We start from the raw sequence: 69981 nt of genomic DNA on the forward strand, positions 1-69981 counted from the left end.
TTTTAAGTTTGGTGTGGTAAAAGCATAAGCTTTTTGTTTTTCCATTACCATTGATGGCACCTAAGGCCGGAGAAACCTTTAGAAAAGGGAAAGGGAAGACAAAAGCTTCCACCTCCGAGTCATGGGAGATGGAAAGATTCATCTCCAAAGCCCATCAAGACCACTTCTATGATGTTGTAGCCAAGAAGAAGGTGATCCCCGAGGTCCCTTTTAAGCTCAAGAAAAATGAGTATCCGGAGATCCGACATGAGATCCAAAGAAGAGGTTGGGAAGTTCTAACCAACCCCATCCAACAAGTCATAATCTCAATGGTTCAAGAGTTCTATGCCAATGCATGGATCACTAGGAACCATGATCAAAGTAAGAACCCGAACCCAAAGAATTATCTTACAATGATTCGGGTAAAATACTTAGATTTTAGTCCGGAAAATGTGAGGTTGGCGTTCAACTTGCTCATGATGCAAGGAGATGCACGCCCCTACACTAGAAGGGTCAACTTTAATCAAAGGTTGGACCAAGTCCTTATGGACATATGTGTGGAAGGAGCTCAATGGAAAAGTGATTCCAAAGGCAAGCCGGTTCAACTAAGAAGACTGGACCTCAAGCCTGTGGCTAGAGGATGGTTGGAGTTCATCCAACGCTCCCTCATCCCCACTAGCAACCGATCTAAAGTTACTGTGGATCGGGCCATCATGATTCATAGTATCATGAATGGAGAGGAAGTAGAAGTTCATGAAGTCATCTCCCATGAATTCTACAAAATAGCCGATAAGCTTTCTACTTTGGCAAGGCTAGCTTTTCCTCATCTTTTTTGCCATCTATATTTCTCAGCTGGAGTTATCATAGAAGGAGACATCCTCATTGAGGAGGACAAGCCCATCACTAAGAAAAGGATGGAGCAAACAAGAGAGCCCACTCATGGAACCCAAGAGACACATGAGGAAGCTCATCACCAAGAAATCCCGGAGATGCCTCAAAGGATGCACTTTTCTCCCAATAACTATTGGGAACAACTCAACACTTCCTTAGAAGATTTGACTTACAATGTGGATCAATTAAGGGTGGAACATCAAAAGCACTCCATCATTCTCCATGAAATTAGAGAAGATCAAAGAACAATGAGGGAAGAGCAACAAAGGCAAGGAAGGGACATAGAAGAGCTTAAGGACATCATTGGTCCTTCAAGAAGAAGACGCCACTAAGGTGGATTCATTCCTTGTTCTTAATTTTTCTGTTTTTCATTTTTATCTATGTTTTGTGTCTCTACTTCATGATCATTAGTATGTAGTACTATGTCTTAAAGCTATGAATAAATTCCATAAATCCTTCACCTCTCTTAAATGAAAAATGTTTTTAATTCAAAAGAACAAGAAGTACATAAATTCCGAAAATTGTCCTTGAATTTAGTTTAATTATATTGATGTAGTGATAATACTTTTTGTTTTCTGAATGAATGATTGAACAGTGCATAATTTTGATCTTGTTGTTTATGAATTTTAAAATTGTTGGCTCTTGAAAGAATGATGAACAAAGAAAAATGTTATTGACAATCTGAAAAATCATGAAAATTGATTTTTGAAGCAAGAAAGAGCAGTGAAAAAGCAAAAGCTTGCGAGAAAAAAAAAAGAAAGAAAAAAAAGGGGCAAAAAAATTTAGAAAGAAAAAGAAAAAGCAAGCAGAAAAAGCCAATATCCCTTAAAACCAAAAGGCAAGGGTAAAAAGGATCCAAGGCTTTGAGCATCAATGGATAGGAGGGCCCAAGGAAATAAAATCCAGGCCTAAGCGGCTAAATCAAGCTGTCCCTAACCATGTGCTTGTGGCATGCAAGTCCAAGTGAAAAGCTTGAGACTGAGTGGTTAAAGTCATGATCCAAAGCAAAAAGAGTGTGCTCAAGAGCTCTGGACACCTCTAACTGGGGACTTTAGCAAAGCTGAGTCACATTCTGAAAAGGTTCACCCAGTTATGTGTCTGTGGCATTTATGTATCCGGTGGTAATACTGGAAAACAAAATGCTTAGGGCCACGGCCAAGACTCATAAAAGTAGCTGTGTTCAAAAATCAACAAACTTAACTAGGAGAATCAATAACACTATCTGAAATTCTAAGTTCCTATAGAATCCAATCATTCTAAACTTCAAAGGAAAAAGTGAGATGTCAAAACTGTTCAGAAGCAAAAAGCTACAAGTCCCGCTTATCTAATTAGAATTAATATTCATTGATATTTTGGGATTTATATTATATTCTCTTCTTTTTATCCTAATTAATCTTTAGTTTGGTGTTGTGATGAGCAGATAATTTATACGCTTTTTGGCATTGTTTTTAGGTAGTTTTTAGTATGATCTAGTTACTTTTAGGGATGTTTTCATTAGTTTTTATGATAAATTCACATTTCTGGACTTTACTATGATTTTGTGTATTTTTCTATGATTTCAAGTATTTTCTGGCTGAAATTGAGGGACATGAGCAAAACTCTGATAGGAGGCTGACAAAGGACTGCTGATGCTGTTGGAATCTGACCTCCCTGCACTCAAAATGAATTTTCTGGAGCTATAGAACTTTAAATGGCGCGGTCTCAACAGCGTTAGAAAGTAGACATTTAGATCTTTCCAACAATATATAATAGTCCATACTTTATTCGTAATTAGATGACGTAAACTGGCGCTCAATGCCAGTTCCATGTTGCATTCTGGAGTCAAACGCCAGAAACACATCACGAACCAGAGTTGAACGCCCAAAATACGTTACAACTTGGCGTTCAACTCCAAGAGAAGCCTCAGCTCGTGGATAGATCAAGCTCAGCCCAAGCACACACCAAGTGAGCCCCGGAAGTGAATTTATGCATCAATTACTTACTTCTGTAAACCCTAGTAGCTAGTTTAGTATAAATATAACTTTTTACTAGTTATTTAGAAGTCTTGGACTATCTAGTTCCTTTGACCATTCGGTCTTTCATGGGGGCTGGCCATTCGGCCATGCCTGGACCTTCATCACTTGTGTATTTTTAACGGTGGAGTTTCTACACACCATAGATTAAGAGTGTGGAGCTCTACTGTACCTCAAGTTTCAATGCAAGTACTACTATTTTCTATTCAATTTGACTTATTCTTATTCTAAGATATTCGTTGCACTTCAACATGATGAATGTGATGATCCGTGACACTCATCATCATTCTCACCTATGAACGCGTGACTGACAACCACTTCCGTTCTACCTTAGACCGGGCGCATATCTCTTGGATTCCTTAATCAGAATCTTCGTGGTATAAGCTAGAATTGATGGCGGCATTCATGAAAATCTGGAAAGTCTAACCTTGTCTGTGGTATTCCGAGTAGGATTCCGGAATTGAATGACTGTGACGAGCTTCAAACTCGCGATTGCTGGGCGTGATGACAAACGCAAAAGAATCAAGGGATTATATTCCAACATGATCGAGAACCGACAGATGATTAGACGTGCTGTGACAGAGCATTTAGACAATTTTCACTGAGAGGATGGGATGTAGCCATTGACAATGGTAATGCCCTACATACAGCTTGCCATATAAAGGAGTGACAAAGATTGGATAAAAGTAGTAGGAAAGCAGAGATTCAGAAGAAACACAACACCTCCATACACTTATCTGAAATTCCCATCATTGAATTACATGAGTAACTCTATCTTTATTTTCTGTTTAAATTTATTATTGTTATTCAAAAATCCAATAATCTCTTAATATAGCTGAATCTGCCTGACTGGGATTTACAAGATGACCATAGCTTGCTTCATACCAACAATCTCTGTGGGATCGACCCTTACTCACGTAAGGTATTACTTGGACGACCCAGTACACTTGCTGGTTAGTTGTGCGGAGTTGTGACAAAGTGTGATTTATGTTTGAGAGCACCAAGTCTTTGGAGCCATTGTTGATGATCACAATTTCGTCCACCAGTACTCCGCTTCCACCTTTAGCAGAGCTCAGTGTCATTGGCCCGTGTTTTTCGTTGCGGGTGTCGTAGCTACGGCCCCCAGATGCCTAACGTTGTCAACAAACAACCAGAGGTTAGTGGGTTGTTTTTTGTTATGCGCTTATAACTGTTCCTGTTGCTAATAGTTTCACATGCAATGAATTTTGTTGAGGTGTTTGATTGTTGATGGTGAAAAAATCAGTGGTTGTAATTTCACTGTACCGGATCGTGTATAAGGAGTTGTTGTTGTAGATGTTTGATGGTTTTAGTTTTAATGTGTAGTTGCATCTAATTAGATGGTTACTTTAGCATGTTTTTGGATTGTTGGTTTTTAATATATGGACTGATTTTCAGTTTTATAAAGGTTATAGCTTGCTTGACTGAGGTGGGATTTGACGTGTCGATTTATGGTTGGTTTCTAGTTAGTCTACTATGCCCGAAATTTGAGTCACATTCATGATTCCGTCAATTACATCAAATGTATATATGCTGATCAAGGTGAACTAGGTATTGCATCAATCAATCAATCAATTATAAGTAAGTTTTCTTTTTTACTTTAAGGGTGATTCGACATATCGTTGTTGCATTGGTATTAGATGTATGTTTTTTGTTTTTGTATTTGCTACTAACTCGATGTACACATGATGAGATCAATTACATGTCGAATGGTTAGTTTTCCAGGCAATTGGATGGCCATTTTTCATAATGGGGATTGCTATTTTAATTTGATTGTAGTGACAGAACCTTTTTAAAAGGTAATGCTAAAAGAGTCTCTGTTTTCTACGTAAACTAGTGTATATATGGTGCTGAAAGCGGGTTCTAGTCTTAGATATTTAGTCCTGACGTTTACTGAAACAGATGGTTACTTTAATTCATTTTGTGGTGGTTATTTTTTGCTGTAGCCATTGTTGTTTGGTGATAACATGTTGTTGTGTTGTGTGATTCTTATTTACCTTGCTGATTGTTGTGTTTATAATTGGTTGATTTGGACTCTAAATCCAGTTAAATTCTTGCTAAAGATTTCCTTTCTCTACATGGGGCTGCTATTTTTTTTATTAGCAGCTGGAATGAATACAATTTTTATATCTCATGTTTTAATTTTTCTTACTTGATTATAAACTGAAAAGAAGATTCACTTGGATTGCAGAGAACTAATTGAGTGAGTATTTATTCATGGCGATCCAATCATACATTCTCCTACAGTCCAAGCTATAAATCAGATGGGTAAAAAGGAAGTTAGATCACCATTTACGGCTCCGAGCACGAGGACGTTGAAATAACGTACAGAAGGATTGCCAACTGGGAGAAAGTTCAAAGGAAGAAAAAATTAGCATACTTAAGATAACGTACTTGATAAGATTTGAATATTTACCTTATTTACTAGTTAGAGTCTTGAAAATTTATTTATGACACATTGGAATGACATTTTTGTAGTAGATCCCTTTTTTTTAGAACTTATGTGAATCTGTTGGTGTAAAGGAATTCAAGCATGACACTGACGAGTGAGTCGAAAATGACCATCTATTTTTCTTATGAAAGTAACCATCTAGATACATGGTGAACCAAACATCCAGTATACTATTTCTTAGTACAGGGATATCTCTTTTGTATTTCGAGCTGACATTACTTGAATCTAATAAGTGTTGACTTCATTATCACTGTTCTTGAACCAATATACTATAATTTGTTTTGAGTACCTGCTACAGTTTACAAGGGTTGAATACCCGAAAACAACCATCCACCTATACAGTTACAGTAAACAACTGATTTCATGGATAAATGAACATCTAACACATCTAAGATAAACATGTAACTACTATCTAAAGCGACTAACTGCACACCGAATGAAATTAATCAAGCTCCTTATACAACAAAGCATCGAAACTTATCTAGATTAAATTGATTCATTGAAGTTAATCAAGTCTAGTTTCTTGCAACAATTACGAACACACCGGATACCTATATCTTTAGAGAATAAAGCCACCCGTTGCTAACAACAAAAGCATCACACTTGGCATTTGCGTCTTTGAAAAATATCATCTTCATCTACAATTGCTGACAAATGAATAACTATTGAAATCCTATATCCATGGAGAAAAATATTAAAGGTACTCAAAACCATTTCCAACAGATTCTAACTGCTGTCTGTAACACCCTAATTAGCCTAAGCCTTACCTCGCGTCGTAAAGTAAAAGTTAATCAAAGATTACGACAGTTCTAAGCTCATACATATCATATATAGAAGGGATTAATAATATCTAGAAGCCTGATGAAAGATATAGCTCAAAATAGGATTTGAAAAGTACAAAACGCACTAACGAAGCTACTAGCTTAAAAGCACAAGATATGGATATGATATAACAAAATAATAGATCATAATATCATAAGAATCTAGCCACGACCCGTGGAGTTTAAGCCGGCAAGCCATATACAGATATACAGAAAATAGACAGTAGAAACAGCTTATACAAGTTTTGTTCTCTCATATACAAGCCCCTAGGCAAGGACAAAATACAAAAGTGAGAGATTTATAAACAAAATAAATAGAGGACTCCAAAATAATCCAAGATTCTCCGCTTCTGTCACCATCCAAAATAACTCACCGAGGTGGGTTGCGACCTGTATCTGAAAAATACAACAGAAATATGGTACGAGAACCGAAGGTTCTCAGTATGGTAATAGAGCCCAGTGATGTAGGATATAAGACCTTGGGACGCCAAAGGCAATCCTAAGCTCCATATCCATCACAAGATTCAAGCTTAAAGCATTCTAAAACAGATAAGCATAATATACCAACATAACTTAAATAAATCAGGTCATCTATCTTAGGGGATTTCTATTCTAACCAAGCAGGTAGAAGATGCATATGATGAATGCCTGTCCTACTGGCTGTGATATCACATTGTCGGTTCAACTGCCAACCCGACACATCTCCATGGAGACGTCGCCCTTCGGATTTCTCATATGGGAACTCCCGAGATATAGTGTCCGGATCACTGTCCAGGTACTAGCGCTTGCACGCTCTATAGATCCGACGAGATGCGAGTGGGATACTCTTGCCTCAGACCTCACATCTCAACGTAAGCGGGATTAACAACCGTCCTTACGCCGCCGCCGCTACCTCGACAGGCGGGATTAACCACCGTCCCTGTCGGGCGCATAGTGTCTCAGTACTTCAATGGTTTTTCAAAAAACAATTTCGGTATACATGGATCCATCATCTCATTCAGAGTTCTCGACTCATCTTAACCAATGTCCATTCTCAATTCAGTTTCCAACATCAACAAATCATGATTTCTCATCTCATATGTCCATCACCATTCATATGACATCAAACCATCCTCAGCCCGCCAGAAACCTAGGCCTCTATTTTCTAAATACTCAAACTAAGCCTAAAAGTTTTAAAATGGTGTTATAGAAGCTTACATCCTTGTTGGAAAGGTAAAATAGTTGAAAAACAAGTAAATTTGAGAAACAGGACGTGTGCGGCCACACAGGGGTCTGTGCATGTGCATGCCCAGGAAATTTCAAATTATGTGCGTACGCAAAGGTGGCAAAACTTACAGAATCTGTTCACTCGCACAACCTGTGCCAGCGTCCCAAACAGAATGGCATTCCCAACGTGTGCATCCGCACAGGCCTGTGCGTCCGCACAGGTTGAAAATTTCCCTTAGATATGTCCGCGCACAAGCTGTGCTAGCACGGCAAACAGAACCCACTTCCCTGCCTGTGCGTGTGCACAGGTCAAAATTTTCGCAGGGTGTGCGCCTGCACAAGAGTGTGCGTTCGCACATATCATAAATCTTGAAATTCTACAACTTTGCATAATTTTAGATTTTTAACACCAATTTTGAATGATCATAACTTCCTCTACAAAATTCTAAATTTCGCAAACTTTATATCAATTTAAAGGGTTTTCAAAGATCTTTATTTCTAAAAAAATTTCAATCAATTTCAAAAACCGAGGCAAAAGTTATGATCAAACAAAATTTACTAAAAACCCAATTTTACCAAACTTCACAATTTCCTCATTTTCTTACCATACACCTTCCAAAACCATACAAAACCATTCAAAACCCCACTTTTCATCAAGATTAACCTTTGTATCATATTACATTCAATCATACCACATTTTCTTTCACATTTCATTATCCAAAATCTCAATTATAACATATACAACATAGCTACCAATCATCATCATATCATCATCAATTCTCATCATCAACCCAACCATGATTTCAATTCAATACTTAACAATACTCATTCATCCACATCCATCATATCTCAACTTCATCATTTAACCACAACAACAACATCAAAATGTTATACCTCATAAACACAAACAATCATCAACAACATAAAATTTCCAAACCTATCCTATGGGTCACTAGCCTAAGTGTCCATGAATATTATATACTACATAGAGAAAACCGAAACCATACCTTGGCCGATTCCCTATATGCACCAAATCTCCAAATTAGTACAAACAAGCTTCTAACCACAATCCAAGCTTTCAATTCCACTCCAATAAGCACAATTAAGTTCCAATAGCTCCTAAAGCCACAATAATCAAACTATATATAAACCATCATAAATCAACCTAGGGTTCATCATAAATCAAAGGTTCACAAGGGTTCAATGTCTCTTACCTTTTCCACCAGATTTGGATGTCAAAACCCAAAGCTAAGCAAGGATTAAAGTAAACCTAAATATCCAAAATCACAAAAACTCATTTAACCCAAAGCCCTAATAGACCCAAAATTTTGAAGAGAGAAACTGAGAGGAATTCGATCTTTTCTTACCAGTTTCTTACATGGGTTTTGTAGAGTTCATCACAAGGAACGCGTAGTCACTGACGGCACACAAATCAGAGCACCGTAGCTCGAAATATTGCCAAAAGAAGAGGTGGTGAATAGTGTTTCTTCTTCCTCTCCTCCCCTTTCTCTTTTCTGCTCTTGGGCCCAACTTGGGTCCGGTCCAATCCGTTAGCATTTTTAGCCCGTTTGGCCCAACTTCGGGCCAAACCTTTAAAATTAACGTCCGGTTTTCAACTTCTAATGTTTTTCTAAGGTTTTTGATGGTTTTTCACTTTTCTCGTGCGGTACCGGGTAGACTTGAACTTGTTCAACTGGTTCAACTGCCGGTTTGCGATTTTTCACGGGTTTTTTTTTGCAAAAAGCATATTTTCTGACTCAAAAAGACCCATTGATTCCAAAAATCACCTTTAAATCCTCAAATTCTCTCTCTAACTTTTCAGAATCTAATTTGGGCAATTAATCACTTAGTTAACTGGTTGGTTAGTAGTGGTTCTTACATTTTCCCCACCAAATAAGAAATTTTGCCCTCAAAATTTGAATTACTTGAGAAAAGCTCGGGATAATCTTTTCGCATCTCAAATTCTAATTCCCAAGTGTGCTCTTCAACTCCTGCTCTCTTCCAAGCAACCTTAACCAATGAAACTTTCTTTCCTCGTAGCTTCTTCACACTAGTATCGTCAATCCTCACCGGTGTCACTTGGAATGTTAAGTTCTCTGTCAACTTGATCGATTTAGGCTCCAACACATGAGCCACATCTGGTGTGTACTTACAGAGTTGTGACACGTGAAAATACATCATGTAGGTTAGATAGATGAGGTGGCAAAGCTACTTGGTACGCCACCGGCCCGAATCTCTTCAAAATCTCAAACGGTCCTATATATCTTGGGTTCAACTTCTTGGTCTTGATTGCTCTTCCAATCCCAGTTGTTGGTGTAACCCTAAGGAATACGTGCTCTTCCACTTCAAACTCTTAACGATTTCCGTCTCTGATTCGCATAACTCTTCTGTCGACTTTGGGCAGTTAGAATCCATGCACGAATCTTCTTAATGCTCTCACTAGTCTCTGCTACTAAATCTGGACCCAAAATGCTTGCTTCACCTGATTCATACCAACAGAGTGGAGACTGGCACCTCCGTCCATACAATGCCTCATACGGAGCCATCCCAATACTCGCATGAAAGCTGTTGTTGTACGCAAACTCCACCAATGGCATGTAGCGATTTCAACTTCCAGGTTGATCCAAAATATAAGCTCTCAGCATATCCTCCAATGTTTGAATAGTTCTCTCCGACTGTCTATCAGTTTGCGGATGATATGCGGTACTAAGACATAGCTTTGTACCGAAAGCCCTTTGGAAAGCTCCCCAAAACCTTGAAGTGAATCGGGGATCACGGTCCGATACTATGCTCGACGGCACACCATGCAACCTTACTATCTCCTTGATGTACACTCTTGCCAACTCCTCCATAGAACAGTTTACTCGGATAGGTAGAAAGTGAACAGATTTGGTTAAGTGATCCACGATCACCCAAATCGCATCAAATCCCGACCTAGTCCTTGGTAAACCGGTCACAAAATCCATTGTGATTCCTTCCCACTTCCACTGAGGAATCTCAAGAGGCTGTAGCATTAGCCTGAAAACACTTAACACACAGATCACGGCATCGAATGGTATAAAGGGGGTTAAAAATACACAATTTAAAGCTTAGGAAGCAAGTTTTTAATCATAAAACAAAATTGGGAAGGAATTGTAAAATCATGCAAATTGTATGAATAAGTGTGAGAATAGTGGATAAAATCCACTCAATTAAGCACATGATGTACCACGAAATAGTGGTGCATCAAATCTCCCCACACTTAAATATCAGCATGTCCTCATGCTAAGCTCAAGAGAACTAAAAGAGTGAAGGCAAAATGGTAGGATGTATGCAATGCAACCTATCTATATGAATGCAACTACATGAAAAAAATGATTCTACCTACTTAGTAAAAAGTAAATAAATCTTTCAAGAACAAATATGAACTGGATTTCACTAAATCAAATCATAAAAATGAAGTACAAATAGACTTGCAGAAGAAAATAGCTCATGAAAGCCGGGAACAAAGAATCGAGCATCGAACCCTCACTGGAAGTGTGTACACTCTAATCGCTCAAGTGTTTAAGGTTCGATTCTTTCAATTCTCTACTAATCTTGGTTTCTAAGGCTTGCTCTTCTTCTACCAATCAACAAAGAATTAATGCACAGATACACATAGCAAGAGGTCTTTTAAGGGTTGTAATGGGGTTAGGGTCAAGGTAAGATTGTATTTGGTCAAGTTGACTAAAATTTGAATCCTTAATTAACCTAAACTTCCCACCTAACTTAAGACAATCCATGTAATTACAATCCAATATCTAACTGCCCATTAACTATGTTTATCACACATTCATGCATCCCAAATTTAAGTATAACTCATATACATTGATATTATTACTTAACTTGGGGCATTTTGTCCCCTTTTTATTATTTAGTTTTTTTCTTTTCTTTTTCTCATATTTTTTTCTATTTCTCTTTTCTTTTCTTTTGTTTTTCTCAATGCATATGATTAAAGTATTGCATGCATAAACATGTGCTTAATATTCTTGTTTATATTCTCTTAAGACTACACAACACCCAATTCTCAAACCAAATTTTTCCAAACCCAACTGTCCCACACTTAATTTATGAACACTCTCACTAGTCTAAGCTAACCAAGGATTCAAATTAAGGACATTATTGTTTTCTGCTTAGAGTTAGTGATGTGCTAAAGTAAAGAACAAAGGGGTAAAATAGGCTCAACTTTGGTTTGCAAAGGATAATGAAAGGGTAAGGCCATATGGGTATGTAAGCTAAGTGAAATAAGGCCTCAATCATATAAGTATATGCATACATTAAACCATGAAAATATAGAATTAAGCAAGATATAGATCACAATTTTAGAGAGAACAACACACACCAAAACAAAATATTGGTTGATAAAATGCAACCAATCAAATAGGCTCAAAATCTCACAAAGTCGTGTGTTCGAGCTCTAAATCATGTTCCAAAATACATTTCTTCAAACAAGTTCAATAAAAAATTTTAAGTTCAATAAAATTTTTTAATTCAAATTAGTGAAATGCTATAAAATAATTTCTTGGAAAAGAGTTCATCACTTCAACTAAGTAGTGGTAAAATATGCACAAAATGTAACAAACATGCAATTAAACATGCAAATGCAACAATGAACTAACAAAGAAAATCCCACATTAGTGTTGAGAAGGAACTAACTAACCCGCGAAAGTCGGTATCGACCTCCCCACACTTAAATATTGCACCGTCCTCGGTGCATGCTGAGATACGCAAGTGGGCGGGTTGCTCCAACTGATGCTCTTTCTTTAATGGATTATGCAGATGGACTTGTTCGCCCCATTTAAAGCTTTTCCTTTTTCTTTCTTGATGGCCATCCTGAAAGAACAGAGAAAGGAAGAAGAGTAACCCACAAACAAAGATAGGAAAACAAATAGAATATGGGTGGGTTGATGCCAAATAATGAGGATCTCAACTACATGGTAGCTACAACATGCAAGTGAGAAAACAATAGAAGCAAATGACATATGAATAGTACAAAAATTGCAACAATGAGGGAGAGAAAGTGGGTTATGAGAGACATTATACGGATATATCAATGCACAAGGAATACAAATATCATAAAAGATTAGCATTGACATTTAAATAATATCACCCAACAGTATAAAACAAGTCACTAAGCACCAAAATAATTCAAGAAAAGATGCAACAGTTGAATAAGAACATTTAACACCAAAGGAAAAATAAGAAACTAAGAAAATAAAATAAAAGTATGCACAAGATTAAATGCAATGAATGCAGGTATATAAATGAGAATAGTAAAAGAAAATGAAAGAGAATAAGGAGGGGAGGTGAAAGGAGAAGGAAGTGAGAAAGGAAGAAGAAAGAAGTAGGAAGTAAGAAGTAAGAAGAGTGGAAGAAGAGGGAAGAAAGAAGGAAGAATGAGGATTGAATGAGAGTTAGGATTTGGGAGGAAGAAATAGTGAGACAGACGGCGCACTGATTAGGTTATGCGGCGCACGTGATGCCCACGCGTACGCATGAGTGTCCATGAAATGAAATCGATGCGAATGCGTCAACGACGCGTACATGTGGATGGTTGTGTGACTCTAGCACAGTTCCAGCGCTAGACCACCATAAATTTTTGTGCAAATACGCATTTACGCCGATTTCCATGGTCACGCGTGCGCGTCCTGGACGCGTACGCGTGGGTAGCCAAAACTGCAAGGGACGCGCATGCGTGACGTACGCGTGCGCGTGAATCTGCTTGTGCTTAAAGCACGGTTCTAGCACCCCTCCGCAGAACTTTCTGTTCAATCCAATATATTGCGCATTCACATATGATGCGTGTGCGTCTAGGACGCTTGCGCGTCGAATGCATTTTTTTTATATGCAAAATGCGGGGGATGATGCAGAATGTATGATTGAACACGGGTAAAAATAAAACTAAGAATGAAAATGAACGATCATACTATGGTGGGTTGTCTCCTACCTAGCACTTTTAGTTATTGTCCTTAAGTTGAACATTTGGTGAGCTCCTTGTCATGGTGGCTTGTGCTTGAACTCATCCAGGAATTTCCACCAATGTTTGTAATTCCAATAGCCTCCAGGATCCCAAACTAGGCACGTCAAGCCTCCAAGCAAATGTGAAAGAGTGACAAGGCTCCAAGATTGATGAAGGTTGAAGTGTATTCTAGGGTCCCAAACCTTATTGGTCATCACTCTTTCTTCTTGATCTTCATGCTTCCATTCGGGTGACAAGCAATCTGAATTCTCACTGAGACATCTAAAGAACTTCCTAGACCCGTTCAATCGAGCTCTACACCAATCCTTGCACTTCAACTTGGAGCATACAACCATATTGAGCCTTGCATGACAACTCCAACTACTAACCATCTTCCTCTTACTCTTAACGCCACAAAGAGATGTAAGTTGACCATCTGTCTCAAGTAAACCATATTCAGGTAGAAGGAGAAAGCTAAGGGATATGAATTTTACCCACTTGAATGTTGTGAAAGATGATGGTGACTTAGGTGGAGAGGTCTCCAATAACTTTGGCAAAGTGATTTCAAGCTCCACTCCCTTGTGTTCTTTCTTGACAACTTCCACCTCTTTGCAAGCTTCTTCAATATTAACCTCTTCCTCTTGGTAGCTTTCTTCCAATTCAATCTCTTCTTCATTGCTCACCAAGGGCATGGGAGGTTGTACACCCTCCTCAACATCAATTTCAAACGTCTTAGAAGGAGGCTCTATGACTTGACTTTCCCATAGAGGTTTCGCATTTCCCAAGTCTTCAACTACTTCCTCTTCTTCTATAGTTTTGGCTTTCTCCACTTGCTCTGATACAAAATCAGACTCCTCCTTGATGTCACTTAGTGTAGAGCTATCTTCAATGATGGAGCTTTCCTCTTGTTCAACCCTCACTAGTTTGTCAACTACTTCATCTTCAAGGGTCTCTCCTACCTCCACCTTTTGGGCCTCCTCTTACTTCATTTGGAGTATGTGTGCGTAAAACTGATCCATTGTTTCCCTAAGATGATCTCTTCACTCTTGTTCTGGGTCAGTAGCGTCATTGGGATCATGTTTCTCTTGGATTGATGGATATGGGTATTCTTGCACGGAGGGTGGTGGTGCACTAAAGCTTGAGGGTTGAATATTAGAGGTAGAGGGTTGGTCCCTGCGGGATATAAGATATTGAAGTTTAGAGGTGAGACCAATGAGAGTAGAGATAAGTGTAGTTTGAAGCTCTCCTTGCCGCTGGTGAATAACACTAAGAGTGTTGTTATCCAATGGAGGTTGGAGTGGATAGGAGGGTTCATGTATTGGGAGAAAGGGCTCATAATACAGAGGTGTTCTTCTTGATAAGGATATGGAGATGGTGTATATTGAAGTGGTGGTTCTAAGTATGGCTCATAAGGCTCTTGGTATAGTGGGTAAGGATTAGAGTCATATGGGGGTGTTTGGTGGTAAGGTGCTTGTGAGTATGGTGGTTCAAAATTATGTTGAGGAGGGGGTTCATAGGCGTATAGTGGTGGTTGTTGATAATTAAAAGAGTGCTCACCATAGCCGTTATCTTGGTATGCTTCTTGGAATGACTCTTGATCATAGTATGTTGGTGGAGGTTGTTGCCAAGAGGGTTGATCAAATCCTTATGGTTCCTCCCATATTTGACTGTTCCAACCTTGATGCATATTCTCATTATAGCCTCCATTCCCTACAACATAATTTGAACTAAATTCATAGCCAAAGGGGTGAGAATTCATAGTAGCTAAAGAAAAGAAAAACAGAAACTAGTAAAAAAATAAGCAACTAAGTCCTAAACTAACAAAAACTAACAAACAAGCAAAAAGCAAATATTTGCAATAACCAATGATAAGGCACACGTTTGCGATTCCCCGGCAACGGCGCTATTTTGATGAACGGATTTTTTGCTGGTAAAGAATTTCACAAATATGTTCTCGTTAAAAGTATAGCTTCTAAACCAACAAAAGAATCCTTTCATGCAAAAGTTTGGTTGTCACAAGTAACAAACCCCTAATAAAATTAATAACCGAAGTATTTAAACCTCGGGACGTCTCTCAAGGAATTGCAAGGAAGTGTGCTTATAATTGGTTATGGAAAAGTGTGTTTTGGGGTTTTGGATAGGAAACAAGAATTGTAAATTGCAAAAGGAATAAACTAATAACTAGAAAAGCTCTTAGCAAGGTATGAGAACTGGAAGTCCTATCCTAGCTATCCTTATCAATTGTGATGAGAATTGTTCATTGCTCCCACTTAGTTAACCCTCTAATTTTGAAGGAAAGTCAAGTGAACGAATCAATTTGCTTCCTCAAGTCCTAGTCAACTTCTAAGGAAAGAATAGCTTTAGTGGAATCCAAATCAATCAGCAACTTTCAATTATCAATCAACAAAGGAGTTTGATAACTCAAGTGTCACCAATTACTCAACCAAGGCCAAAAGGATAAAAATCTACTCTAGAATCCAACCAAGCATTTTATTAAACACTTGGAAGGTACAACACAAAAGCATAGAAAAGCAACAAGAGAGAATAAAATCTAAACAACCAATTGAGAGCATTAATAACATAAATTGAAGAAAGCGATCATAAATATGAAATATCTCAAATTGCATTAAATAGAAAATCAAATCTAACATGGAGTTCATAAACTAAATGAGAAGATAAAATAATCAACAAGGGAAATAAATAAACTAGAATGCTAAGACAAATAAGAGTAGAAGAGAAACTAAATTAAAGGAACATTGAACCTGAATTTGATGAAGAAATAAACCTAAAACTAAGAGAATCCTAAAACCTAGAGATAGGAGCCTCTCTCTCTAGAAAACTACATCTAAAAACCTAAAATTATGTGAATGAGAAGTTCTCCCTCTCCTCATGATTTCCTCACTCTGCAGCTTCTATTCTGTGTTTTCGGGCTTGGAACTGGGCCAAAATAGAGCCTAGAAATCGCCCCCAGCGTTTTCTGCATTTTCTGCATGTGGTGCATGTCACGCGTACGCGCCGATGGTCTTCTTCGTGTGTCACGCGTACGCGTCGCTCCTCGCTGGTTATCTCCTTTAATTCTTGTGCTCCTTCTATTTGTGTAAGCTTCTTCTCCATCCTCTAAGTCATTCCTTCCCTATATAGCCTGAAAACACTTAACGCACGGATCACAGCATCGAATGGTATAAAGGGGGGTTAAAAATACATAATTTAAAGGCTTAAGAAGCAAGTTTTCAATCATAGAACAAAATTGGGAAGTAATTGTAAAATCATGCAAAATTGTATGAATAAGTTTGAGAATAGTGGATAAAATCCACTCAATTAAGCACAAGATGTACCACGAAATAGTGGTGCATCAAGCATTCCCGACGGTTTTTGATGCTCTATCTTCACCTTCTGGCAAGTTAAACACTTGGATACCACTGTAGCTACATCATCCTTCATCCCAGGCCACCAGAACATCTTCTTTAAGTCATAATACATCTTCGTGCTTCTGGGATGAATAGAAAATCCACTTTTGTGAGCTTCCAACAACAAGTCTGGCCTTAAACTCCCTACATCTGGTACGCAAATCCTTCCTTTGTATCTCCATAACCCTTCATCATCCTTAGTGAATTCTTCATGCCTCTTATCACCAACTGGTTGAAACAATTGCGGCAGCTTCTGCTCATCTCGCTGAGCCCTTTGTATTTTTGATTTAAACGTGCTTGACATCTGTAACTGGTTCAAACAATCTCTCCCGGCCACTTCACCAATATCCAACTTAAGCTCCACAAGCTTATCCACTAGCTCTTCTTCCTTGATTCTCATCCAAGCAATTGTTAAAGATTTCCGACTCAAAGCGTCTACTACCACGTTCGCCTTTCCAAGGTGATAACTCAACTTGAAATCATAATCTTTAAGCAACTCCATCTAGCTTCTCTGGCGCATATTTAGCTCTTTATGATCAAAGATGTACTTGAGACTCTAATGATCAGAAAAAACACTAAACTTTACTCCGTACAAGTGGTGTCTCCAAATCTTCAAGGCAAACACAATCGCCGCTAATTCCAAATCATGAGTGGGGTAATTCACCTAATGCGGTCTCAGCTGACGCGATGCGTAAGCCACTACGTTCCGGTGTTGCATCAACATGCAACTCAAACCCTTCAGAGAAGCATCACAATATACTTCAAACGGTTCATGCAGTTCCGGTAAGATTAAAACAGGTGATGAAGTTAACTTCTGCTTTAAGGTCTGAAAGCTCTCTTCGCACTCTGACATCCACATGAATGGCACTTCTTTCCTTGTCAATTTTGTCATCGGTAATGCAATCCGGGAAAATCCTTCAATAAACCTCCTATAATATCCGGCTAAACCCAAGAAGCTTCTCACTTCTGTCACCATCGTTGATCTTTCCCATTCCATCACTGCTTCTACCTTTGAAGGATCTATGGCTATTCCTCCTTTGCTCACCACGTGGCCTAAGAACTTTACTTTCTCCTTCCAGAACTCGCACTTCGACAACTTAGCATACAACTTTCGCTCTTTCAAGATTTGCAACACAATCCTCAAGTGCTCCTCATGTTCCTTTGCCGTCTTGGAGTAAACTAAGATGTCGTCTATGAAAATCACCACGAATTTGTCCAAAAAGGGACGAAAGACTCTATTCATGTAATCCATGAAAACAGCAGGTGCATTCATTAATCCAAAGGACATTACTGCAAATTCGTAGTGTCCATAGCGTGTCCTAACGCAGTCTTAGGGATATCATCCTCCTTCACCCTTATCTGATGGTAATCGGATCTCAAATCAATCTTGAAAAACACTTCAACTCCTTACAATTAATCCATCAAGTCATCTATCCTTGGTAGCGGGTACTTGTTCTTCATTGTCACTTTATTCAACTGTCGGTAATCCACGCACAAGCGCATCCCTCCATCCTTCTTCTTCACCAATAAAACTAGCGCTCCCACAGTGATACACTCGGTCGAATGAACCTCTTATTCAGAAGCTCTTCCAACTGAGTCTTTAATTCTGCCAGCTCTATCGGAGCCATTCTATACGGCGCAATAGATACTGGCCCGGCTCCCGGCACCAATTCAATCATAAATTCAATTTCCCTTTGATGTGGGAACTAAGGGATATCTTCCGGGAATACTTCAGGAAAATCGCTAACCACCGAAATCTTATCTAAGTTCTGGGCATCACCCAACGCATTAGCAGCCAACAGAATATAACCCTGATACTCCTCCCCCACTACAATGCACCATTACAGAGTTCAGGTAATACCCCGTAGCTACCACTGCTCCATTCTCTCCTTCTGGCAGAAACCGAATAGTCTGTTCAAAGCAATCCAACAATACCCGATTCTTCGACAACCAATCAAACCCCAAAATCATCTCTAGCCCCACCATTGGTAAACAGATCAATTCGTGCACAAAGTCTCTACCCTCAAGCTTGAAACCTACTCTTCTACAACCTGACCTAGTCATAACTGTTTGATGGGGAGTATGTATATGCAGATCACAAGGTAACTCTAACACTTTCAAGCTTAATTCCTCAACTTTAGAAAACGAAATAAACGAATTCGAAGCTCCAGTATCATATAATGCAACTAAGGATTTATCACCAATTAAACATATACCTCTCATCAATGGATCTGCCTTGGAAGCATCCTTGGCATTCACAGCAAAGACTCGACCTTGATGCTGACTCTGGCCCACATTTTGATTCCTCTCACGAGTGCAATCCCTCGCAATGTGGCCAGGCAACCCACAATTGAAGCAACCACCTAAACCAATCTTACATGAGTCATAAGGGTGAAAACGTCCACAACGATCACAAACTAAATCCGGAGAACTCTTACTCTGATTTTCTCTTCCCTTAGCATACTGAAATTGATTCTAATTGTTCTTTCTGAAGCCCCCTTGGCCTTGAGGCGCATATCCTCCTCTCTTGAAGCTTTGTCCTTTTGGGTGAAAATACTTGCCACCCCCCGACTAGAGATCCCTCCATGAGTATCCTTGGATGTCGCCATGGTCTTGGCATACTCTTCCACTACTCTAGCCTTGTTCACCAAGTCAGAGAAGACACGGATCTCCAAAGGAGCCACATCAGTCATAATGTTATCCTTTAAACCCTTCTGGTACTTAATACACCTCCAGCTCTCGAAAGTCTCCGGGTCACCCTAACACACCCTAGAAAACCTACAAATCTCTTCAAACTTGTTGGTGTACTCAGCCACAGACATGGAACCCTGCTTCAGCTGCATTAGCTCCATCTCCTTCGCTTCCCTTGCAGACTCAGGAAAGTACTTCTTGTAAAAGGCCGCTCGGAACACCTCCCACGGAATGTCGACGTTCTGCAACTGTAGCAAATAGCACTCAGCTTGCCACCAGGGATGGGCCTCTCCCACTAGCTGATAAGCGACAAACTTGACATATTGATTGAGGGGGACATGTTGCGCCTGTAAAGCACGTTCCATTGCTTGGAACTAGTGGTCCGCTTCATTAGGATTTGTGAATCCGTGAAAAGTTGGCGGATGAACCTTGAGGAACGTCTCCAGGGCCATCGGAACTCCTCTGGCATTATTGCCGTTTCCTTCGGCTTTATCATTAACATTCCCTTCGCCATTTCCATTCCCGGCCGGTTGGCTCAATCTCTGCACAGCTTGCAGAGTCGCTGCAGCATTAGCTTCCATGGTATTAGCGAGATTTGCCATTGCCGCCATGAATTTGGCATGATTGTCAGCTGGTTGCTCATTCCTACTTTCTCGTGTTTGTGTTCGACCTCGTCCGCGAGTGGCCATGAAGGGTTCCTGTCTACACCAAATAATCGATATCAAGGTGATCAGTTTCAATATCAAAAGTCTAGTGCTCCAATTATCCCAAACAGGCACTCACAAACAAGCATGCTATGCATATATCAAACAGATAACCTAATAGCATCAAAGAAAAGACACACAGAGTATGCAATGAAACACAATCGGTCTATCCCTCAGGCTCACGAGGACGAACCGCTCTGATACCACTAAATGTAACACCCTAATTAGCCTAAGCCTTACCTCGCATCGTAAAGTAAAGGTTAATCAGAGATTACGACAGTTCTAAGCTCATACATATCATATATAGAAGGAATTAATATATGTAGAAGCCCGATGAAGGATATAGTTCAAAATAGGATTTGAAAAGTGCAAAACGAACTAACGAAGCTACTAGCTTAAAAGCACAAGATATATATATGATATAACAAAATAATAGAGCATAATATCATAAGAATCTAGCCACGGCCCGCGAAGTTTAAGCCGGCTAGCCATATACAGATATACAGAAAACAGATAGTAGAAATAGCTTATATAAGTTTTGTTCTCTCATATACAAGCCTCTAGGCAAGGACAAAATACAAAAGTGAGAGATGTATAAACAAAATAAACAGAAGACTCCAAAAGAATCCAAGATCCTTCGCTTCTGTCACCATCCAAAATAACTCACCGAGGTAGGTTGCGACCTGTATCTGAAAAACACAACAGAAATATGGAATGAGAACCGAAGATTCTCAGTATGGTAACAGTGCCCAGTGATGTAGGATATAAGACCCCGAGACGTCAAAGGCAATCCTAAGCTCCATATCCATCACAAGATTCAAGCTTAAAGCATTCTAAAACAGATAAGCATAATATACCAACATAACTTAAATAAACCAGGTTATCTATCTTAGGGGATTTCTATTCTAACCAAGCACTGCTATCCCACAGCCTTAACCAACCTATCTTCCATGCGATCCCATCGCCACCGCCTTCCGAACCTTCTCAATCCCAACAGAAAACACAAATAATTTAGAATGCAAGTAAAACACAAGTATTGGCATATAAAGCAATTAATTCAAATAGCAAATAGGCATGTTATACAAATAGGCAAGCCATTTAAAGTAGTCAAAGCATACAAATAGGTAGAAAATGCATATAGTGAATGCCTGCCCTACTGGCTGTGATATCACAGTGTCGGTTCAACTGCCAACCTGACACATCTCCATGGAGACGTTGCCCTTCGAATTTCTCATATGGAACCCCCGAGATATAGTGCCCGGATCACTGTCCAGGTACCGGCGCCTGCACGCTCTATAGATTCGAAGGGATGCGAGCGGGATACTCTTGCCTCAGACCTCACATCTCAACGTAAGCGGGATTAACCACCATCCTTATGCCGCCGCCGCTACCTCGACAGGTGGGATTAACCACCATCCCTGTCAGGCGCATATCGTCTCATAATTTCAGTACAAATCAGTACTTCAGTGGTTTTTCAGAAAACAATTTTGGTATACATGGATCCATCATCTCATTCAAAGTCCTCGACTCATCTTAACCACTGTCCATTCTCAATTCAGTTTCCAACATCAACAAATCATGATTTCTCATCTCATATGTCCATCACCCTTCATATGACATCAAATCATCCTTAGCCCACCAGAAGCCTAGGCCTCCGTTTTCTAAATACTAAAAACCAAGCCCAAAAGTCTTAAAATGGTTTTATAGAAGTTTAGAACCTTGTTGGGAAGGTAAAATAGTTGAAAAACAAGTAAATTTGAGAAACAAGATGTGTGCGGTCGCACAGGGATCTGTGCGTGCGCACGCCCAGGAAATTTCAAAATGTGTGCATACGGATAAAAGTGTGCGTACGCACAGGTGGCAAAATTTACAGAATCTGTTCACTCGCACAATCTGTACTAGCGCCCCTAACAGAATGGTCTTCCCAATGTGTGCATCCTCATAGGCCTGTGCGTCCCCACAAGTTGAAATTTTCCCTTAGATATGTGCACACACAAGCTATGCTAGCGCGGCAAACAGAACGCACTTCCCTGCCTGTGCGTGCGCACAGGTGTATGCATCCGCAAAGGTCAAAATTTTCGTAGGGTGTGTGGCTGCACAAGGGTGTGCATCCGCACATATTAGAAATCATGAAATTCTGCAACTTTGCAGAATTTCAGATTTTTAACACCAACTTTGAATGATCATAACTTCCTCTACAAATTCTAAATTTTGCAAACTTTATATCGATTTAAAGGGTTTTCAAAGATCTTTATTTCTAAACAAATTTCAATCAATTTCAAAAACTGAGACAAAAGTTATGATCAAACAAAGTTCAACCAAAACCCAATTTTACCAAACTTCACAATTTGCTCATTCTCTTACCATACACCTTCCAAAACCATACCAAACCATTCAAAACCCCACTTTTCATCAAGATTAACCTTTGTATCATATTACATTCAATCATACCACATTTTCTTTCACATTTCATTATCCAAAATCTCAATTATAACATATACAACATAGCCACCAATCATCATCATATCATCATCAATTCTCATCATCAACCCAACCATGATTTCAATTCAATACTTAACAATACTCATTCATCCACATCCATCATATCTCAACTTCATCATTTAACCACAACAACATCAAAATGTTATACCTCATAAACACAAACAATCATCAACAACATAAAATTTTCAAACCTATCCTATGGGTCACTAGCCTAAGTGTCCATGAATATTATATACTACATAGAGAAAACCGAAACCATACTTTGGCCGATTTCCTATATGCAACAAATCTCCAAATTAGCACAAAAAAGCTTCCAACCACAATCCAAGCTTTCAATTCCACTCCAATAAGCACAATTAAGTTCTAATTGCTCCTAAAGCCACAATAATCAAACTATATATGCATAAACCATCATAAATCAACCTAGGGTAAATCAAAAATCAAAATTTCATAAGGGTTCAATGTCTCTTACCTTTTCCACCAGATTTGGATGTCAAAACCCAAAGCTAAGCAAGGATTAAAGCAAACCTAAATATCCAAAATCACAAAAACTCATTTAACCCAAAGTCCTAATAAACCCGAAATTTTGAAGAGAGAAACTGAGAGGGATTTGAGCTTTTCTTACCAGTTTTTTACATGAGTTTTGTAGAGCTCGTCACAAGGAACGCGTAGCCGCTGACGGCACGCAAATTGGAGCACCGTAGCTCGAGATATTGCCAAAAGAAGAAGTGGGTGAATAGTGTTTCTTCTTCCTTTCCTCCCCTTTCTCTTTTCTGCTGTGTGTGTGTGTTTAATGGAGTTGTGGCTGGTTTAGTTCACTTAATGAGCCTTTTATATGTTGGGCTTGGGTCCAATTTGGGTCCGATCCAACACATTAGCGTTTTTAGTCCGTTTGGCCCAACTTCGGGTCAAATCTTTAAAATTAACTCCTGGTTTTCAACTTCTAATGTTTTTCTAAGGTTTTTTTTTTTACAGTTTTTCACTTTTCTCGTGCGGTACCGGGCATACTTGAACCGGTTCAACTGCCAGTTCGCAGTTTTTCACAGTTTTTCGCAGAAAGCACATTTTCTGACTCAGAAAGACCCACTGAGTCCAAAAATCACCTTTAAATCCTCAAATTCTCTCTCTAACTTTTCAAAATCTAATTTGGACAATTAATCACTTAGTTAACCGGTTGATTAGTAACGGTTCTTACACTGTCGAATGAGCTTAACAAAGACATGTAGCTACCAGCTTGTTGGCGCTCATGTCGGCAAACCGGAGCACCAAATTCCATATTTTGAGAGGCCTCCAGAGGAACCACCTGCTAAACAACACAAAAAAATGGCAACAATTAACTACTTGCATAGTAATATACTAAATAATCATACAAGGTCGGATTAATTTAATCATGTGCTGGAGCGACATTTAATTTATTCTCTATCTAGTTTATTCATCATATAAATATAGCTAATCTAAATATACAAGATAAATATTTAGTCAACCATGAATTCATATCTCCTGAATATTTAACAATTATTTTTATAAAGAGTCTAAATAACCACATCTCCATTAGCTAGATTTTATATTATATACTTCACTAATACGGTTCCAGTGGAGCTTTGGAATCATTATCATACGCAAATTCTGCACATATCAAATATACTTGACATTGAATTATCACATGCGAATTCTTCGTCCATTAACCATAAAAAGAATTTAATAAAACCATAGAAGTGATTGTATGTGGAGTGCTTCTGTTGCATCTACTGAAGCATTTAACATAAAAAAGAACCCCCTACTTTCACTAAGTGGAATGAATGAAAATCATAAACAAATAACCATCAGCTATGCATGCCTCCACGTAAATTGTTTACCTTGTTGGATTCCTCACCCTCTTCTATGCAATGGTTGGGATCATTGTTATGTGAATTTGATGAATTTTCATTACTGACGGCCAATAGAACACCACATAGCGGTTGAATGAAATTCAACTCCATTTATTCTCTTCCAAGGCGTGATGGACGTCTCAAGCATGACTCCACTTGTAATCCCTCTAACTTGCGAATGCCGACATCGCAAGGAAGACGCAAGCCGGCTACGACGGAATGCCTAAAGATAACAAAATTTAAGACAAATGCTGGCCAAACATAGGAATTAAATAAAAAGTTTCACTCAGGCATTTCATCAAGTATATGGTGTGCACAATATATAAATAGGGATTTTACACTCAATTTAAGCAACAATCAATTCAGAAAAATCAGCCATCAAACTTTTTGGAATCCAAAAAGTATCAATTCATTAATCTAAGCCTAATCTAAACACTAAAAGCAGAATTAAAAATTAGTTAAAATAAATAAACGAAAGAACACGAGAAGGAGGAAGTATGGAACCTGCGCTAGTGAAAGGAGAAGAATGAAAAGAGAGGGATAGCAGAGGCGGTGTTGTAGCGGCAGAAAGCTCAGCCGCTGCTGGGTTGCACTGGGGTTTCTCGCCAGGGTTAGGCTTTGCACAGAGACAGGGGTAGCGTACAGGGGATTGAGAAGAAATGGAGAAAGAGGGAAGAAAAAGAGAAGAGACGGGAGAGAGAGGGGGTAGGCAATGGTGGTCGTCGGTGGTGATGGCGATGGTGTCGGACGGAGGGCTAAAGCAGCGAAATTGTCGGATTAATCGAGAGAATGGAGGTCACGCCGTCTTGAGAGAGAGAGTTCGTTGTTCTGATTCTATAACTGACGGTAACCTAATTTGTTTCAAATTTTAAATTAGAAAGAAATCAAAATTAATTAATTACCCATAATTTAATTTTAATTTCAATTAAATCTCATTGTATGTATTGTATAATAAGGATATTGTCTCCTCATACTTTTCTTTTTTTTTAAATCAATATATATCAAAAAATTTTAAGAATTTAATTGAGATTTTGATTATGTATGAAATATTTGAATTTTATTTTGCATATCAATTATTTGTCTTTAAATGATTAAGGACTAATTATTACCTCTAACAATACATATTTTTAGAAAATTGAAAAATAATTATATTAATGTGTGGAAATAATACATTAAATATTAATGTCTGATCTATCTTAATTATGTTTGTTTTTAGAATGATTTTTGTTGAGATTGTATAATAGAAAATTAAATACTGTTACCGTCTTTTTTATGATATTACGCTCTACAAATGATATTTTTATACAATCACTTAATATATTCACTAACATACATCTTAAATCGTTAAAAAAACCTCTTATAAATTATTACCTGTTCTACCGTTTTTACCCTTTTTTTTTTCAGATAGATTTTATGAATGTCCTTATTGATATACATAATGATATTAAGGAGAAGGAATCAAAGAATGAATTAACGAGAATGAGAATGAAATTAAAAATGAAGAGACCAACTTTTGACAGTAAAAACTAAAAATCAATGAGGAGACGACAGTTACACCAAAATTTTGGCCGTAAAATTATTTCAAAATTTTATTTTATCATGAAAATTCATATGCAATTATTTTCATGTAAAATTTATAATTAAGAATCGTAAATAATAATTTAATTAAACTTATTAAACTATCTAAGAATTCTTAAATATCAACTTTACATAAAAACTAATGCATGTAAATTTTCATCATATTAAAAATAGATAAATAGATATGCTTTTTATTTGCAACCCACATACACCTATAGACGAAGAATATAGATCCTCTCAATTTATTTGCAACCCTTTAATATTTTTTTATATTTTTTCTTAATCTCACTTATAAAATATATACTTATAAAATATATGATAAAAGATTCCACTTTATTACTTCAAATGAAAAAAAAAAATTAAGAGACTAAACCATTCCACGAGTGTGTGAACTAGTTTAGCCGATAGTTTGTATTTAATTTTGGTACACCATTCCACGTCCCAAGAAAACATTTGATATAAATGGCAGTGAAGAAGGAATAATACAACTTTTCATCAGATTTCATCACCTCTGCAATTCTGAAAAATGATTCGGAAATTATTTTTTCATTTATTTACTGTATATTCAACAATATTATGCTATGGTCTTTGATTTGAATAAAATACTTACAAATGATTGGTTGCATACAAAAGATTACTACAATATACATTTCACCCCACACCATTAATACCTGGCTGGTCATGAACACAGTTCATACTTCATAGGTAGCAAAACAACACTAATCATCTGAAATTTTTTACACAAAATTGGCAATGAATTAGCAATCATTTGGGTTTGACCAAGTAAGAAGCCCATATCTCATTGGCTGGAGGAGGAGGCTGAACCCAGTGCCCTGGTATGCGGCTGTTTGAAGTGCGGCACCAAAACAAAAAGGGGTTAAAAACAGATTAGTGAAATACAGAGTTAACATGTTAAACATAAGTGTAAATTCTTTTTTTGGATGAGATTTATGCGTCGAATTAAATTGATATCATCCCTTAATTTTAAGGGTATACCAACCAAATTAACCCAAATAATGAAGAATTAGCAGAAAAGCTTCATTTTTTTTTCTTATTTCTTACCTTCCTCCTGGTCTGATATAGGCATCCCACCCTCTTCTAACCTGCATGAGATCACTCAGAAAAAATTCTTAATAATCAATAAATCAAAATGAATGTATGAATGGGTTAAATTTAAGCAGGTATAAAGGGGGGAAATAGTATTATTAGGCTATTAGTGTATCAATGAAGTAAAAGTAGCAGTCTTCAATACTAAAGAATTCAACTGATAACATACAAATTCTGAAGAGATAAAGGAGAGAAGGTAATATACATTAAGAATTTGATGATAAAGTAGTTGAAAATACCTCAATAAGCGTTCCCATGTCATTGTTGCTGCCATGATAATAATGATAGAACTCAATAGGTAAATTTGCCAAAGGATCATATGTTCCACCACTACTCTGTCCTTCTGAAGCAATTTTACTTGATTTATACTCAACGGCATCAGATCCCTCTTCAGGCACCTTATCAACCGTTTTCTCTTTGTTCTCCTCAATTTTAGTGTCGGTGTTACTTTCTTTTGAGAGCATCCCTTGATTTTTGCTAGCTTTCCTGGATTCTTCAGCAGTTGCTATCGCATCTTTAGCAGCAACTGTTTTCGCTGCAGCCAAAGCTTCACGCTCCTCTTCTTCCACTGCAGCCTGAACTCTCTCAAGAAACTTGTCATCCTCCTCAGGAAGAAAATGGCCTGCATAATTTGTAAAGAACCAAGGTCGCGTCAAGTATGAAAGAAACTGAATGTTACATTATATATATACACACACACATTTATATTACACTTCAGTCACCTTGTTTTTTCAACTTTTGAATCCTTATGGAGCGTAATTCTTGAAGCTTCTCCACAACCAAGAGCATTTCAAGCTGTGATGTGAAATAATGTAATGTAACAAAATCAACCCCCAAAAGTATGGAGTAAGTAGTGTGGGATAAAAAATAAAATGATTCATGTTGATAGAATAAACATACAGCTAGATGGGGAAATTTCTACAAAAGATTCGAAAGTAAAAAAATGGACTTGTAAAGAAAGAGGCAATGGATGCCTTTGACAAAGACAACATGAAAAGGAACTACAGAACAAAAGAACAGAACATGATGGTAAACTGCTAAGAAGCATAGCATGATGGAAAGGTTTCACATAACTTAGGTAGTCAGTAGACACAAGATATAAAAGTCATCACATAACATTGCTAAATTCTATAGAACATTTGACAAGTTATTCAAAGTTAACATAATCCACAATTTAACAATGATTTACCAGTCATTTGTACAAAAAGGAAGTTTACCTCAGCCTCTAATTTCCTCTTCTCTTCTTTGGCTTTAATCTTAGCAATTTCCTTCATCTTTTCCACCTGCAAAAGACATGTTTTAGACATCCCTAAGACATGTATAAATTGCAGTTCAAACTGAAGCAACTGATAATATATCTATACTAATCAAATGTGCAAACAGATTACACAATTACTCAATTTCACCATTTCTCACATCTCACTAAGAAACTAATAAAGAAAAAATAGCAGCAAACGAAGCAATAGCATATAGCATGTAAACAATTTGAAGCAATACACAGAAATATGTTATTGGAAATATTATGAACTGAAAGCTTTACAACTTAGCTGCTCTCTTAATCTAGAAAAATAGCATACAAACAATATTGTAGCAACATGTTGACTATAATTATGTGTAATGAGGATTTGAAAAACATAACAAAAAAATAAAAAAAAGTAAAAAATTGAGAAGTTAAATTTATAGCCATTCATATATAGCCACCAAGCCACCAATTAATCCTTGAATTTTGCCAAATACCGCAATCATATATCTGATTTTGAGAATCATGTGCTTCATATTTTGGACATAAATTAATCCATGCAGACAGCAGATATGCTTTTCCTCTTTAGCCTGGCAACAGCAAAAGCTCACTAGCAAATTCAAAGTAAAAAGTAAGCAGGCAAAAACATCAATACCTTGCAGTTTGCAACATCCTTAGAAATCTCCCTTGCTCTCCATTCATCAGCTTCTCGGTCAATGCAATGAAATTCCTCCTGCTCCTATAATTTTTATTTTTTGATAAAGAAAGGACTAAGGAGCCAAACATAGAAACGGGTTTCAAGAAACGGCTACAATAAAGGGCAATGAAAATATCTCACAAAAACAAAGGGAAAGTAACCTTTGCCAGCATTTCTGCAATACGCTTCCTTTTCTTCTTCCGCCAGCGCTTATTTCTTTTGGACTTGTACACTTTATTTGCAAACCTTGCAGCCGCAGATTTCTCCTCCCATGGACTTGCTTCATCCGCAACATATCTGAATGGCTCCAGCTGAGATCTTAGCTTTGACATCAAATAATTAGCTGCTTCAACTGCCAATGATTCTTGGGATTCTATATTAACCCTTCTGTCTTGCAAACATTCTAGAAAACCAGACAGGTAAGGTTCGTTAGATCCATGTTTCACATCTTCTAAAGACACTTTACCATCTTTGATCATCATCAACATCTCTAGCTCCTTTTGCCTAAGAAAAACAGCAAGTTTATTATTTTGATAAGAATATAATTAACTAGCTTACAGCATAAAAGCTATTAATTTTGGAGAAACATTAAGTTTAAAAAAGTGAAAGTAATATATGAAGCCAAAATAAAAACATACATTGCCTTTGCAAGATTAAGAGTGTCCTGCAATTCTCTGAGGCGTTCACAAACATTTCGGTTTTGCCAAAATGAACTTGAACTTGGTGGATCAGGAGGTAACATTGGAAACTGAGGAGGTCCAAGAGGATGAGGTGGTGGTACAGACTGAAAATGAAATGGATTCATTTCTTTCAAGTATGCACTACTACTTGATTCAGAGACTAACCCTGAATAAATAAATAACCAAAAGAAGAAAAAAATCAACAAATAAAACCAAAACAAACCATGATATTCATAATCAAACTAAGAAATATTGAAATAACTTGTTTCATTCCAAACGGATAGAATCATAAAATTACCAAAAAAACAGATTCATAACACTGTAGATTTTTCGATTGAGCTCCTGCCAAACTGGGATCCCATTATGCATGATTTCTCATAGAAATTTTTTGTTCTTAAATTCTAAATAAATAATTTAATGTTCATAATTTTTTTTCCTAAAGATAGGTTATTTTATTTGATTAGCAATTAAATATAAGCTAAAGAGAACAACAGCAAGGTTAAAAATGGGAATTTTCACGATATTATAGTTTCTAACAATCATAAAACAGATAAGCTTATCCATCATCAAAACACTAGAACTAATCAAGCTTCTTCAGATGCATTCATGGCGAAACGAACTTCTTTGATAGGTGCCAGCAGCTGACTAGCAAGTTTCGAGCTTTCTATAGCTCCAAACCAGGTGTGCGGCCCTATTCCTCTTTTTTGTCTCTGCCTCTTTGAAATTCTTCAAAGAGATTACCAACCATTTCCAAGTTTCCACATCAGAGTCTGGTACTGGAAGTTCAGCTAATCTTCACGCAGCAGTTGATTCAGAGCATGAGCCAAGCATGTGGGTAACTGATTCTAAGGGTGTTCGCGGTGCGGTTTGGTTCAGTTATTTAAGAAAAAGTCATCCGATACAATTTCATATTAATTCTTCAGTTTAGTTTGGTTTAGTTTTTTTACCGAGTTAAACCAAATCAAGCCAAACCAAACCAATTCGGTTTTTTCAGTTTTTCAATTAATTTAAAAAATTATCTTGTTTTAATCATCTAATCGTATCTAAGTGTACTAAAATCCAAGGTTATAAGAACCGAACCGGTCATTGAACCGTCAAGTGACGAGTTCAATGGTTCAATGATCTAACCGGGGTGGAATCATGGTTGATCCGGTTTAATTAAATATACAATAAAATTATTAAAAATTCAATATATAATTTCAGATATTCAAATTCAATCATTTCTAATTTCAAAATTTCATCATGTCCATAATTTATCACTAAAAATTTACAAAATAAAAAAATTTCTATTGATTTCTAAGTTCAAATCAAGCAGTTAGCAATAATACTCACCACATCAGCGACAAAAATTCGGAACAAAAAGTTTAACAATAACTTCTAATAATCAAGTATTCAAAAACTTTTAATAAGAGCATCATTTCTATTTACTGAATAGTAAAAATCCTCAAACCAAACATCATACAATTGTAACACAAAACAAAGTTTAATTCAATTACAAATTTCTAAATCTGCTGAATATAAGAGAGCCAAAGCATATATTCATAGTTAGTTTTGGGGATTCTAATCCATTAATCAGCAACATTTTCTGACTCTTGACTCCAAATTAAACTGAAAACATATCAGCAACAAAAAACTAAATTGAATCCAATTCCAAACTCCGAATTCAAATTAAATTGAATTCAGAATCACACCAGCATTCAACAAATTAAATAAATAATCCAATTCCAAACTCAGAACACAAACTCAGCTCACAATCTTAAAATTAATGGAAAAAAAAAAGATGAACCCAAAATTAATTTAACAGTAACTGAAGAACCCACGGCAATGATATAGGGAGTCAGGGAAGAACGAAAGGTTGGAGGCGAGGAGATTACCGTCGACGACCTCGAAGAAGCAAACGGCAACACATTATCACTCGCGGCGGAGAACTGAGAGGCGAGCAGAGAGGCGATTTGGGCGGCAAACCGGCGACAGAGACAGTAGACGACCCGTGAAGTATAAATCAATAAAATTTTTAAAAATAAAACTGACGAAGCACTGAAGAAAGCAAGCAGCAAGCAGTCACTAGTGAGGGAGGAGCCGAGGAGTGCTTACCGTTGAGGTGAGCAACGGCGAGGTGACCGAAGAGGCGAGCAACGAGATGAGCGACGTGCGACTGTGAGCTGGGCGACTCGAGCGACGTGCGATGTGTCCAAACAGAAATTCCACGGCGAGAAGAGGGCGAGTGGCAGCTGGTGGCGGGGGCTGCTGCCTGCTGCAGCTGGTGGTGGTGGTGGCTGGAGCCGTTGTCTCTGATAGGGTTTAGCAAGGGGTACGGTGCAGTTTGGAAAGTGAGAGAGAGAGGGGGGTCTTTTGTTTTTTTATATATACAATTTTAAAAACCGGAAATCTTTAAAAAAAACCGGACGGTTCAATTGGTTCATTGATTAACCGTCAATTTAACCGATTCTTTCACCGATTTTTTGTCAATAATTTTTTGTTTGAACCGAATCGGTCAAATAACCGATTTCCAATTGAACCGATCAATCCAGTTGAATTTTCAGAATCATGCTAAAATCATAGTTATCAGAACCGAACCGGTAATCAACCCGGTTATACGACCGGGTCACTTGTTCAACCGGTGGGTCACTAATTCACCCAGTCAACCCAGTCATTACTAAAAAAAATTTAAATTATATGAATAAAATTAAAATAATGTCTTAAAAATTAAAATATAAATCTTTGCAAACATTAATAGTTCAATATTAATTTTTAAACATAACTAATTATCTAAAAAAAGATAATATATTAGTCCCTAGTACAAAATACTTTTTTAATTTATATCAACAAAGGTGAGTGAAAGATAACACAATTGGTAAATCCACAATTTGTTTACAATGACCCCAAGCAGGATCAGTCTTTCCTCTATTATTATAAACTCTATGATTGTCACAAATACTAAAAATAAGAAAGGTCTAAGTGTCCATGCCACCAACCAATTCCTGAAAGAAAAAACAAGAGCTTCCCCACAAACCAGTAGAACTTACCCCTGGGAACAAGAACAAGCTCCAAAGAAGAGGAAGGACTTCTCGCAATCTCAGGTACAATGGCTAGTTGGAAAGCCTTTCCATTCAAGCAAAAGAAACACAGCAACAACTAATGATAATCAACAACCACCAAAAGTTCACTAATGATAATCAACAACGAATTTAACTATTCAATCTAAGTTCACTAAAATTTCCTCAGGATCAACAACAACTCTAAAAAATCAAATAAGAGCAGCAACTGCCAGATTCAACAATAATTCTAACTAAAATTTATATCAAACCAGAGAAAGAACAGAAAGAACAGCAACAACAACTCTAAAAAACCAACATTCAACAAATAGAAAGACCAACAACTCTAAAATTTGCTCAGGTTCACCAAAATTAACATTGAATCAGCGAAAGAACAGCAACAACAACTCTAAAAAACCAATATTCAATAAACAGAAAGAACAGCAACAACTCTAAAATTTGCTTAGGTTCACCAAAATTAACATCGAATCAGAGAATGAACAGTAACAACAACTCTAAACGTCAAAAGACCACATTAAACAAATAGAAAGAACAGCAACAACTCAAAATTTGCTCAGGTTCACCAAAATTAGCATCAAACTAGAGAAATAACAGCAACAACAACTCAAAAAACTAAATAAAACAGCAAAAACCATATTCAACAACCACCAGATTCACCGAAATCAACATTGAACTAGAGAAAAAACAAGGTCGAAAACTGGAGCTCGCCTGGTAGAGAAGACGACCACCACCACCACCCGAGGGAGTAGATGTTGCTTCATTGGTTTCGACGACGCGAACACAGGGTCACAGACTCACGGTGAGAAACCGAGAGAGCGACGAGATGAGAGACCCAGAGACTGAGAGTGACGAAATGACGACGCTGAGGGAGTGATGAACTGACGATGAGGGGAGAGACGAGGTGAGGGTGAGGGGATGCCGACGCCGAGCTCGAGAAAGTGATGACGAAGAGAAGAGACAGAGAGACGAGGGTTTGGGAGGGGATGGCTGAGTTCCATTCTGCGACGCCAGGCAGTTAGGGTTCATTCAAAAGAGGTGGGGTGGGGAGGGTCTGAAACGATGCCGTTTCAGGAAAGAAAAAATAAAAAGATTTAATAAACATGACCCGGACCGGGTTGGATTAACCGGCCGGGTCACCGGATTTACATAAAATCCGTCGGATCGAACCGAATTCGACCGAGTCTATTGCATAAACGGTTCAACGAGTGATTTGACTTGGTTAAGTGACCGAATTTTCGGTCAAACCGACCGAATCGAACCGAATTTGATAACTATAGCTAAAATCACATATTAAAACCAAAAAAATAAAAACAAAATAAAAATCCTAAATAAAAAATAAAAACACAAAACAAATAATCATACAAACAATTATAATAAAAAAATCAGAATAGAAGATACAATTAGAATCACGAAGAAATAATCAGATCCAAAATGCTAAACAAAAATCATGACCAAAAACAAATAATCATAACTAAAAATCAAAACAATAAATCATAAACAAATATCAGATCAAAATCAAAAAACAAAACTAACAACAAATAACCAAATCTAAAAAATAATTTAGAACTTCAAATCACAAAAATACAAAAACGAGGCACTGCAAACTATCAAGATAACGACATTGTGAATAGTGACGGACTCAAAAAATTTATATTAAAGGGGCAAAAATAATATACATTACTATCAAAAGATATATTAATTTAAATTTAAAAAAATAAAAGTACACATTAATTATTTGAATAAAAAAAACCAAAAATTATATATAATAAAATAGAATGAAAAATATTTTTTTAATATTTTTTCCTTATTATTTCTATAAATAAAAAATATATATTTTAAATTAGTAAATTGATCAATTAGCTTTAGAAATTTTTATGCAACATAATTACATATAATAAAATAGAATGAAAGATAAATAAATAAATAATAAGAATCACTAAATTGAGAATAAAATAAAATATATAAATTTATGAAGAGAATAAAAAAATTAGATCAATACCTAAATTATAAATGTTTAAATTAAGATTTGTAATTAAAAATATCAAAAAGAGAAACAATGAAATTAAAAAATACATATAGTCTTAGAGAGTTATATAAAAATAAATAGAGAATTTAAAATTTATCTTTTTATGAAGAAGATGGCCACTAGAAAAAGAATAGAAAAAAGAAGGTTGAAACTAATAAGAAGATTTAAGAGATTAAAGGAGTGATGACGACTGAAATTTAAGAATGGAAAAAGACTAAATTTAATTAGACTAATTAATAGTTAAAATGATGGAAAGAAAAAGTGAGTTTGGGACTTTAAATAATTGGACTAAGTTTATTTATAGTGGAATCATTTAAAATTTAAAATAGGGACATATTATATATGTATATCTTTAAAAAAATAAAATAAAATAAGAGTGGGGCAAGTAACCCCTTATCCCCTTATGATACTATATGGGTCTGTCCCTGGTTGTGAACTACAAAGTGAGAAGAGTGAACAAAGAAGTATCAAATTTAGAACTTCAAATCACAGATATGCGAAGATGAGGCACTGCAAACTATGAAGACAACGATCCTGGGAACTGTAAGGGGAGAAGAGTGAACTAAGAAGAAGAAGAAGAAGTAGAAGAATTAAATCCAAAAAATAATTTAGAACTTCAAATCACAAAGATATGAAGACGAGGCACTATGAACTATGAAGACAACAATGTTGTGAACTGCAAAGTGAGAAGAAGAAGGCGTTGCAATTCGAGAAGGCGGCGATGATATGAACTGAGAAGACGACGACAAATCAAACTCGGAAGACAACAGCGCTACGGTAGTGATACAAACTGAGAAAACGATGACAAATCAAACTCGGAAGACAATAACGCTTCGAAAAGTTGCATCGATAGACGTAGAAGAAAACAGGGTTACTGGATGGCTGGACGGCGACGATAGAAAAAACTAGAGGACTACGAGTCTATGACTGAAAGAGGAGGGTGCATTGTGAAACTGTGACTGCGAGTGAGAGAGCACAGAGCAGTTTTTGTCATTTGGGCGTGAGTGAGAAGTGAGAGGTCGTGTGCGCTAGGGGGTGTTTGCAGTGCGGTTTGGTTCATTTTTTAAGAAAAAGTCATATGATCCAATCGTTTAATTAAATTGCGGTTCGATTTGGTTTGATTTTTTATCGAGATCATCCGAAACAAACCAAACCAATTGAAATCGATTTAGTTTGGTTCGGTTTATTCAATTAATTCAATAAAAAATTATCCTACTGTTTTACAATGTCATAAAATTGAAATCATATAACACAAATGCACAATAACTAAAAAAAAGTCTTGATCCAAAAAAAATTCAACGACAAAAGAAATTAAATTACGACAATTAAAGTCATCCAAAGTTCAATAGTCAACACAATAAAAGATAAAAATAAATTTCCAGCAAAAAATAGCTACGTTTTGGTGTCCTCTCTAACAAAATAGTGAAACTTCTTTAAGCAAACCAACCTAAAATCAAAAGGCAGTTATATAATAATAATAATAATAATAATAATAATAATAATAATAATAATAATAATAATAATAATAATAATAATAATAATAATAATAATAATAATAATATAGCACTAGTAGAAAATATTTTAATCTAATTTTACATTCTAATATTAAAGAGAACAATTAATACCATACAAAATATACTCAATCAGACTTAACACTAGAATCTTCTTCGTAAGAAACAATCATAACAAATAATATATATAAATAAAAACTACATTAAAAATTATTCAAAGGTAATAAAGAAAATTTTCGGTCGAAACTTAACCATACCTAATTTCAACTTCTTCAAATCCTCTATGAGCTCCTCAAGAACAAGTTTTGGAGAGTTTTGGAGCCAATTTTGTGTACAAATTAATGCCTCAGCTGTCATCGAAATTAGAGAACTCCTATAATTATTCAACACCCTTCCTCCTGTACTAAGAGTCGATTCTAAAGCTACTGTGGAAACTGGCATCGCTAAGACATCTCTTGCAATCTGCCCAAGAATTGGATATTTATTGGAATTCACTTTTCACCAGTTTAAGATGTCAAATTGAATGCCACTCTTCTCAAAGACCTCCATAAGATATAAATCCACCTCATTCTTGTTAACACTCTCATTGAATTGCATTTCCTTCTCAATTTCAATAGCAAAGGAAGTTTTATTTGTATCAAGCTCTTGTGCGCCAACTTTAAGAGGATCTTGACGAGTAGATCTTTGATAGTTACCAATCTCACCAAACAGCCTATAGCTATCAAACACCTTAAAAAGCGTCCCCTTCACTTTTGAAGTCAAGAAATCCGCATCTTCTTTTTCATACAACTTCTTAAAACACCACTTGATCAATTGAAGCTTATAGCTAGGATCATCAACCACTGCAATAAAAATCATCATATTTTTATTTTTTATGTTGTCTCAATACTTATCATACTTAGACTTTATTTTCTCAACCATGCCTGAAAGCACAAGACCTAAGCTTTCCATTCAATGCTTAATTGTAGACAATATTTTACAAAAGTTATTAAAATATTGAGAAGATATCATAAATGTTGAATTAGAAACTTTGTTGGTTACATCATAAAATATTTTAAAAAACGATGCTGTCAGGTGACGGTGCTATGGAGGACGACAATGTTGTGGAGGAAAACGGTGCTGTAAAGTGTGGAAGGTGGGAGGACGAAAGTGTTCGGTGCTGGGACTTAGGGTTTCCTTCGTTAGAGTGGAGTCAGAGTGAGAGTGGTGCTAGGTTATGTGTTGGGGGTTGGTTTTGTTAGGGTTTTTATGTGAACTAGTTCGGTTCAGTTCAATTAGGATTTTCAGTGTCAGAATCGAAAATCAAACCAAACCATAAAAAACAACAAAATGTGACTTTTTTATTTTTTGGTATGGTTAGTTAGTTTTGTTCGGTTTGGGTCGGTTTTGAACACCCCTAGTGTGCGCTACGACATGAGTAAGAGGGAGGGAGTGAGGGAGTGTATTAGGATTTAGGTTAAATAGGGATATTTTGTAAAGTTATATTATATGCAGTTATATATACTGGTTAGGTTCAGTTTGGTTCAGATTTTTTGTGACAGAACCGAAAATCGAATCGAACCGAATCAAAAACTGCAAAAAAATTTTACAATTTTTTTAATTTTTAATGTGTTCAGATTTTGTATTTTTTTTTTGTTCGATTGATCGGTTTTGTTTGAATTGGATCGGTTTTGAACACTAGTAACTAATTCTTCCAATTGATTATATTTGGATGCACATCAGGTTAACACTATGAATCCTTTGATTGAGCTTCTGTGTAATTGGAATCCTATTGTACATGATTTTCTATAGAAAAATTTTGTTCTTTGGCTAGTATCTCAGTTACCAAATTGAAGACTACCAAGACTTTTGTCTACATTGCTCTAGTAATTGCTCTAATGAGGGATGGAAGAGCTGATAAGCCAATGGATATACCGAAAAGACTAAGTACTACGAATTCTTCTCTCTTGACCAGATAAGTATGTCTTCTTCATCTGAGATAAGAGTCTGAAGAATAGATTGTGTCAAACTGTGACTAAAAACTTATTGAATTATTTGGTGTTTTCACTGTCTGTCTGATATAATTAAGTCTGAAACCTAGATAAGTTGTTGATTTGGACTTGGAAAAAATGATTTTTAACGGGGCTAAATTGTTTGAGCCAAAAGCTTTCATATATTCTAACTTGATTATCTCCCTATTCTGCACAAAACACTTTTGTCAAGTACTTTCTTATCTTCTAGCAAACTCCTCCAATCTTGTGAGAGATTTATTCCAATGTCATCTTTTAAAAAGGTAGAATACCTAAAATACTTACTTTGCCATACTTTAAAAGAGAGTGCTATTTAATTCGCAATCTCCAATCCTATCTTTCTAAAAGTGTTAAATTAAACACTTTTAAATCCTTAAAGTTCAATCCATCTTGCACTTTCGATCTGTTGACTATCTCTCAACTAACCCACTATAAATTCTATTAGAACATCAAACAAGTTTTGATCAGATTTCTAGTAGAGTCGGAAAATATTATAGGTAAATTCTTTTTTCTCTCATTTTTTAATTAAAAGATCAAAATTCAATTCTCTTGTCGATCGGGAGACACCCAAATTTGAATTGGGGAAAAAGCCTTTCCATTCTCCTTTGACCCCACAAAAACTATAGGACAACTTGACGTGAGCAGAAATTGGCAGATTAAGAATTAATTAGAAAAATGGCGTTGCGAGTACAGTTCTTAACCGGCGAAAATCTACTCATCAATTTAGAAAAGGGTTGTCACAAATTTTAGAAATAAAATACTGGGAGTATGAGTCACAGGTCATCTCCCAACGAGTTGCAGGAAGATGTGCTATTTTATCAATCAGAGGTTTTCTAAATGGGTTTTGAGTTTGATGAACAAAAAAATTAAATTAGAGAATTTATATGATTTAAATAAAATCTTGATCGGGAGAAGATTAATTGGAAGTTCTATCCTTGTTAAAATTTTGTCAAGATCAATTAATAATTAGTCATTGTTTTCATTTAGTTAACCCTCAACGAATGAAGGAAAGTCAAATTAAAAGTCAACTTCTATTCACAAGTCCTAATCCTCTCCCTTGGAAAGGATTAGAGTTAGTGACTAACAAGCCAACCAACAATGAACCAATTACAATTGAACTCTTGATTATTTCAACTCAAGGTTCTCCTTTTAATCAACTCCCAATCATGTTGGGAAACTACTCCATCATCATAAATGTAGACTTCACAAAATCAATGGGGGAAATAAGAAGAGACATAATAAGCAATAATGAAAGAGATTAATTAAAAGTAAAAATAGTTTTGTATTAATAAACTATGAAAATAATCCAATATCAACTCTGGACAAATTAAGAATATGGAAGAGTAAATGAAAAGTAAATAACAAACTATAATGACCAGTTTCGGAGGTAGACTCTTCTCAAAAGCCAAAGCCAAAAATCTTCAAATCCTAAATTATGAATGTAGAAAGAGAAACCTAGGGGAGGGAGTAAAATCAAATCTAAAAACTGGAAATTATGCGGAATAGATTGTTGCATTTGTCTCTGCATGTTCCCTGGCTCTAATCTGTGTTTCTGGGCCGAAAACTGGGTTGAAATGCGGCCTAGAATCTATGCCAGCGACTTCTGTAATTCTGCAGATCGCGCACGTCATGCGGCCGCGTCGTCCACACATTAGTGTCACTCAGCATTTTTCGTACCACGCGTGCGCGTCGTCCACGCACTCGCGTCCTTCGTGCAGCTTCCAATCTGCGCGGTCGCGTCAGGAACGCGAGCGCGTCACTGTGATTTCTTCCATTTCGCACGGTCGCGTGAGCCATGCGCCCGCGTGACTTCTCATTGGTCATCTCCTCAATTCCTTGTGTTCCTTCCACTTTTGCACGCTTCCTCTTCATTCCTTACGCCATCCTTGCCCTATGAAGCCTAAAACACTTAACACACAGATCACGGCATCGAATGGTACGAAGGAAAATAAAAATATACAACTAAAAGGTTTTTAGGAAGCAAGTTTTCAATCATAGAATATTTTTGGGAAGGAATTGTAAATACATGCAAATCATATGAATAAGTGGGCGAAGACTTGATAAAACCACACAATTAAACACAATATGAATCATAAAATAGTGGTTTATCACAACTCTATGAATTTCATCAAGTCTCAATAAGCTTAAAGCAACTAAGACTATAAAAAAAGACAACTAAGGCTTAAATTGTTTTATAGTTGGAGGTTACTTAACTAGTAACCATGGAGAGATAAAGTGCTTTAGGGGTGATGTTAAAAAGGCAACTATAGTTAGAGAGGTTATACTCTAAAGTTTGGAAGATGCAACTCAAATCTTATTAGAAGAAGTTGATGTCATAACCAAAAAGGTTATTGTGATAGTTAATTACAAAGATATTGTTGATTAGATTGAAAAAAAAAAGAGGACACTAGCTGGGAGTTACGGTTCTTGAGAAACAAAACAAAGAATAAAATGCACATTTTCAACATATGAAAGTGGTATACAGGGAGGACAAATGGTCTCCGGCCAAGGATCAATAGGAGTATATTGCTTTGAACATAGCTAGTAGGTGGACACAATGGATCCAACCTTGTTGTTCATAAGTAAGGTGATATATGCATTCACAAATAAAGGATAAAGCAATGTGCTTAGTAATATAAGGTGTCTTCATTTAATATATGCATGTATGTGATTGGTGAGTCACGAAATTGTGCAGGTTTGTAATGTTAGGTAGGTAAGTGTTACTGATAGAATAGGAGATATGTTGAATGTGCCGAGTTAGATTCAATGTCTGTGTAATCTAATTTTTCTTGATGGTATTGTTTGAAATTATTAGATTCATAAAAAACTCTTTTGTAATTCTCTCTCTTGGGTCAAGACTTTTTACGATTGATATAAAAAAAAGAGACAACCATGGCCCTAACGTTGTAGCTTCTTACGAGGTCCAAGAGGATAAGGTGGTTGTAAGACCTAGAATATTTGAAAAAGTCTTATTATGATCAAGTCTCAAATTCTATGGTTATTTATAGCCTTAATTTCAGAGATTATTTTATTAAAGATAATTAAGGCAAGTTTTGATTTATTGGATTTGAGATAAGTTATGATTTTTATCCAATTTCACAATTGTTGGATTATTTTCTATATTCAAATTTATAAAGTTGGTAGTCATGAAATAATAAGGATTTTATATGATTTGGATTAAATAAGTAATATTTTAAATATTATTACTGCTATTTTGGAAAATGAAGAAATTAAGTATACCATTTCTAATTTTTAGATTTGGGCATTTTATTGAAAATAATTTGTGAAATTGATGAGCAAATAGTATTTTCTATGTACAAATAGTGTTGGATTTAATCTGAGTTTCAATTACTATATTATTCCTAATTTTATGTGAAATTACCATAATGCCCTTAACCCTAATTTTCAAAAATGAAACCCTAACCTTGGAAACCCTAACCCGACCCGGTTTCCCCCAACTGCTGCCGCCCCTCTCTTCTAACAGCAGCAGCAACACTTCTCCTTCCTCAAACCAACACACTCAACAGTAGCAGATTTTCCCCTTTCCCCAACAGCTTGCAACACTCATGGCTTCCCATTGCCATGAAAGAAACCGAAATTAGAAGCAGAGGATGGAAAGGGAGTCAGAGTCGCGCGTCAGGGGAAGAGAAGAGGGAGAGGCGAGCCAGCAGCGGTGGGCCTCGCCGTCGCCGCCCTTCTGCTCGCCGTTCGCCACCAACGTCGAAGAAGAAGGAGATCAGAATCGGAAGTGAAGAGGGTCGCGTTTCACGCCGTGCAGTCGCGTTGCCCTCACCGCGTCGTGTCGCCGCGCCGCCAATCGTCCTCACCGCACCCCACAACGAGCTGCGTTCCCTAGCCACCCGTTGCATCCTCCCTGTGCCGTTCTTCACGCCATCGCGTTCCTTCGTCGCCGCCGCCGTTGACAGAAGAGGGAGTTTGATCCGAGAGCGCAGTGAGGGAAGGGCGTCGCCGGAGGAGAGCCTGGCACCGCCGCCGCCACTGTTCGCCGCGCCGTCATCTCTAGCCTGCGCCGTTGCTAGTCGCGCGAGGGGGAGACGCGCCGTGAGGGAGATCCGTCACGTTTCTGCCGTCGCCGATTCACACGCCGCCGTTGTGCTCCTTGCCGCAGCGCCGCTGCTGGAAGAGGAGAGCTCGCCAGTTCTGTCTCTCACTACCGTCTCCGTCGGAGCTGCCGCCACGGTCGCCGGAGCTTCTGGCCGAGCCTCAACCGCCGGGAAACCGTTACTGGAGCCTGTGTCATTTGGATTTCATCGCGAGTTACCTCCACCAGAAACCACCGCTGTGATTCTGATCACCGGGGACGACTCTGTGACTTTCGGGATCACCGCTGAAGCTCCAGGCAGAGTTTCTGCCGCTTGAGACCTTGCTGTTGTCGCCGGAAAATTTTGCCGGTAAGCGTTTTAAGTTTGATTTCAGTTCTTTTGGAATTTCGAGAAGGTTTGATGCTGTGTGGTTTTTATAGTTGATCCACCGGAGCTTCTGGCCGCCGCCGGAGCTGTGCCGGGGCCGGTTCGAATCCGCAGCTGCTTCGTGTTGTTATTCCGGTAAGAAATTATGTTTCGAAAGCCCTACGTTAGTGTCCCGTACGTGTATTAAAGCCTTTATGGTATTAATGTTCCTAGAGTTAGTAACTGAGGTTGCTTGTTGTAATTTAGAGTTGTTTATGCTGCTGCGAAAATGTGTGGGGCTGTGCTTTGAAGCTGCCTTTGATTTTGAGTTGAGGCGGAAAGGACTTGATGATACGTTTGGGTTATGGAATTTTGCGTTTTGAGGTAGGGGCGCTTTCCAAAAAACTATGTTTTGTGTATTGGAATTATTACATATGGATACTGATGTGAGATATTGTGTATTTAGTGATTGTATCTGCCTTATGTATTATTTGATTGACTCGAACGATTATGGATGTTGGTTTGGCTGAATTTGTTGTGTGGCTTGTGAAATGTAATGTTTGAAGTTGATTCTTTAAAGATTTGAATCTGAGTTTAATCCGTTGAGGATTGATTTGATTTGAGCCAATTATTTTAATGATGTGAAAAGTCGAATGCACTTTTGAATTCAGCACGGTTTATTTTAATTGATTTGGTTTTGGACAAATGATTTGTTATTGAGCCGTTCCTTTAAAGCTTTGGAAATGAGTTATATCGATTGATATTGAGTTGATTTGAAATGGTATCCTTGAGATACGCCACTGAGGCGATTGTTGGATTTAGCTTGCTTTAAATTGATTTCTGGTTTTGAGCTGTTGAAAAGGAATGAGAAATGGTTTAGTTGGGACCCGAACCGGGTGGCAAAAGTCCAAGTTTTAGGGGAGGTGCTGCCGAAATTTCTATAAAATCCTACACTTGTTTGTAAGGTTATTTAAAAAGGGTTGGATTTGAGAAATTGTATTAATTGATTTATTAAAAGGATATTTATGTTTTCAAGCTTAATTTATTTGATGAACCTTATACGTTGAGTTCGGCTTATTTAAAACTGAACTATTTTTACCGTTTGAATCACTGAAGGAAAGAATGATGCTTTAATATTGATTTCAATATAAAAAGGAGTTTTTAGTGATTTCAAAGGAACCTAGACTTTTGATTGATTAATCAAGTTTGAGGCATTTTGGAAGAGTTAGAACAATGGGTTCTAAAAAGAAACTTGAAAGTGGTTTGATTCAAATGAACCGGTTTCGTTTCAAATGAGTTGATTTTTGGACCGGGTTGGAACTTGTGATTTTGTATGGCCGGTTTTATAGTAAATTCAGTTTTATTTACTTGAACCGAGAAATCTATGATTTTAAGAGTTTCAATGAATTTTAAGGAATTTATATAAGTTGACCTTCCCTAAAGACTTGGGACTCTGCCGAGAAACTTTTGTTATAAAATCCCATTGTTGGATGGGTGATTTTGAATGCTTTGAAATAAATCCTTAACTTGCCATGGTTTTGGAAGTTTTGGAAAGAGAATGCCGAGAGTGGCTTTGTTTTAAAAAGGGAACTCACTTTGAGTAAAATTTGGCTTATGAGCCTGAGATGATTTGAGAAATGAGATCTTCAAAGCCAAGGCTGAAAAGAGTTAAAAATTTGATTTCAAAGTGAAATTGCTTGAGAAAAGTGAGTTATGGCTTAAATGCCGGTTTTATGAATTTGATGATGTTGAATGATGGAAGTACTGTTTTTGTTATGGGCCGGAATGGCTGTGTGTGATATTGACTTATGGCTGATTGCCGAATGAGTTATAAGCCGTATGGCTGGCTATGAATTATGAATTTAAGCCGAGGGACTGTATTTATTGATAAATTGGTTGGTTCTGAATTGAACCGTGAGCCGGATGGTTGAGATGGATGGTGATCCATGATTGAATATAAATGCATGTATGCAATTGAATGATTTGTGGATTTAAGCCGAATGGCTGAGATGAAAGTTGTAAGCGAGTATGCTTGTGTTTTTCTCTCTGTTGTAAGGGTGACAGGGCACCGATACCCTCTAATGGCGACAGGGCGCATATACCCTCTAATGGCGACAGGGCACATATACCCTCTAATGATAATAATGCACAACAGAGAGACTGTGTCCGGGTTAGCTACCGGACACGTCGGGTTGGCTTGGTAACCGACAGATGATATCATCAGCCATTAGGGACAGGCATGCATCATATGCATCTATGTGACATTGTTTGGGTATGCATATTGTACTTGGTTTGCCTATGTGATTAATTGCTAATTGTTCTACTTGCAATAACTGTTTGTTTGTGCTTGCATCTTCCTATCTGTGTTTGCAACTGGATCTCTGTTGGATTGTGGTGATTTGGTTGAAGGTTGGATTGTTTGGGCCTAGGGCCGTGGTTGGATTGATTGGGCCTAGGGCCGTGGTTGGAATGAGATGAACCGATGGTTGATTTCGGTTTTGGGTTTCTGGTTTGGAATAAAATGTGAAAGGCTACTTTGGTTCAGTATAGATAAACCATTTTGAAAGGCTTTGATGTTTTGAGAATTGAATGGTTCATCTTTCAGAAAAGATTTCCGACTTTACTTTTATTGTAAACTGTTGTTTTTTGAAAAGAGGCATAAGTCAGTTATTAATCACTGGTACGATTTATCTTCATGTATCCTATTACAGTAATTCCCAAAAACCCTCTACTGAGAACCCTTTCGAGGATGATGTTCTCACCCCTTACATTTTTCCCCTTTCAGGATATGGGCGCAGAAGTTACGAAGAATTTATTTAGTTATTGTTGTGATGTTCTGTATTGCTTTGGACTATTAATTATTGTACCCTCGCCTTTATCTTGATATATTCTATAAGAGGGATAGGGATTGTATTGGTTAATGTCTGTAATATTATTTATATATATATGTATGTATATATATGGATGTACTCTTTATGAGTTTTTGTAAGTTGTATGGTTTCTATGGATGTACGTTATCGAACAAAAGCATTTTTGGGAACGGTATTTGCGGTTTAAAGTTTTTTTAAACAGGCTCATATTTTAGTATTAAATAGTATAAGTGTCGTCGTAATGTCCGAGCTATCAGAGTTGCGCAGCCGGAAGCGTGAGCTTTGGTAGTTAGGGTATTACAGTGGTGATACATACTAAAAATGAACCAGATTCATTTCTTTCAAGCATACACTACTTCGTTATTTGGACACTAACTCTGAATAAATAAACAACCAAAAGAAGAAACAAAATAATCAAATAAAACCAAAACAAATCATGATATTCATAATCAAACTAGAAAATATTGAAATAACTTCATTCCAAACAAATAGAATCATAAAATTACCAAAATTTTGAGATTCATAACACTGTAAATTACATCTCTCAAGTAACCCATAAAAAGGTTCAGCGTCAAGCATGTAAAACAATGAAACCATAAGAGTAACACTAACGATTTAGTTCCAAAATCACCTCCGTAAATCTATGTTGCATGGATACTACTGATAAATACTGAAGAACAATTTTTGTTAATGAAAAATGGCAGAACGAAATAGAAAACTAACCTCGATGCCGTTCTAAGGCGTCTCTCTAGTTCGACGATCGCGTTTTGTGCGGTAGTGCATTCCAATTGGGTAGCTTACAATCACTATCACTGATGTTGTAAATTTGTTTGTGGCTTGTATTTGATTCGATTGGGCTTCTTTTCTTTTTGACAACTTTTCTATTTGGGCCTACGCAAGCATGACTAGAGAGGTTATACTCTAAGGATCGGAAGATGTAACTTAGTTCTTGTTAGATGAAGTTGGTGTCATAGCCAAGAATGTTACTGTGATAGTTAATTACAAAGATATTATTGACTAGATTAAAGTAATGGAGGATACTAGCTAAGAGTTACGGTTCTTGAGAAACGAAACAAAGAATAAAATCCACATATTTCAACATATGAAAATGGTATACAAGGATGACCAATGGTTTCAGACCAAGGATCAATGGGAGCAGATTGCTTTGAACATAGCCAGTAGGTAAACACAATGAATCCAACCGTGGAGTTTATAAATTAAATGATATGCGCATTCACAATTAAAGGATAAAGGTGATTAGTTATATAAAGTGTCTTCATGTAATATATGTATGTATGTGGTTGGTGAGTCATGAAATTGTGGCTAGTTTGTAATTTTAGGTGGGTAGGTCTTACTAATAGAATTGGAGATATGTTGAATGTGCTAAGTTGGATTCAATGTCCATGTAATCTAATTTTCTTTGATAATATTGTTCGGGATCATTATATTCATGAAGAACTCTTTTGTAATTCTTCCTCTTGGGTCAAGAGTTTTACGAATGATCTAAAAAAAAGAGACAACTAGGACTCCAATGTTGCAGCTTCTTACGAGGTCCATGAGGATAAGGTGGTGGAACAGATTGAAAATAAAATGGATTCATTTTCTTTAGGCATACACTTCTCTATGATTCAAAGACTAACTCTAAATAAATATATAACAGAAGAAGAAATAAAATCAACAAATAAAACTAAAACAAACCATGATTTTCATAATCAAACTAGAAAAAATTGAAATAACTTCATTCGAAACACAAATAGAATCTTAAAATTTCCAAAATGCTAAGATTCATAACACTATAAATTCCTTCTCCCAAGATACCCATAAAGAGGTTCAACGTCAAGCATGTCAAACAATGAAACCATAAGAGTAATGCTAAGGATTCAGTTCTAAAATCACCTCTGTAAATCTATGTTGCATGGATACTACTGATAAATATCGAAGAACTCTTTTGTAAATGAAAAATGGTAAAATGAAATAGGAAACTAACCTCGATGCCGTTCTAAAGTGGCTCTCTAGTTCGACAACCGCGTTCTGTGCGGTAGTGCATTCTAATAGGGCAGCTCAAAGTCATTGTCACTGATGTTGTATACTCGTTTTTGGGCTGTTTTGGGCCGATTGGGCTTCTTTTCTTTTTTAAAAATTTTTTATTTGGACTTACGCAAGCATGGCTAGAGAGATTATACTCTAAGGATTGGAAGATGCAACTCAATTCTTGTTAGAATAAGTTAGTGTGAAAATGGTATACAAGGACAACAAATGATTTCAGGCCAAGGATCAATGGGAGCAGATTGCTTTGAACATAACTAGTAGGTGGACACAATGGATCCAACCGTGAAGTTCATGAATCAAATGATATGCACATTCATAATTAAAGGATAAAGGTGCTTAGTAATATAAGGTGTCTTCGTGTAATATATGCATGTTTGGGTTGGTGAGTTATGAAATTGTGCTGGTTTGTATTGTTAGGTTGGGAGGTGTTACTTGTAGAATGAGAGATATGTTGAATGTGCTGAGTTGGATTCAATTTCCATGTAATATAATTTTCTTTGATAATATTGTCCAGGATTATTTGATTCAAAAACAACTCTTTTGTAATTCTCCATCTTGGGTCAAGACTTTTACGAACGATCTAACAAAAAAAGAGACAACCAGGTTCCAATGTTGCAACTTCTTAGGAGGTCCAAGAGGATGAGGTGGAGGAACAAATTGAAAATGAATTGGATTTATTTCTTTCAAACATACACTACTTTGTGATTCAGAAACTAACTTTAAATAAATAAATAACCAAAAGAAGAAACAAAATTAACAAATAAAACCAAAACAAACCATTATATTTGTAATCAAACTAGGAAATACTGAAATAACTTCATTCCAAACAAATAGAATCATAAAATTACCAAAACACTACGATTTGTAACGTTGTAAATTCCTTCTCTCAAGTTACCCATAAAGAGGTTCAGCGTCAAACATGTAAAACAACGAAACCATAAGAGTAACGCTAATTAGTTCATTCCAAAATCACCTCCTTAAATCTATGTTGCATGGATACTACTAATAAATATTGAAGAACTATTTTTGTAAATAAAAAATTGCAGAACGAAGTAAGAAACTAACGTCGACACCGTTCTAAGGTGGCTTTCTAGTTCGACGATTGCATTTTGTGTGGTAGTGCGTTGCGATTGGGCAGCTCACAATCACTGTCACTGATATTGTAAACTCGTTTGTGGGTTGTATTTTATCCGATTGAGCTTCTTTTTTTGGACAACTTTTCTATTTAGGCCTACACAAGTATGGCAAGAGAGGTTATACTCTAAGATTTGGAAGATGTAACTCACTTCTTGTTAGAAGAAGTTGGTGTCATAGCCAAATTGGTTACTGTGATAGTTAATTACAAAGATATTGTTGACTAGATTAAAGTAATTGAGGATACTAGCTGGGAGTTATGGTTCTTGAAAAATGAAATAAAGAATAAAATCCACATATTTCAATATATGAAAGTGGTATACAAGGACGACCAATGGTTTCAGGTCAATGATTAATGGGAGTAGATTGCTTTGAACATAGTTAGTAGGTAAACACAATGGATCCAACCGTGGAGTTTATAAATCAAATGATATGTGCATTCACAATTAAAGGATAAAGGTACTTAGTAATATAAGGTGTCTTCATGTAATATATGCATTTGTGTGTGGTTGGTGAGTCATGAAATTGTGTTGGTTTGTAATGTTAGGTGGGTAAGTATTACTGATATAATGAGAGATATGTTGAATGTGCTAAATTGGATTTAATGTCTATATAATCTAATTTTTCTTGATAATATTGTCCAGGATTATTAGATTCATAAAAAACACATTTGTAATTCTCCCTCTTGCATCAAGACTTTTAGGAATCATCTAAAAAAAGAGATAACCAGGGCTCCAATGTTGCAGCGTCTTAGGAAGTTCACAAGGATGAATTGGTAGAACAAACTGATAATGAATTGGATTCATTTTTTTCAAGCATACACTACTCTGTGATTTAGAGACTAACTCTAAAAAAATAACTAACCAAAAGAAGAAACAAAATAAAAAAATAAAACCAAAACAAACCATGATATTTATAATCAAACTAGAAAATATTGAAATAACTTCATTCTAAACAAATGCAATCATAAAATTACCAAAATACTGAGATTTATAACATTGTAAATTCCTTCTTGCAAGTTACCCATAAAGTGATTCAGTGTTAAGCATGTTAAACAACGAAACCGTAAGAGTAACGCTAATCAGTTGGTTCCAAAATCACCTTCGTAAATCTATATTGCATGGATACTACTAATAAATATTGAAGAACTATTTTTGTAAATGAAAAATGGTAGAACGAAGTAGGATACTAACCTCGACGCCGTTCTGAGGAGGCTCTCTAGCTCGCCGACTGCATTCTGCGCGGTAGTACATTCCAATTGGGGTAGCTCACAGTCACTATCACTGATGGTGTAAACTCGTTTTGTGGACTGTGTTTGAGCCAATTAGGCTTTTGTTTTTGACGACTTTACTATTTGGGCCTTCAAAAGCATGGCTATAGAGGTTATACTCTAAGGATTGGAAGATGCAACAAAGCTTTTGTTAGAAAAAGTTGGTGTGGTTACTGTGATAGTTAATTACAAAGATATTGTTGACTGGATTGAAGGAATGGAGGACACTAGCTGAGAGTTATGGTTCTTGAGAAACAAAACAAAGAATAAAAGTCACATATTTAAACATATGAAAGTAGTATATAAGGACGACAAATAGTTTCAGGCGAAGGATCAATGGAAGCAGATTGCTTTGAACATAGCTAGTAGATAGGTGGACAGAATGGATCAAACTGTGGAGTTCATGAATTAAATGATATGTGCATTCACAATTAAAGGATAAAGGTGCTTTTTAATATATGCATGTATGTGGTTGGTGAGTCATGAAATTGTGTTGTTTTATAATGTTAGGTGGGTAGGTGTTACTGATAGAATGGGAGATTTGTTGTATGTGCTGAGTTGGATTCAATAATCATATAATCTAATTTTTCTTGATAGTATTATCCAAGATTATTAGATTCATAAAGAACTCTTTTGTTATTCTCCCTCTTGGGTTAAGACTCTTACAAATGATCTAAAAAATAGAGACAAATAGAGCTTTATTGTTGCAACTTCTTAGGAGGTCCAAGAGGATGAAGTGGTGGAACTGACTGAAAATAAAAAAGATTCATTTCTTTCAAGCATATATCAATTTTTGATTCAAAGACTAACTTTAAATAAATAAATAACCAAAAAAAGAAATAACATCTACAAATAAAACCAAAACAAACCATGATATTCATAATCAAACTAGAAAATATTGAAATTACTTCATTCTAAATTGATAGAATCATAAAATTATCAAGACACATAGATTCATAACACTTTAAATTCCTTCTCTCAAGTCACGCACAAAGAGGTTCAAAGTCAAGCATGTAAAATAATGAAACCATAAAAGTAACGCTAATCAGTTTGTTCCAAAATCACCCTCGTAAATCCATGTTGCATGGATGCTACTAAAAAAATTATAAAGAATTATTTTTGTAAATGAAAATTGGCAGAATGAAGTAGAAAACTAACCTCGACGCCATTCTGAGGCGGCTCTCTAGTTTGCCGATCGCGTTTTGCGGGGTAGTGCATTCCAATGGGGTAGTTCACAATGACTGACACTGATGTTGCAAACTAGTTTGTCGGCTATGTTTGGGCCGATTGGGCTTCTTTTCTTTTCGATGACTTTTCTATTTGGGCCTATGCAAGCATGGCTAGAGAGGTGATACTCTAAGGATTGGAAGATACAAGTCAGTTCTTTTTAGAAAAAATTGGTGTCATAGCTAAAGAGGTTACTGTGATAGTTAATTACAAAGATATTGTTGACTAGATTAAAGGAATGGAGGACACTAGCTAGGAGTTACGATTCTTGAGAAGCAAAACAAAGAATAAAATCCACACTTTTCAACATATGAAAGTGGTATACAAGGACAACAAATGGTTTCAGGCTAAGGATCAATGAGAGCAGATTGCTTTGAACATAGCTAGTAGTGGACACACCGTGGAGTTCATGAATCAAATGATATGTACATTCACAATTAAAGGATAAAGGTGCTTTAGTAATATAAGGTGTCTTCATATAATATATGCATGTATGTGGTTGGTGAGTCATGAAATTGTGTTGGTATGTAATGTTAGGTGGGATATGTTACTGATAGAATGGGAGATATGTTGAATGTGCTGAGTAGGATTTAGTGTCTGTGTAATTTAATTTTTCTTGATGGTATTGTTCGAGATTGTTAGGGTCATAAAGAACTCTTTTGTAATTCTCCCTCTTTGCTCAAGACTTTTAGGAATGATCTAAATAAAAAAAAAAGACAACCAGAGTTCAAATGTTGCAGGTTTTTAGGAGGTCCAAAAGGATTAGGTAGTGGAACAAACTAAAAATAGAATGGATTCATTTCTTTCCAACATATATTACTCGTTATTTAAAGACTAACTCTAAATAAATAAATAACTAAGAGCATACTTTGTTTTTTCAACTTTTGAATCCTTAAGGAGCGTAATTCTTGAAGCTTGTCCACAACCAAGACCATTTCAAGCTGTGATGTGAAATGATATAATGTAACAAAATCAACACCTAAAAGTATGAATTAAATAGTGTGAGATAAAAAATAAATTATTTATGTTGATAGAATAAACATACAGCTAGATGAAAAAATTTCTGCAAATGATTTTCGATCGTAAAAAAATGGGCTTGTGGTAAAGAAAGACAACATGAAAAGGAACTACAGGACAGAAGAACAAAACATCATAGTAAACTGATTAGGAGCATAGCATGATGGAAAGGATTCACATAACTTAGGTAGTCAGTAGACACGAGATATAAAAGTCATCACATAACATTGGTAAATTCTATATAACATTTGACTACTTTTCCAAAGTTAACATAAACCACAATTTAACAATTATTTACCAGTCATTTGTACAGAACGAAAGTTTATCTCGGCCTCTAATTTCTTCTTCTCTTCTTTGGCTTTAAGCTTAGCAATTTTCTTCATCTTTTTCATCTGCAAAAGACATATTTCAGACATTCCTAAGACATATATAAATTGTAGTTCAAACTGAAGCAACTGATAATATATCTATACTAATCAAATGTGTAAATAGATTACACAATTACTCAATTTCACCAGTTCTCACATCTCACTAAGAAACTATTAAAGAAAAAATAGTAGCAAAAGAAGCAATAACATATAGCATGTAAACAATTTTAAGCAATACACAGAAAACATTATTGGAAATATTATGAATTGAAAACGTTACAACTTAGCTGCTCTCTTAATCCAGAAACATAGAGCATATAAACAATATTGTAGCAACATGTTGACTATAATTATGTGTAACGAGATTTGAAAAAAACATAAAAAAAATAAAAAAATAAAAAATTGAGAAGTTAAATTTTTAGTCATTCATATCACTACAAGAAAATGGAACATTTGTAACAAAAATTTTGTATCAAATTAAAAATATTTACAAAAAACCATTTTTTTTGTATTAATAGTTGCTGATTGTTACCAAAAGAGTATGTTTTGTAACAACATTAAAAGTTGTTACAAAACATACAGATATTTTGCAACAATACATTGTATTTTGTTACAAATGATGGTAGTTTTTGTAACGCGCCAGTGTGTTGTTACAAAATATTGTAATGTTTTGTAACAAAAAGTAAAGTAGTTGCAAAAATTCGTAGTATTTTGTAACAAAATAATTTTTTTGTTTCAAAAAATCTAAATGTTTTGTAACAAAATATCTTTTTGTCTGAAAAACTCAAATTAATTTGTAACAAAAAATTAATTTGTCACCAAATTTAACATTGTTTGTAACAAGTTTTATTTTGTGTCACAAAATATATGTATAATTTATACCTTTTTTTTCACAATGTTAAAAACTTTAAGAATTAAAAAAATTGTCTTTATATTTTTTTAAAATAATTTTATTTTGTTTCAGAAATAAAAAAATTATTTATATAATTCTTTTAAAATATATTTTATAGATTATTTTTTACATATTCATTAATTTTTAAATGATGTAAATATTAATTTATATGCCTTTAGAAAATTAGTATATAATTTTTAATAATCAGAATTTTAAGATAACTTAAAACTAATTTGTAAAATTTTAAATTTTTTTATTAATTTATAAATATAAATAACAAAGAGTTAAAAATATTCCAAAAAAATGTAAAAAACTAAATGCAATGTTAAAAAAACCAAGGGCTAATAGCTAGTGAATGTAAAATGGTAAAAAAAAAAAAACCTTAAGGTTCTCCCATTCCCCCACCTCACTCGAAGCCTCACACTCACTAACTCTCAACCCATGGTGTCGTCAACAAACCCTATCTGCGAGGGAAAAAAGAGCTGCTTGCCGGAGGAAGAGTCACCGGCATAGCCCCTCAGAGACGTCTCCGGCTGCGTCGTGGTCCTCAAGTCGCTGGTCGAATCTGGTTCGTCGGTGCCACTACTCACCTCCGTCTGTGTCGTCGTGGCCATCTTGGCTCCGCTGCCTTCCGCCTTCTCTGCCTCCGCGTCTAACCTCTTCTGTTTCTGCTACCACCGTATCTGTGGTCGTCTTGGTGGGTGATTCCTCTGCTGGTTGTGCCCTGTTCGTGCCGAAGCTCTGCTCGTGTCGAAGCTCTGCTCGTACCGAAGCTCTGATCGTGCGGTCACATCTCCTCGCCGGTGGCCTGCGTCTTCGACGGTGGAACAGCCCCAACCCGTCGCTGAGAACTGAGTTTGGATCTGCTTCTGACATTCTTCAGTCTAGAGGTGATGATTTTTTCTAATATGTAGTTATTGTAAATTAATTTTGTGGACTTAATTCTTGCTGTTTTATTGTAGGTTTAGAAGAGAAAAATTTATGCTAATTATGTAAAACTAAATTATTTAATATGTTGTTCTGTTTGTTCTTTTTCCTTTCTTGAGGGTTGTATACTAAAGTTGGAAAATCTGAGATATATAATAAAGCAGAAGAAACTTTTATTAGCACTAAAAAGTTTGTCTCCTAGCTTGATAGTGAAATGATGAAGATTTAAAAAAGGGTCTTCTTTTGGTGTTGTGTTGCAGTCTTTAATTTCTTTTGGTTCTGCCGTGTTTCGTTGGTCTGCTGGCGGTCTGCTACGATCTTCTCCTCTGCTGAAGGTAAGTCCAGTTTAAAGTAGTATTGAACCTTGATTCTGCTGATGTTGTGACTGAAAATATTAGTTTTATATCTGTTTGACTATATTAGTGTTATTAGCTTATGCTTTCTTTTTACTCTGTTCCAATATTTTTTTTATACTTTTGTGTTTGTGAATTGAGTAAAGTAGGTAACTATTTGATCCTTAGTAACATATAGATATTGTTTAAATTCTGTTAATAATTTTGTGTATTTTACATTGCATTAATTTAGGATAGTTTATGCTGCTCTGCTCATCCGGCGTTGTCCTTTGCCTCTGCTGGTCTGATTCGGCTGTCCTTCTTCTCCTGCTGGTCTGGTCTGGTCCGATTACGTTTCTGCTAAAGGTAACTTCAGTTTATTTGAGTATTGTTAAATATGCTGTTAGTTGATAATCTTAGCTGAAATATTGAACCTTGATTCTGCTGATATTATGGTTGAAAATATTGTTAGTTGATTATGTTGATGTTGTGGTTGAAAGTATTGGTTTGTAACATGGTTGATTATCTGATTTTTAGGTTATTTGGAGAGTTGATATGTTTGTTCTATTTTTTGTTTCTGGGTTTTATTATTTTGATTCTATTGTTTGCACTTTTTTTGGTGATTTTGAAAGTGATAGCCGCTGTGATGCTATGCTATGTCATGCCCCGCTTTTTGTTTTCACTCTTTACATCCTTCTATCCATTCTCTTCTCCTGCAGAAATTAGTCCAATGGTCAATTACTAGAAATATTGGGTTAATTTTGATAGGCGTACTCCTGAGTTTAGGAAGTGCCTCGATGAATTATTTTTGGATATTGCCTTCTCTCAACCCGGTGTAAAAAATCAAATACATTGTCCTTGTCCCAAATGCAATAATTTTATGTTCAAATTTAGAAATGAAGTTCATCATCATGTGCGCCAATGGGGGATAGTGACCTCTTATAAAACATGGGTGCATCATGGTGAGATACTTCAAGATACATCCACTATAGATGTGTCTGATCTAAATGAAATTGATTGTGAAAGGGAGAATGATTCTGCTACTTATGAGATGTTGTATAACATCTTTAGAAGAGAAACACTAGGGGAGACGCCGAGATATTTTGCTACCAACGTAGATGAAAATATAGAAGAAGAACATCATCAGGGGGCAAAGCGGTTCCAGAGGCCAATGAGGGATTATGAGCAAAGCCTGTATCCGGACAGTGGGATATCAAGGTTATCTTTCATTATCAAGTTGTTTCAAATAAAATGTCGCTATGGATGGAGCAACAATTCAGTTGATGCTTTGTTGCTCTTTCTAAAAAGCATATTTCCAAAAGAAAATTCTTGTCCAACTTCATTTTATGATGCTCGAAAAGTGATTCGAGATTTGGGATTAGATTACGAGAAGATAGATGCTTGTGTGAATGATTGCATTTTGTTTCGGGGGCAAGCATACGCTGGTCTTGATGAATGTCCAAAGTGTAAGCAATCTAGATGGGTGAAGAGGAAGGGGAATGAAAAGAATAACCTACGGAAGAAGGTACCCCAGAAGATACTAAGATACTTTCTGTTAAAACCTAGGCTTCAAAGGATTTTCATGTGTGAAGAAACAGCGCTAGCAATAAGGTGGCACAAAGAGAAACGACTTGATGATGGAGTCCTAAAACACCCAGCAGATTTGATGGCGTGGAAGACATTTGATGAGGAGCACGAATGGTTTGCACGTGATGCTAGAAATATCAGGCTTGGAGTTGCTAGTGATGGATTCAATCCATTCGGCAATATGAACATTTCCTATAGTACTTGGCCAGTTGTTCTCATTCCATATAACTATCTGATAAACCCCATTTTTAGGGTTTATCTTGTATTGAATTTAGAGTGTTTTGATAACCTTTTGTCACATTTAGCCTATGAATTAGCATGGTTTTGTTATCTCTCCCATATTTGTGCTTAAATGTAAAAACATGCTTTTTAAGCCTTATTTTGATGAATTCTAATTTCTCCTTGATTCCATAAGATGCCTTGATGTGTTTGCTAGTAATTCCAGGATTGAAATAGGCTAGGCATGGATCAAAGGAGCAAGGAAGGAAGCATGCAAATGGAGAGAAACACAAAAAGGCAAAAGAATTGATCTCGGCCAAGCACGCGCACGCGCACAAGGCGCTCGCGCGCACATTGCAGAATCGACCAGGGACGCGCACGCGTACCGTGCGCGCACGCGTCGATGGCCACACATGACTTCATTAAAGCAACACGTGCCTAGCGATTTGAGAGGATTTCTGAACCCATTTTTGGCGCCAATTGCTAGGAGAAAGGAATAAAAGGATCAAGGATTGAGGGGAAGGCATGTTGTTGAATCTAGGGAAGCATATAGCATAATTAGGATTAGTTTTAGAGAGAGAAGTGAACTTCTCTCTAGAATTAGGATTAGGTTTAGGTTAATATCTCTTCTTAGATCTAGGTTTAATTCATGCTTTGATTCACTTTTCCTTACCAATTCTTAATCTTCTCCTCTTCCTCTTTCTAGTTATGTGCTTTAATAATTGTAATTCTTCATTTTGATTTGGATAGATTGTTGTTCCTTTGTTTTCTTTCAATAATGCAATTTGAGGTAATTCATAATAATTGTGATTTCCTTGATTGTTGTTGTTAATCCTTTGCAATAATTGTTGTTAGATTCTTTTCTTGTTCTCAAATTGCTATGCTTTCCTTTTGTGCCTTCTAAGTGTTTGATGAAATGCTTGGTTGGATTTTAGTGTAGGTTTTGTTCCTCTTGGCCTAGGTGGAGTAATTAGTGACTCTTGAGTTATCTAATTCCTTTGTTGATTGATAATTAGAAGTTGCTAATTGATTTGAATGCCTCTAAAACTAGTCTTTCCTTTAGGAGTTGATTAGGACTAGGGGAATCAAATTGATTCATCCACTTGACTTCCCTCCATGGTTAGAGGTTAACTAAGTGGGAGCAATGAGCAATTCTCATCACGATTGAGGAGGGTAACTAGGATAGGACTTCTAATTCTCATATCTTGCCAAGAGCCTTTTATAGTTGTTAGTTTATTTTCATTGCCATTTACTTTTCATGCTTCTTATCAAAACCCCAAAATAACTCAAACCAATAACAAGACACTTTTTTGTAATTCCTAGGGAGAACGACCCGAGGTTCAATACTTCGGTTTATAAATTTAGGGGTTTGTTTTAGTGACAAACAACTTTTTGTATGAAAGGATTTTTGCTTGGTTTAGAAACTATACTTTACAACGAGATTTCATTAGTGAAATTCTAAACCGTCAAAAATCTAATCATCACTATCCTCCTTGGATCGTTTTGAAACATTCAAATTGGATGTTATCTCTACTTATTCCAGGCTTTAAATCCCCTGGCAATTCTATTGATGTATACTTAGGACCGTTAATTGAAGAGTTGAAAGAATTGTGGGAAGGGGGTGTTGAAACATTTGATGTGGTTCAGAAATGGAACTTTAAGTTGTCTGCTGCAGTTTTATGGACAATAAATGATTATCCATCCTATGCTATGTTATCCGGTTGGAGCACTAAAGGTGCACTAGCATGTGCATTTTGCCATAGGGAAACTAGTTCTAAGAGGCTGAAACATGGACACAAGCATTGCTATATGCGTCATCGCCGCTATTTGCCGCATGATTATCCATGGCGAAGAAATAAGAGTTCTTTCGACAATACCAGGGAACTTGGCGAAGTACCTAAGCCACTTTCTGGTTATGATGTCGCAGAAGAATTCAAGACTTTTGAACAAACGGAGTTTGGGAACAATAGTAAAAAGAAAAAGAAGTCTGAGCATGACAAGGCGGCTGGAAATTGGAAAAAGAAAAGCATTTTTTTAGTTGCCTTATTGGAAGACGTTATTGTTACGTCATAATTTATATGTAATGCATATAGAGAAGAACGTCTTCGATAATATACTGGGTACACTGTTAAATATAGATGGAAAGACAAAGGACAATCTTAATGCACGACTTGATCTTCAACTTATGGGTATCAAGAGAGACCTTCATCCTCGTAGAGTGGGCAACAAGTTTGTGATGCCGATTGCCAAATATACTTTGTCAAAGACTAGGAAGGAGAATGAAAGGCAATTTCTTTGTCAGTTCTTGAAAGAACTCAAGTTGCCTGATTCGTATTCATCAAATATTGGAAGGTGTGTGCACGTTGAAGATTGCAAAATTTATGGCTTGAAGAGCCATGATTGCCATGTCCTAATAGAACGGCTGCTACCACTTGCCATTCGTGAGCTTTTACCCAAAGAAGTTTGTGAACCGTTGATTCATTTAAGTATTTTCTTTGGAGAGCTTTGTTCTAAAGAGTTGAAGGTGGTCGTCCTAGACAAACTTGAAACCCAGATTGCAATAACACTTTGTAAATTAGAGATGGTTTTTCCTCCAGCTTTTTTTGATGTGATGGTTCACCTAATCGTTCATCTTGCCCATGAAGCTAAGTTAGCCGGACCAGTTCAATATCACTGGATGTACTCTGTTGAGAGGTTAGCCCTTTAGAATTGACAATAACTTAGAATCTGCCTTATAGTGTTCTATATATAGGTTTGTAACATTCCTTAAAAATTCAATTTTAGATATTTGCACACACTAAAGAGTTATGTGGGAAACAAAGCACGTCCTGAGGGGTCAATATCTGAGGGTTATATCTCTGAAGAAGCAATGACCCTTGTGGGGAGATATTTGGATGAAAATTCTAAGATTTCTGACACTGGCGAGAATGAGCCTATGCGAGGCATAAATGTGTTCAAAGAACTTGGACAGTTTAGTTGTAAAGGGGCATACAAGGAACTTAGTATCTTAGAGCATAGAGAAGCTCAATTCTATGTGCTGAAGAATTGTGAAGAAGTTCAACCATGGGAACATATGGCAATTTTAACAAGAGAAAATCCAAGAAATCTGCAAAAAAGGCACAAGGATCAATTTGTGAAATGGTTTGAAAGGAAGGTAAATGAGTAAACTTTGATAGTTGTAGAATTTTCAAGAGTATCTTGGTAGTATTTAGTTTTAATTGCAATTCATTAATATAGATTTTAGATCTACACAAAGTAGGGAGTGCACGAGTGAATAATCAACTGATTTCTCTAGCAAGAGGTCCTGATCGACGTGCACATTTCTACAACACATGTGCTGTCAACGGTTTTACATTTCGTAGCAAAACCCATGAAGCATCTTTGAAGACTCAAAATAGTGGAGTAGTTGTGAAGGGAGATGAATTGACTGGGGATGTGGATTATCATGGTGTGTTGACTGATATTATTGAGTTAGATTATGTCGGAAAATATAAAGTGATCTTATTTAAGTGTAAGTGGTTTGATGTTCTTCCAATAGGACGAAATCAAAGTAGGGGATATTGTAAAGATGAGTATGGATTCATAAATGTGGATGTCACATATGTTAGATATAAGGATGAGCCTTTCATTTTAGCATGTCAAGCTGAGCAAGTATACTATGTAAAGGCAATTAAAAGGCCTAATTGGTGTACTGTGGTCCGAGTAAAGCCTCGCAATACATATGATGTGCCTAAGCAAGATATCATGCAAGAAGAGGCATACCAACAAGATGAAATGGGAAGCTTTAATCAAGTACCATCTTCGGGTGATATCAATTTGTTGATGGAATTGAGTAGAGGTGACATAGAGGGATCAAGTGTGGACGTGCCTAAGAAGAAGAAGAAGAAGAAGAAGAAGAAGAAGAAGAAGAAGAAGAAGAAGAAGAAGAAGAAGAAGAAGAAGAAGAAGAAGATATTTGCAATTACTAAATTATCCATTTTTTGTATAGGATTGTGAATATACTTTATCCACTTTTTGTATAGGAATGGTGATTGCCTTTAAATTAGTTAAACTTTACGAATTCACATCATATTTGCATTTTCTAAGTTCTTCACTCTTTATTCCACTTGTTTAACTTTTTTGAAATCTATAATATATTTTGAATCAAGTACCAACTTTTATTAATGTGCTTTCCTTTGTGTAATTGTATATTAAATTATGTTTCTATTTTATTATTTTATTTTTCTAATTTTATCTCTGTTAACTTTATTGTAGATTGCATAACATAATGGCTACACAGAGATTGACAAGGGCTGCTGCATCTGGTTATACACCACGAGCACCTGCCACAGCCCCTGCAGCACGTGCCCCTGCCCCTGCCCCAGCCTCGGCAACCCCTACAGCACCTATCCCAGCCCCTGCAGCCCCTGTCCTAGCCCCAGCAGCCCCTGCAGCCCCTGCCCCAGCCCTGGCAGCCCATGCAGCCCCTGCCCCAGCCCCAGCAACACCTGTCCCAGCCCCGGCAGACCCTACTTCAGCACCACCCACTGCCCCTGTTGATAGGCGTATTGGTAAAAAGGGACCTTCGCGTGGGATTGCAACAAATAGGGTTATCAAAACAAAGACAAATGAGAAATTGGAATTGCCGATCTCTTTGGAGAACTTAGCTCCTAATGGCATCCATGCTGATCTGTTTGCATCTGAAGTGGGTATTGTTACAAGACAAAATGCTTCTTTGGATGTAGAGAAATAGAGCCAAGTTGGAGATGATGTCAAGCAAAAAATATGCGACATTTTTTTGGTAATAGATATTTATATTTTCTGTTATTCAGTTTATTGTAGAAGTTATTTTTGCTAACTAACTTTGACAAATCATTTGTAGGAAAAGTTTGATATAGCTGATACGCAAGTAATGCACAACATGATTTTAGCTAAGGCTAACATATGTTATCGAAGTTGGCACTCAAGATTGCGTGAGCACTATGAGTTGTATCAAACTGATGAGGAGCGCCTTTAAAATCCACCAAACAATATTCTACCGAAGACATGGGAGAATTTGGTGTCCTACTTTGGAAGTCCTTCTTTTCAGGTTTGAAATTTTCATTGTGACAGCCATTGAGTTTTTTTTATATTGTTTTGCTATTTTAGGTCAATGCAAATTATTATACCTGACCTCCTTTTATCTTTTGTGAGTTTGGTCTTCTATAGGAAAAAAGTTTAAGAAACAAAGATAATAGAAAGCATCATATTGTACCACATATTGTTGGTCGAAGGACATTTCAAGTTGTTAGACGTGATCGGGTAAATAGTCTTAAATTTTTAATTTGGTCTTATATTTTTTGCTATGTCACGTTTGCACTTAACTACATGCTATATTTTACACTTCCAAAAAATTTGCAGCGCCATCCTAGAACCGGTGTCAAGCCTGACATTCAAGAATTATGGCAAATTACTCATCAAAAGAGTAATGGAGAGTGGGTGAATGAAAAAGCTAAACAAATTGATGTAACATTCCTAACCTTTTCCTCTTTTTGTTGTATGAAAGTTAAATATTATCTCCATTTTCAAATTACAAATTGGATTGTGTAGGATGATATTAGCACTATGCTCGATGACTCCTATGATTTGGAAAATCCTCTCACTCCAAATGAAGCTTTTCTAATTGTGAGAGGTGAGAAAAGTGGTGCAAGTTATGGCTTAAAGGCTTCAAAGTCTAGGTTAAGGATTCAAGCACAACTTCAAGAGACAATGCAAGACAGTGAGGAGCTAACAAAGGAAATAGATGTGCTCAAAGAAAAACTTGAAGAGCAACGAACATGGCAAGAGGAAGAATTAGCTCAAATGAAAGCTCAATTGGAAACTCAACAAGCTGTTGTCAACTCTCTCATAGCGCGCTTTGACAATGAAACAAACTAGACCCTAAAGGTACTCCTAAAGTTGCTTATGGTTTGAATACATATTCGTAGATGATTCCCATTTTATATTAGTATACTTTAATTTGTATATGGATCTCTTTATCACATTTTACTTGTGTCATCGTTGAAAAATGACAAATATCCTATTATTTGGTTTGATAAATTTGGTTGGGTATGACTGAGATATAAGTTGTATATTGGTTGTGTTTGTTGGAACCGTGAACGGTGGAAATATCCAATTTTTAGGGGAGGTTCTGCCGAATTTTTTCTAAACAGTTTGGATAAAACTTAATGGAAAATTTATAGATAGTGTTATATCTTGTTTCTAACTTTTTGGTTTCGGTTTTTCTTATTTACAGGAGTGCTGAAAGGGTGACCATATGCTACCTTGAGGGCTCAAGAATGTTTTGATGCATAGAGACACTAATCTATGTTAGAACTTTTATGTTTTGGTTGAACTTTTATGTTAGAACTTTTATGTTTTGGTTGAACTAATCCATGTACTCACTAGCTAATGTTATTTTGTTTCAAGACAATTTTAGCTAAAAGGGTCTTGTTTGACTTATGTATGTTTTTGCATATTAAATAGATGTAAACTAGCTTATTAAAAGCATTATTATATTAGTTAATTTAAAAACTAATTTACTAAATTATGCATGTAATTTGTAATAAAAATAAAGTTGTTACAAAATAACTTATTTGCCTTCTTAACTGAAGAAAAAAAATGTTACCAAATCATGTTACATTTTGTAACAAATTTTTTTGATAGGAAAAAAATTAACTGTCACGAAAAATACCTTCAAGATCAAAATTTGTTACCAGTTTTGTAACGGCTTCTGGTTTTTTGTATCAGAAAAAATTATTACAAAATATGGTATTGAATTGTAACAGTTCCATTTTTCGTTACAAAAATTTTTTGTAACGGGACTTACTGCAATGGACCCTTTTTTTGTTACAAAAAACTTTTGTGTCAAAATATCGACGTTTTGTAACAATATTTTTTGTTACAAATACGCCTTTTTCTTGTAGTGTATATAGCTACCATGCCACCAATTAATCCTTGAATTTTGCCAAAAATTACAATCGTATATCTGATTTTGAGAATCATGTGCTTCATATTTTGGACATAAATTAATCATGTAGACAGCAAACATACTTTTCCTCTTTAACCTGGCAACAGCAAAAGCTTACTAGCAAATTCAATCAAAGTAAACAGTAAGCAAGCAAAAACATCAATACCTTGTAGTTTGTAGCATCCTTAGAAATCTCCCTTGCTCTCCATTCATCAGCTTCTCGGTCAATGCAATGAAACTCCTCTCGCTCCTATATTTTTTATTTTTTGACAGAGAAAGGACTATGGATCCAAACATAGAACGAGTTTCAAGAAACGACTACAATAAATAGCAATGAAAACATCTCACAAAAACAAAGGGAAAGTAACCTTTGATAGCATTTCTGCAATACACTTCCTTTTCTTCTTCCGCCAGTGCTTATTTCTTTTGGACTTGTACACTTTATTCGCAAACTTGTAGTCGCGGATTTCTCCTCCTATGGACTTGCTTCATTCGCAACATATCTGAATGGCTCCAGCGCAGATCTTAGCTTTGACATCAAATAATTTCTTACTTCAACTGCCAATAATTCTTGGGATTCTTTATTAACCCTTATGTCTTGTAAACATTCTAGAAAACAAGACAGGCAAGGTTCATTAGATCCATGTTTCACATCTTCTAACGACACTTTACCATCTTTGATCATCATCAACATCTCTTGCTCCTTCTGCCTAAGAAAAACAGCAAGTTTATTATTTTGATAAGAATGTAATTGACTGGCTTATAACATAAAAGCTATTAATTCTGTAGAAACATTAAGTTTAAAAAGGTGAAATAATATATAAAGCCAAAAAAACATATATTGTCTTTGCAAGATTAGGAGTATCCTGCAATTCTCTGAGATGTTTGCAAACATTTCAATTTTGCCAAAATGAATTGAATTTGGTGGTTCAGGAGGTAACATCGGAAACTGAAGAGATCCAAGAGGATGAGTTGATGGTACAGACTGCAAATGAAATGGATTCATTTTTTTCAAGAATACAGTACTCCGTAATTCAGAGACTAACTCTAAATAAATAAATAACCAAAAGAAGAAACAAAATCAACAAATAAAATAAAAAAAGACCATGATATTCATAATCAAATTAGGAAATATTGAAACAACTTCATTCCAAACTGATAGAAACATAAAATTACCAAAACACAGAGATTCATAACAGTGTAAATTCCTTCTCACAGGTTACACATAAAAAGGTTCAGTGTCAAGCATGTAAAACAATGAAATCATAAGTGTGTCACTAATCAGTTAGTTCCAAAATCGCCTGAGTAAATCTATGTTGCATGGATACTACTAATAAATATTGAAGAACTATTTTTGTAAATAAAAAATGGCAAAACGAATTAGTAAACTAACCTCGACGCCATTCTAAGGCAACTCTCTGGTTCGCTGATTGTCTTATGCACGGTAATGGGCTGTTTTTAGACGAATTGGACTTATTTTCTTGTTAACGACTTTTCTATTTGGGTTTATGCACTGTAATAAGATGTATGCTTTGGGCTTTTAGTCACAATCTAAACAAATAAAAATGTTTAAGTTAATAACCAAAAGCAAGTTTAAATAAAATTTAATTTCTTATAAAATATTTTTTTATAATTTCTACAAAAAAAATTGTTTATATAAATTTTTAAACTTTTTTTATCTTACTCTATCAGCAACTAAAGTAGTAGGTTAAATATTGATGTAATTTGTTTTGCCATGTAAGTATTTATTCTTTTTATGTCAATATTTAATCTAACACAATTTTAGGTAATATAATATATAAACAACAAAAACAAAAATAGATAATTTTTAAATTTTACCTAGAATAATATAAAAAATTGAATTATAAAATAAAAATCTAAAAAAATATATTTTATATGAATAATAAACTTATTTAAAAATTGACAGAAATGAATATAAATATTAGTATAAAAATGTGTTTTTCTATAAATTAAATGAAGAGATGAAGATTTTTGACCACTTTATCGATTTTGGCATAATCTTTCGTGCACATTCTCATAGAAAAAGAAATTTGTATCTTTTCTGACAACATCTTTGAAAATTCTAAAATGTGTTTATTACTTGTCTAAATAAAAGTAATAGATTAAATGTTGATGTAGTTTGTTTTGTCATGTTAGTATTTACTTTTGCTACGTTAATATTTAATCTAACACCATGTTAGGTAATACAATATATAAATGACAAATATAAAAATAGATAATTTTTTAATTTTACTTTGACCAATATAAACAAATAAATTACAAAAATAAAAATCTAAAAAAATATTTTATATAAATAAAAAACTTATTTAAAGATTGATGGAAGTGAATATAAACATTAGTATAAAAAAGTGCATTTCTCTAAATTATATAAATAAAATATGAAGCTTTTGTGACAATCTTGCCGACTGTGGCGTAATCTTTTATGGGCACATTTCTACAGAGAAAAATATTTGTGTCCTCTCTAACAACATTCTTGAATTCTATATTTTTTTAGTACTTGTCTAAATTAAAGTAATATGTTAAATATTGATGTAATTCATTTTCCCTTGCTAGTATTTATGTTTGTTACGTCAATATTTAATTTAACACAATGTTAGATAATATAATATATAAATGATAAAAATAAAAATAGATAATTTTTAAATTTTACTTAGATCAATATAAGCAAATAAATTATAAAAATAAAATAAAATAACTTATTTAAAAATTAATGGAAGTGAACATAAATATTAGTGTAAAAAATGGCTATTTTTTTTCTATATGGAGATAATTTGGGTGTTTTGGTTGGAAATTAGCTTTTTTGATATAATTGCATGTCGACACACGCGGTAGGTAGAGCAGATCCAACACGCATGGCACATGCTAATTTAGCATGCAGAGCACATGTTGGACACGCATCCAGATTGGGGTCAACACACAAGGGTGTGTTGGACATGTGTCAGCTGTTGATTCGATGTGATTCTAACACGTGACGTGTGGTGGGTGCTCTGCCTATAAAAACCGAAACTCGTTACTATTTTACTTTATTACGAGAGAAGTGTTTTAGTGTATTGTTGGTGTGATGGAGGGTACTGCAAATATATTGGTGTACCACAATGGTGAGATTATACGAAATACACATGAAAAAGTGAGCTTCGCATGTAGGAATCTATTTTTGTTTGTGGTTCTATGCACTGTGACGTTCGCTGAACTATAGTACAATCTCTATCAAAGCATAGTGATGTTTTAAAGAGAGTTGGCAATATTCTCTATAGGAGTCTGGTTATCGTATTTGGTGGCTTAATACAGTTAGATATTATGTCTATCATTGCCTAAACAAGTATTTAGCGTATGTTTCATATTCACCAGTAAACTCTGATGCAACACTCAAAGATTGAGTTGTATGATAAATTTGAACATATAGCTGCGGATGGGATTCAACATGACCCACATGTGGAAGATGACAGAGTTGAAGTGTATAAAGGAATGAACTATGATATCAAAGAGGACTTTGAAGCTACCTACAATTATAAACCCCAGTTAAATTATTAAATAATTAGTCAATAAATTAGTTTTTAATAAGGAGGATTAGAAATGTGAAAATTATATCAAATTAGGATAGAGCTCATCGAAACGAGAATTTTGACACTAATTTCGAAGAAAACGGTCTAAAATTGGACCGGACAGACCGAATCAGTTGAATCAGACCCAAACCGGGCCGTCGGTTCAACCGAACCGACCTATTAAATGAACCCAGCACAACTATCTCCCTCATTTTCAGCAACGTGAAGCTGAAAGCTTTTCCAGGGAGGAGAGGAATGAAATACCCCAACCCTTACAGTAACTTTCCAACTCCAATAACTTCTCCGTCCGAGCTCCAATCGCCGCGCCGTTTACGGCCACGAGTCCACCGCGTCAAACTTTGCATTTCTATCGGAACAATTTCACTAGTAACTTGTTTAATCATTCTCATCCCTCTTTTCCTCCAATTTTCAAATTTTCAATGGGAAGGTTGAATTTCTTTGATTTCTGATGTTTTGGAATCCAATTAGCTTGAGAAAAACGTTCACTCTTGCTTATGTGAAGTTTGGGTACGGTGAGGATATGATAATTTTATTTTAATTTCATTAAATTTGAGCTTTAAGTATTAAATTGGATATATGTGTGTTATAAATGTGTATTAGATTGTGAATAAATAATTGGAGCTTGAAATTGTGAATACTGGAACTTGGAGGAAGCTAATTAGTTGAGGTTTTGATGGCTGTGTTCTTTTTAGAAAAATTGTCTTGGATAATACTTGGGAATCGGCTAAGGTATGGTTTAGGTTTCTTGCATTTAATATATATGTTCTGTGAAAACTTAGGCTAGATGACCATAGGATAAGTTGGAATGCAGGTGTATGTTTAATGTTTTGTAATTTGTTGTTGAATATACTTGGTAGGTGTTTGTGGATAATTAGTAATAGATTATGGATGATGGTTGTTATGTTGTTTTGGAAAGAACCATAATTGAATGTGTTGAATGTTGTTGTTGATGAACATAATTGGTTGAGTGTTGTTGTTGGGAATTGTGTAATATTAAGGAATGGAGATTGATGAAATAATGTAAAATTTATTGGGCATTAATGTTGGTATTTGAGTTGGTGTTGTTAGAATTGGAAAAGAAAGGAATGGAATGAATGAGGTTTAAAATTGTTTACCAGCTTTTGGTTTTAGGCTAAACTTTGGCGGGCTTTAACTTGGATTCTAGAACTCTAAATTGATTCAACTTGTTTTAAATAAAAATTGGATTCGTGAAGTTTATGCCGTTCAAAGAATGGAAGAAAAACGATTTAAAATGACTGAGTTATGCCCTTTGGAAGTTTGAGTTTATAAACTGTGTTTTGAACCACATTATGCAGCTTTGTTTTCTCAATTCTGCTACTGCTGCATCACTACTGCATCTGCCTTATTTTTTTAAAAGAACGTATGCCTACACATATGCGTTGAGAGGATTTTTGGCGATGCGTACGCAACGAGTCCCATGCGTACGCGTAAGGAGTAAACAAGCATGTTCACGCGTATGCGTGATGTGAGGTTTACACCCACGTGTATGCGTGGACCCTATTTCAGCAAACAATTTTTTAATATTTTAGACTAAATTTCAAACCTCTAAACCTCTATTTTCATTCCTTTAGTCATGACTATTAGTGTTAAACTTGATAATCAGATGAAGCTAGGAAATGAGGATAACTTGAAGGTGACGTAAAGTTGAAAAGTGATGAATTGATTATGAGATGTTATGGATGAGTTATATATGATACTTGATTGGATGTTCTGATGAAAGATTATATATGAAATTTGGCTTGAATGATTTAATGATTTGAGATACGAGGTTCCCTGGATAAAGTGTCGTGGCTTGCCACCACGTGTACCAGGTTGAAAACTCGATACTCTGTTGACCCTACGATGTAAGTGTGACTGGGCACTATATAAATTCCCGGGAATGTTACCCCCATTGAGCAATATTGATTATTTGAGAAAAATCTATGCATAGACTCTTGGGGATGCACGTCGAGGGACAGTCTAAGTTCAATTTAGACTTGTCGGGTTGGCTGGATAACCGACAGATGAGCCTCATCAGCCATAGGGCAGGCATGCATTATATGCATATTACTTGAATTACCTGCTTGTGCTTTAATTGGGTGTGCCTAAATATACTTGCCATGTTAAATGTGTATTTATTACCTGCAGTAACTGTAACCTTCTTGTGCTTGCCTTTATCTGTTTATTTTCTGTGAAAATGCGTTATGGAGTTGGAGGTATGGAGGAGTGGCATTATGGAATTTAGATTTAAGGTTAAGTTAAGTTAGATTTAAACATTCTTAGAAAATCACCTTTTATGACTCCTGTTTAATACTTTAAGCTCTATAATCTGAGTGTCGGCGTTCTAGGATTGCCTCTGGCATTTCTAGGACCTTATATATTATGTGTGTGGCACCTTTACCATATGAGAACCTTTGGTTCTCATGCCATACTATGTTGTTATTTTTCAGATGCAGGTCGAGAGGCACCTCGTTAGGCGTCTGGACTCTTGAAGCGGAGTGGTTATTGGGTTATTTTGTTATGCTATGATGTATATATATATATATATATATATATATATATATATATATATATATATATGTACTTAGCTTTCTCTCTGCATAACTTGTTCTTTTTGACCCTCTTAGAGGTTTATGGAGAGGCAGGATTGTGAATATAAACTTTTGGGTTTTGGATATGTATGGATATATGTGTAAA

General features: G+C 35.9%; 3 protein-coding genes across 3 annotated transcripts; 2 read left to right on the forward strand and 1 right to left on the reverse strand.

The window, feature by feature from the left end:
- Nucleotides 1–26633: 26633 nt before the first annotated feature.
- On the reverse strand, nucleotides 26634–31838 carry LOC112740776 (U11/U12 small nuclear ribonucleoprotein 59 kDa protein). Its single transcript, XM_029291688.2, has 9 exons — nucleotides 31705–31838; nucleotides 29789–29934; nucleotides 29312–29654; nucleotides 29109–29192; nucleotides 28431–28496; nucleotides 27936–28008; nucleotides 27453–27835; nucleotides 27169–27209; nucleotides 26634–26950 (listed from the first exon to the last, which is right to left on the reverse strand). The coding sequence occupies exons 2-9, from the start codon at nucleotides 29890–29892 to the stop codon at nucleotides 26872–26874; spliced, it is 1173 nt and encodes a 390-aa protein (XP_029147521.1). The 5' UTR covers nucleotides 29893–29934; nucleotides 31705–31838; the 3' UTR covers nucleotides 26634–26871.
- A 10037-nt stretch (nucleotides 31839–41875) lies between these two features.
- Nucleotides 41876–45881, forward strand: LOC112740803 (uncharacterized). Its single transcript, XM_072216014.1, has 4 exons — nucleotides 41876–42844; nucleotides 42916–42997; nucleotides 43109–43225; nucleotides 45627–45881. The coding sequence occupies exon 1, from the start codon at nucleotides 42015–42017 to the stop codon at nucleotides 42810–42812; it is 798 nt and encodes a 265-aa protein (XP_072072115.1). The 5' UTR covers nucleotides 41876–42014; the 3' UTR covers nucleotides 42813–42844; nucleotides 42916–42997; nucleotides 43109–43225; nucleotides 45627–45881.
- Nucleotides 45882–55188: 9307 nt separating this feature from the next.
- LOC112722720 (uncharacterized) lies at nucleotides 55189–58806 on the forward strand. The gene is made up of 5 exons (XM_025773853.1): nucleotides 55189–55293; nucleotides 55335–55394; nucleotides 55465–55484; nucleotides 55696–56711; nucleotides 58277–58806. The coding sequence occupies exons 1-5, from the start codon at nucleotides 55189–55191 to the stop codon at nucleotides 58804–58806; spliced, it is 1731 nt and encodes a 576-aa protein (XP_025629638.1).
- Nucleotides 58807–69981: the final 11175 nt, after the last annotated feature.

Source organism: Arachis hypogaea, chromosome 2, assembly GCF_003086295.3.
Source record: "Arachis hypogaea cultivar Tifrunner chromosome 2, arahy.Tifrunner.gnm2.J5K5, whole genome shotgun sequence".
Taxonomy (NCBI): Eukaryota; Viridiplantae; Streptophyta; class Magnoliopsida; order Fabales; family Fabaceae; genus Arachis; species Arachis hypogaea.

Excerpts from the sequence above, each read along its gene's own strand:
- LOC112740776 (XM_029291688.2), bottom strand. The coding sequence starts at position 29,892 with ATGTTACCTCCTGATCCACCAAGTTCAAGTTCATTTTGGCAAAACCGA. Across the intron at positions 29,193-29,311 it reads TTGCAGAAATGCTGGCAAAG|GAGCAGGAGGAATTTCATTG; the intron begins GTTACTTTCCCT and ends TAAAAATTATAG. Across the intron at positions 28,497-29,108 it reads AGGATGTTGCAAACTGCAAG|GTGGAAAAGATGAAGGAAAT; the intron begins GTATTGATGTTT and ends TGTCTTTTGCAG.
- LOC112740803 (XM_072216014.1), top strand. The coding sequence starts at position 42,015 with ATGAAAGAAACCGAAATTAGAAGCAGAGGATGGAAAGGGAGTCAGAGT.
- LOC112722720 (XM_025773853.1), top strand. The coding sequence starts at position 55,189 with ATGCTGCTCTGCTCATCCGGCGTTGTCCTTTGCCTCTGCTGGTCTGAT. Across the intron at positions 55,294-55,334 it reads CGATTACGTTTCTGCTAAAG|TTGATAATCTTAGCTGAAAT; the intron begins GTAACTTCAGTT and ends ATATGCTGTTAG. Across the intron at positions 55,395-55,464 it reads ATATTATGGTTGAAAATATT|GTTATTTGGAGAGTTGATAT; the intron begins GTTAGTTGATTA and ends TCTGATTTTTAG.